This window comes from Manacus vitellinus, unplaced genomic scaffold (genome assembly GCF_001715985.3).
Source record: "Manacus vitellinus isolate BGI_N305 unplaced genomic scaffold, ASM171598v3 scaffold_54_pilon, whole genome shotgun sequence".
Classification (NCBI taxonomy): Eukaryota; Metazoa; Chordata; class Aves; order Passeriformes; family Pipridae; genus Manacus; species Manacus vitellinus.
In genome coordinates this window covers 2679380-2751142 of record NW_021940645.1, presented here as the reverse complement: position 1 = coordinate 2751142, position 71763 = coordinate 2679380, and the positions used below count along the sequence as shown (strand labels likewise).

Here is a 71763-nt window from a genome sequence, read left to right as displayed (position 1 = left end):
GAAAGCCTCTGAAAGGAAAGACTGAAAAAGAATTCCAAAAAACCTAAGTATGATTGCTTACCAAATCCAGAATATCCCTTTTTTTAAAAAAAGGAAATGACCTATAGTCAGAATTATGTAGATACTTGATTAAAAACATAACTAGAGTTGCTTGATAGTTTCAGCTTATAAAAATATTAGTCTGTCGGCGCTACATACGTCATGATGACAGTCAAACTAGCTTGAACAAGCGATAAAAGGCAGTCCTGTAACAGCAGCACAGTTAAAGAAAAAATATTGCCTAAAGAGAATCAGGCCTGAAGCTTTACTACAAACAAAAACTAGACTCCTATCAAAGTTAATCCCTGCTGGAGGCCCGTTCTTCCTTTGACAATGCCACAGCATTGATCATACAAGGCCTTACTGAAAGTGCTGAAGCCAAAATTACGTCATTAAACAAAAGTGCATGAAGTAATAATGAGCTAAGTGCTCATATAGTACAGTATCTGATCTGAAGTCTGAGAAGTGGCTCAGGTGGCAAGACCACTCTTCCATATATAAAATGTACCATTTTGTTTTGTAGGCGAAATACCCAGAATGGCCCCCACAAGTGCAGATGAACTGTTATCTTCAGATACATACTTGTATACAATTTCCTAATCCATGGATTTTTATTGTAAAAAAGACTAGTTCGGAACTGAAACTAATTGAGAATAGAATCCACTATAATGTCAGAAGAAAAGAAAATTTTGTGGTTACATGTAAACTTGTGATAAGCTTTCTCAAGAAGAGGGTACATTAACAGCGAGAGGGGTGGGATACAACAAGGAGCGGTCATGGCCTGTTTATGTAAAGGTCAAACCAGCCTCATTGTACACTTTGAAGACTTTCTCAATTGCATTGACATAGGCAGCTGTTCTCAGGTCCAGACCCAGGTTGTATGTCATGGCAGTACGCATGATTTGCTGAAACAGAAAAGGTTATATGTTATTTCTGTGAGTTTCTCCCTAGGAGCTGAACAATTTTGCTTGCAGGATCCCAGTTAGGAGTAAAAGGAGCTGCTAGATTGGTATCAGAGCTCTGATTCTTTGTGGATCAATCATAAAATGTCTTGATTCCCCTTATAACTGATAACTAAAAGGGAAGAAAATCTTTCCCATGTTACTATGTTAGCCCTTTTCAAGTCTTAGACTGATATGTACCGCACATACTTGAAACATCTTGTCTCTCGCTGTAGGTTTTGTCCCATTAATTAAAAACACAGCATAGAGGGGTTAATCTAAAACTGCTAATGGTAAAGTAAAGCACTCTTATGTATGTGTTCCAGATTAGCCAGGTACAGGAAGACAACTGAAAATTTCTTAATTACTGTAGTTTCTACAAGAAAATACTTCTTCATTTCCTGTATTAATCTCTAATGTTTACTATAACCAGTTAATGGTGGCCATAATGGCAGAGAGCAGAAGTACTTCATACTCGTGGTAACTCCCATTATCATGTATTGTCTATCTATTCCTTTAATGGCAGAGAAATTCTGTACAACCTATTCAAAAGCTGTCCCAAAGTCGTGTGAGTTTTCTCTCATATAAGTCTGTAGAGTAATGCAATATTTACCCGGGCAGAACGCTCCATTGTATAAGCCAACCCAGAGTGGACAATGTCTTTCTCAGATGCACCCTGCAACAACAGAGAATAAAATCAGGGTTTAATCCAAAACATAAAGGGATTAGGGACAATGACAGAACACAAAGGTGCATTAGGGACAATGACATGTTGGATTCCCTTAATTACTGAAGCTTTCTCACTCCTTCTAAGGATAGGTGAAGAATCTAAATCACCTTTACTGTGGTACTTGAAGAGCTAGTTATGGCCAATTCAATTCTAAAACCTCAAATGTAAGCACTGAAGTCTTTTATAGCTTCTAGATGCATGATGCATTTTTTTATTGATGTTGTAACTACTGTTTCAGCCTTCAGAATGCACAGTAAATATTAAACAAAAAAGCTCCCAAGAGTCAATAACCTTTACAAGCTTCTTGCAATTGCTTTGAAGACAGGTTTCAGGAAGGGCATAAATCCCAAATTCGTATTCTCCACATTGTATTAGCCCTGAGCAACTCCAAAACAACTTTGTTCCCATTAAAATTTAAATACACAGAGCAGTAAGTAGTTGTAGACTGCCTGAATTAGGATGACTCAGTATCAGCTTCAATGTTGCATTGTCCTGATTGCTGTTATTTACTAATGATTTGACAGGTACATATACAAAATATGCACTTTCCCTCAAATATCTATTCGGGCTGGAAGTAGAAACTACTAGGCCAGTTTCTATAGCTTGTGTTTGAGATCCAGCAATTGCTTTAAGCCACAGAACCATCAGGAATGCTATCCATAAAACCTAATGTGTATGAAAATGCTAGCATCATACTGGATCAGGTTAAAATCTATTTCTATCACTTGACAGTAGTCCAAGTCCACATGCATTTCCCCTGATTTCTTCCCAAGGAAGAATGGTTTAATGTTTTTCACAACTCACTGGACTTCAACACCCCATCATTTGCTCCATCTCCTCCTGAACTTGTGTTTGAAAACAAGCTGACTGATGCTTTCAGTCTCCATGTATCTCTTGGCAGAACAGTCTGCTGTGCTAGGAACCATCCCCTTATTCTTCATTCTGTGCCTCACTGTGCTGGTTCTGTTTGAACCATTCCAGATGGTGAACTCTATACCCTCACCTGCCTATTTTCACACCACTCATCCTAGAGATGACTGTCTCCACCCCCTGACCAGTTCAGGCCAGTAAGACCAAGGTTAGCTCATTGTTCCATGTAGGAGAAGCTTCCATACTTTTGGTTATTCCTGTGATCTTGCTCTGAACTTTTCTCACATCTATAATGTTTGAAGATGCAGAGACTCAACCTGCACACAGTATTTAGAAGGCAGACACTGTGGATTTATATGGTGGCATCACTAATCAGTCTTGTATTTTCACTTCAGAATAATTTCTAATGCTGGATTTGCTTTTTGATTGCTATGGATTTCTAAGCTTATATTTTGTCATCACCTCCAAAACTTCCATTTGAATGCAAATGGATGAACTCACAACCCATCATTTTATATGGAAATTTCCCCACCATGTATTGCTACACATTAGATAACAATGAATTTTACCTGACATTTCTTTGCCTGTTAATTCAGTCTTAGAGGAACATTCTACAACTTTTCACCCAGCTCTTAATCTGGAGTGACACAAAAAACCATATCAAACTGTCTGTGGTGTGGGATCTTGCTGAAAGTTTTTTGGAAATCCGGGCAAATTATACCAACAAGATCTCCAAAATACAAAATGCATCTGTATTAAAACTGTAGCTTTTTTACAATATTAGAGGCATTTTGCACAGGCTCAAGTAAAAGAAAGCAAAAATGGCTTATTTCCAGTATTCTTAAGCAGGTCAGATCATTTGCTTGCTTTATTTATTTGACCATCAGCCTAACTATGTGTTAATGCCTTGTTTGGGGAAAAATGCTCCGTGGTAGCTACAATGGTAAAATTTAGATTGCAGTTATAATATCAGGATACACCTACCTTAACAGTAAAAACAACCAGCAGCAGCTACTTACCGATATCCTATCCTGAAATTCTGCTGTAGGCACAACTGGAATAGTTCCCCCATGTTTCCCGAATTTTCTTTCCAAGCTTTCCTGGACAGACACTAGAAAGGAAAAAAAAAATAGATGCAAGGTAACAGACAAGGAGAGGAATGTGCTCCCTAATAAAGGTGGCAAGGCCAAGACTTCCAGCGCGCAGTGGAATGAAATGCAGGCTATAGGGGCTGTGGGTAAAGGAATCATCTTATTTTGTTTTCTAAAAAAAGGGAAAGATATTGATTTTTTTCTGTTTTTATATGTGAATGACTCCAGTATTACTATAGTACAGTTATAAGGCAACGAACTCAATTTGCTGATCTTACTAATCTTATCAAACTGATAGAGTAATCTGGATTAGTTTTCCTAACTTGATAGGTAGTATTAGACAAACTATTTTTTGAAGTTAAAGCAATCAATCATCCCATATTGCACTTGGAATATATAGTAATTGCTAAGAAAAAAGCCCATGTGGAATTTTAGGTTTTTTCCCTTAGGACATGAGCAGTGCTTTGGTATTTTCATTGATATTTATTTCATCTTAATTCCTGAAATCCCTAAACCAACATCACAGAGTATTTGAGATAAGACAATCTGGAAGCTAAGGAAGGGATTTAAAGGAGAATTTCTGTAACTCTCAAATACTTTAGAAACACCTTGAAAAGTATGATTTAAGAGAAAAGGTTATATTTAAAATCATGCATGCATGTTTTGTGAAGTCCTCTGTTTCAAGATTTTCACATTTTCTACAGAATATTGCTTAAAATGGAGCAGCATCCGCCAGTACTTCTCCATTAAGCTTCCTCTCTCTGTGCAATTGGTATTCTTTCCCAGAAACTAGGTAGCACAGAATGACTATAAGTGGAGTTGTAGGCCATAAGCAGATTTTTACAGTGCCTGTACCAAATATATCATTGTCCTTTACAGAAATCCTCTATTGTTGTATGTGCAGAACAATGTTACCCACTCAAACTGAACACTTCTCAAACACCAAGTGTACAGCTGAAGGATGTTTATTAAGAAGTAATAAATATTTCACATAAGTAGCTTGACTTCAGTATTTTCACAAAACTGAGGGAAGAATGAAAAGATAACTGAAAAACTATGCATTTAACTTGGGCCATCAGAGTCAGTAAACCCATAAAACCTTCTCTATTCTTTAGTATGAAGTAGTTATAGACTTGTGGGGAAACTGTGGTGAATTTTAATTAGTTCTGTATTTATTTGTCCCACATTTGGTGTTTGCTAGTCCAATCTATTGATTAAACAGTGTGTGGGAGTGGAACTGAGCACTTACTGAGCAAGTGGTAGTTTGAATCCCGTTCATATTTGAAAGTCAAACGGCCATAACTGACGTGGTTCAAGTTTTTCAGCCATTCAAAATAGGATACTGTTACACCACCAGCGTTCAGGTAAAGATCCTGCACAGAAATAGCAAATATTTTGAGTTGTGACCATGTGACAAAGGCAGCTCTATGGTATTATGCAAAAGTAAGCAGAACTATTATGTACAAAGCACTACTTTAAACTGCAGTACAGAAGACAATTCAGTTCTTACTCTTATAGGACAACACTTATCCTCTTCTGCAGTCCAGGCATTACTTCTACTGATTTAAAGAGGACTTGACTTAAGAACACATGAAGTTCAGGTGTGCTTGACTGACTACCTCTATTTTAGCAAAAGTGTTAAATCAAAAAAATTAGGGCATCCTTAGGCCATCTCAGTGAGTAAAGGCTGAAGATCAGCCACTCTGTCTAGCAATATCACTTGATCAGGACACCCTTTCTTTAAGAAAAAAATGTCATTATACCTGGCTAGGTCTTATTCTTTCAAATACTCACAACAGACAACATTTACTCTGTACAATCTACAGTATCACCCAGATACACAATGTCTACAAACTGGCCAGTATATTGCAGTGAGATCTTTAATAAATACTGCCTTTCTTAAGCAACACTGACACCCATTTCCTAGACATCTGTTATTAAAAAAACACTCTTAGAGAATGAATGGCTATTCATAAAAACCTTCAATAAATAATGTCTTCCTACAGTTCACAAAAATGTTATTTTTGTAATGAAATCAAAGGTCATAATAAAACCTTACAGGGATAACCATAATATTCCGCTCCAAGAAGATTTTGTCAGCTTCAGGAGTCGTAGGCCCATTGGCACCTTCAGCAATAATCTGAAAGAAATCACAGCAGAGTAGCTCAGAGGTATATGTTTGGTTTTGTTCATGCTGATTATCAAATAATAGCATTTAGACAGACCTCCCCTATTTTTCATTTACATTTGAACTCTTTTCACTTACTTTTGCTTTAACCTTGTGAGCATTGGCCTTAGTCAACTGTTTCTCACTGGCAGCAGGGATGAGAATGTCACAGTCTGTTTCCAGAATACTGCCCTCGAGTGGCTTTGCTTTAGGGAAGCCCATGATTGTCCCGTGTTGCTGTGCAAAGAAAACAAACCAGGGTGTTTTGAGTGTGTGAGTACTTGTATGAATTCCTTCCCTTCCTCTGGCTTCCATAATAGAAATAAAAAAAAAGGCAACAGTACCAGACAGACAGCACATAACATAATTCCTATCTTTACTTAGATTACATACAAAAAGCAAGATACAAAGCTCAAATAACAGTCAAAGTTCCCGAGACGGGGATTGAGGCATAACTGCTCTCTGGCCAAAGACACTGATAATCATTTGGGCTCTGGAGTATTAAAAAAAAAGGTCCCTCTCAGCCCTTAAAATAGTTTTCAAACAACTGAAATGACTCACTAGAGTGCTACACATAGGCTAAGTTGCATCACATAAGATTCAGAAGTACTATTTTAAAGTACTATAATGATAGCTTTTGCTTAGTGACAAAGCTTTTCATTCTTCTGAGAAAGGGAGTGATAAAAACATTTGAATACTCCCTATCTAAAAGAAAAAACATCAAATAAGGCTCTTAGAAACTTCAAGTAGAAGACTGCACTTTAGTGCCTGTCCCCTCAAGTCTGCTTCACTTGGAAATAAAAAGACCATATCCACTTGTCATTATAAACCACACATTCAAGTCACACTGCAAGACAGGTTTTCATTCTTTCAGAAACATTCAATAATTAAGAAGCAGCAAAAGCACAGGTCTTTAAATGACCACATGCTTGTGACTCTCAGTCAGGAACCCTTCAGGAATCTCCCTGCCCTTGTTCCTTAAGACATCTTTCCTAGTTTAGGCATAAGAAAAGCAAAATAATACTGAAGTAATTAGCCTGCAGGCATTCTTCTGAGTCAGGTCAAAGCGTAAATAAGGAGAAAGGTCAGAAGAGTCAACATTTCTAAGCCATTTTGTAAGGACTAATTGCAGCATGATTTAAATATCAAATTAACACCAGTCTGCAGTGTCATCCTATGTACTTGCAAAGCTGACAAAAATAAAACACTTTCTGCTTAGTTAAGCTTCATACCAATTTGAAATCTTCTAGTTCCTTTGGGTCAATCCCATCAGGATTCCAGATAGAACCGTTAAACTCCCCGACAGCGACACATTTTGCTCCATAACGATGCAAGTACCTCATGGAATGCAAGCCCACGTTACCAAATCCCTGAGGGTGGAAAGGGGAAAGCAGTTAACCCTTCAGCTAAAATGATGATGATTATTGTTCAGGTTTATACAGTTTTGAATAGTTTTAAATAGTCCTTAATCTACCGGCACATCTTGGCATTAGATGATAGGTATAAGAATGATGGAAGAAAGTTACATGCATTCCATTCTTGTCTGAATACCACTGCAGAAATTATGCATTGCAGCCAGCAATATACAGTTGTGCTAAGTTTTTTATACTGGAAATATAGAAAGAACTAATGCTACTATGGAAGTGTCAAAACTGATATTTATCAATATTGGATCACTATGTGTATTTTATAACTGGCACTGTCTTAAAGGGATTAGTAGATTTTTGTATGGCTATTCACAGGTTTGACTAACATTTGTGGGACAAGAAATATTCTCATTTAATTTGGGTAAAGAAGGCTTACAAGTGTAAAACCATCCCACAGTGGAAAGTATTAAACAAAAGAATATAATTAGTTCTTCACACTGAACTTGCAAACTAGTAGGAAGCTATGTAATTTCTAACACATTCTGAAGTGACCCTGTACAAAACAGACTCTCTAAATTTAAATTTAGATAATCTTGTATTTCATTATCATGCTTTACATCCTTACATGTGTAGAAAACGTAATTCCAGGCCATTATGTTCCTTTACTTCCAGAATGCTGACATTCTGGAAGCAAAGGAACACACACAGCAGACCAAAGAGTTACATGACCAATGACAAAAGTTTGTAGTACAATTCTGTGCTGAAAAAATAAGCTGAAAACTAAAGTCCTGTCTAATGTAGCTCCAATTGTATTTAGGATTTTTGTTTATTCGTTAGAAGCAAACTTTGATACAACAGTCTGTCCTGCATTAGGTCTCTTCAAAACACTTTATGCCTGTTTTCCTACAAGAATTTTCAGCTATTGTTATGGTCATGTTTTCAGCCTAAGTTGTGCTGAAGTGCCTGTTGGTTAGTCCTCTGCCAGGCATGAAAATGCCAAAGTGCAGGGAGATGAGTGTGCTGCAGGGTCCACGCAGGGCAGGGATGTTTGTTCCAGCCTACGGGTTAACTAGAGGACAACCTGGAGGTTACAATTACTCTGCTATTTCTAACAGCCAAGCAAATCAGTGCCTCAAATCCTCCATTTAACATACTGTTTAAAGCTGAGCAAGTTATTTCTTTGAAATTTTAGGAATGATAATACATATTACCGACTATCAAACCCCTTAATTTCAGCTACCTAAATCCTCAAGTCTTATGAACACCAAAAATGTGCATTCAACCTACAAATTTAGGATAAGGTATTGGTTTCCTATTTTTCCAACTGCCCATTCTATAGTGAAACAAGAACATAACCATCAATTCCTTCTCTCCCTGAATTTTTTATCATAAAACATTGCAACAAATTTTGTATAGGCAGAAACAGTGTCATAGCTCACCGAAAAGTGTGCAATGCCTTAAAGAACTCCTGTAATAGTATTTAATTTTGGTGTTTGCAGCCTGTGTTTGTAAAGAGTAGAGATATGGCCTTGAGCCTGTAGGGTGCAATTGAAAGTTCAGTTTTTTAAAAAACAGTCCAAAATAAAGGGCACCTGTGTTGCCTGAAAAGTGTTTCTGAAGTTTGAGAGTAAAGGTGAACTTGGAAGTTTTAAAACCCTAACAGGTTTTAAGGGCTACAGCTCTTTTTAAAAGCAGCTCTACTGAAAGTCTGTTTACTACTTTTTCCCTACGGTCAAAGGAAAAAAAATTTACCTGAACAGCAAATGTTTTATCTCCAAATCCAGGAGTCATTCCTAATAAACTCATATATGATGCTTCATTGATGAAATTTTCAATTCCATGGAAGACACCACGACCAGTTGCAGATATACGTCCATGGATCCCACCCTGGCTGATGGGTTTACCAGTTACACATGCGTGGGCATTAATGTCCTGTAAAACAGTGAAGGACTTGTGAGATAGGGAATTAATCAATCAAACAGCAGCTGGACCAAGAAGTTCTAGCTAGAGATAAGAGAAAACTGAAATCGTAAGGGTCAGAATCTGATACAGCTTATATACATTTATTTGTAAAGATTATTTCCTTCCTCACTGTGTGTGAACACCTTGGAAGTACTCCAGTAAATGTCAGGGAAGTTGTGTAATGCAGTACTGGATATGGCCTGTAATTTTTTATTGTCTTTAAGTGTGTCTGTTAACTTCACTCTGTGTTTAGTTAATCACGGTGACATCCACGTTGTACTGTTAGCAACGAGCACGCTTTTGACAAATCAAAAAGCTGAGAGTGATGTTTCTCAAAATCAGCTCCTATTACAGTCACAATTTTCATCATTATTCTTGAAGTGTTAATCTTTTTAAGGGCTCAGACATATCCCTGGACTGGTTTTTAATCACCTTTAAACAGTGTTTAGTGTTCCTTTATATCAAATTCAGTTATTTTGAAAGGACAGGACAGGCCTAATACGTTCTTGCTGTCAGAATACAGGGTTGTTTGATCTCAGAGAAAAATCTGCAGTATGAAGGTCATATGGCAAAAGTTAGATAAGTAGATTACTTTTATTCAGAAAAGCAATATATACAATCAAGCCTCTATTCTTAATTTGGAGGCAATAAAGTTTTCCATATGCCAGATAGTTAGCCAAGATAAAATCACTACTTAAAACCAGAATTAATTTTTCCAACTGAAATTAATAATTTGAAAAAAATGCTTCCAAACCAGACACTGGACCTCCCTCTTCTGTCAGCACTGGTTCTCATGCTCCCACACCCTGGGAGCACAGTCACACGGTGGCTTGGCTTCCAACACAAGTGAAAGAGTAGGGATGAAAGAGAATCCACTGAAATGAGTCTGCCAGCAGCCGGATGGGTTTCCATTCCACCAGCCACATATTCCCTGGGAGGCTCCCTCCTCTCTGTCACTGTGCCAAAAGCATTTGCATGCCTGTGGCGTGAGTGCAAGATGCTTGGTGAGAGGAAGGAAAGGAGCAGACAAAAGTAAGTGGAGACAGAATGGCTGGCGATGACTAGAGCCATAATAAAAACTAAAACTTTTTGTTTGAAAACGATAGTGAGCTAACCTATAAAGGCAAAGGTAACTCTTCTTTAAGAATAAAAGTGATCCTGGGCTTGCCACAAAATTCCTAATTCAGTTTCCCAAAATACAGTTGTGCTGCTGTCCATAAGCTGTCTGCTCCCTCTGGTGGCATATCAACCGTAACCAAGATCAGCAGGGGTGTTTTGCTAGGAACAACTTGGCCTGGCATTTTGATGGACTTTTAGGGTTTTATTCTGTTTCAGATTGAAACTATGTCTTAGGTTTTGTGCATTCACAAAGGCAGATGTCTGTTTTATAAATACTTGAAGAAATACAGCCTCCCATCATATATAAGAATGTATTTATTAAAGTCCCTTTGTGTGTCCCAAAAGTCAGTTGATTGTGTCAGGCAGTACAGAAGAGCAGAAAAGACTAATTTAACCAAAAACTTTAGCCATATATAATTCAGTGATCCAGCAACTTCAGATGGATTTTCTGGAACAGTTAACATGGTAGTTATTAACGACGTGCATGGTTTAGCAAGAAAATAGAGCACGAGATGAGCACAGGTCCAGATCTTCTTAAAGTCACATATACAAACCACAGTTGACGTCAAAGTCCTAAAAACTTTGATTTTAGGTCAATAAGCAAACACATTTAATGCGTCTTGGGCCAAAAAGAAAGGGCATGGCTTTTAACGAGAACCTTGGAAAATGGTCTATGGCTAGCATTAAAGACTTCTATATCAGCACTAGTAGTTTATGAACTTAGTTGGCAATGTCCAGACACTAATTTTTGTTCCTTTCTTAACCCCTTTCTCCTTGTCTCTCCAGCTTGCTGGTTCTCTTGCTGGGTTTCAAGCAGACTTTCCCTATCTGTTTTGTATCTGTTGACTTATCCTTTCCACTTCAACCTCCCTGAACACAGCTGTGTGCAACCACACTGACTCATCAGCTCTGTAGATTTCTCAGACAGATTCCTCTCTCCAAAGTAATCTTTCCACTCAACTCTTAGTAGTCTCTTGCATAGCTTCCATCTCTCTTCAGAATTATGGCTAGTTACACTTTTGTTCATTGCTCATTTTCTGCTCTTAGTTCTCTTCCCTTCTTCCCCCATGGCCACTTTTTTATCTCTTTAGTATTCCTTAATCACCTTTATTTGTGCTCTTGGTGTCTCAAGCAGATAGTTATGTGTTTCCTCTACAAACTGGTTTTGATGGATTATTCCCCTTGTCAGAACTGTCACTTTCCTTCTCCACACCTGGTCATTCTCCACAATAGCTCTGAAGTTCCACTATGGCTACCATTCTTTCTTGCATGTACAAACAACCAACCCAACAAAATTAAGTTTCAATTCTTTAATTAGCTACTCAGAAAAATGTTCCTAAATAATCTCAGGTTTTTTTATTTTTCAATAAGATACTGCCATGCAGAGAGCCTAGGAATAAAAGAAGCTGTTGTAGCATAATGCAAATTCTATTTTTATCCTCAGTAGTTGTTATTTTATTTTGTCACTGAATCATGAGTATGTGTGGGACTACACAACAAGGTGAGATGACAAAGTGGAAAGAGTAAGAAATTCAGCCATTTGAAAACCTCTCCTCTATCAGTGTTTAGTTTTCCAACTATCAAAAAAAATGAAGCTTTTGTATAAAACTGTGAGAACTCAACTAATACAGCAGATCTTAAAACAGGTCATATGCTGTGAGCCTTCTGCATCAGTTGTAATAATACAATGCTGTTGTATCACAGTGAAATATGCATTTTAGTGCAATGAGTTAAATGTTAAAATGCTTTGAGGTAGTAGCTTTGGTAAATGTTGGAATTTTAAGTTATGACTGAGGGAACTAGTTGCCACTCCACATGTTGAAGTCCTTTTGAAGTCATAATTTTGAGGTTTTATCAGGTTTCAAGTTTTAATTAAAAAATTTACATATGTGAATAGCAAAAAGCAAGTAATGTTTTACAGTGGCATCCCTATCTAACAGGCAGCTCTGTGTAAAAGTGATTTAACTCAATCCCTAGGCCACAGCTGATTCCTCAAGCATTCCTTTTTTCCTCCCATAAGATACCTTAGATTGTGTTTTAGATGTAGAATAACCTGTGCCACTCCATCCTCCTATTGTTAAAGGATCAGACAAGTATTCTGCCTAGAGACCGTCTCAGGGAAGCTGGGCACGTCTTGAACAGCCACACCAGAGGGAAATACATGTTGGGTGGCTCTAATGCCTTACCACTGGAGGCAGACACCCTGCTGTATTTAGGGAAAACTGTTGGAAGGGACTGCAGAATGTACAAAGAACGAGTCTTTTCATTTCAAAAGGAGCTGGGATAGGCAAACATGCAATAGATTAGCATATCAATACACAGCTACTAAGAAATAAGCTGTTCATAATACGTTTTTCTCTCATCCAACCTGTCAAAAGTATACAAGTGTTTGGTCAGCAGTCAGGTGCAAATAACCCCCCCCAACATAAGGGCAAACGGCAAAGTAAGGGCTAAGATTAAAAACTAATTTTTAAAAACTTTTAATTCATGTTATTGCCTCCTGGGCAACATGTTCTATCAGTGGAGAATTTGCTGAAGTCTACATCGATTACTTGTTACCTCTAGGGGGACTGCAGAGAACCTTACAACAACAGTATGAACTTAATTTACACGGTCTCTTGAACAAACAAAACCACAAGCATTTATGTCATAAAACTTGTAAATTCTGTTATCTGAAATGGAAAGATTTCAATTCTGCAGACTATACAAGCTATTATGAACTAATTGTTTAACAATTTTAATAATTATAGTACTAATGAAAAATAGAGGGAAATGGTAGAAATAGAAACCTGTTTTAGACCTACTGTACCTTTAAAAACTGTATTTTTTTTTGCTGAACACTTGCAGTCAGTATTGTATCAATTGTATCAAACAAACTTTTCTGAAGGCCAGTGTAAAAACATTAACCTTAAAGCTATTTTTCCTTAACAGTAGTACCCTAAAAACCTCACACCAATTATGTTGTCACAGTTTGCAAGAATATATTTAGATCCCATAATGAAACAAAATCACATGATTAAGCATTTTTTCTACTTCAAAGTCTCTGCTCAAAACTTACATAGTGTCCTATGGTACTGGCATAAGTGTCGGCAATCCAGGACATCTCCCTTTCCCCTGTGCTCATATCAGGAGCAGGCACATCCACACCAGGTCCTGTTGGCAACAGTGCAAACAGCTTTTGAGGGTCCAACATGAATAGTTATCTTCAGCCATTATTCTCCTGGGAACTGTGCAGGCCTTGGCAGAGAAGAACTGTTTTCCTGTTTAATCCTCAGTTTATTATGCAAGCAACATATTCTTCTGGATTCAGTTCAGGTTTAGATACTGCATCACACATTTCTACAATGCTGTCAAAGCCTCCAACCTTCCACATAAGCCACTCGATAAAATGAAGGTCAGTTTGTCAATAAAAAGTCAGAGCAAGACAGTGCATTAAAAGCTTTTTTTTTTTTGGTAATCACTGCTGTAACAGGGAGAGTGCTGTCTAGGTATGATTTCTATGTACTGTGACATTGATTAGGTTCTTTGGCCTTAGAATTTCTTTTTTGTTCCTGGGTGAGTTTAAAAATCAGAGATAGGCTGTTCCTAGTCATTGCACTGCAGCACGTGCAATTTACAATTTTAGCATTTACTTCAAGAAAGAGAAATTAAACTTTTCTTGATGAACTAAACTTTTGAAAGAACTTCCACACATCTGTTGAAATAGTAACAAATTCACTCCGTTTTTTCTAGATAACTAAACCCAGTATTTACCCATACTATTTAAGATCAGATGGACTTGCTCAACAAGATTTTAAACACAGCTCTGCCTCTATAATTTTTTCCTAAGTATTTTTAAAAGGTTTGTGAAAGCTGTGTAGCCCCAACCATAGAGCCAAAAAAGAAGAGAAATTTAATCAAACCATTTTAATTGTCACTGAACTAGCAATCAGTATAGCTGGCATAGTGTATAGCATTACCTTAGTCACATCAGTAAGTATGTTTATAAAGAAGCTTAATTTTAATGATAAGCACTCTGGCTGGAAAAGCAAATGACAAACACTCTAGCTGAAGAGTAAGAAAAAGCAGATAAATGGATATACATTCCTGGGGCAGTTAGACATCAGGAGTACATGGCAGACTAGTTACATGCCTCATTGTTTATTTGAGTAAGAACCTCCTTCATGTAAAGCTCCGCCCTTTAATTACAAGTCGAGCTAGTAACATTCAGCTTTCTCCAGAGACTTCCAGCTAGCAGCTCCAGACAGCAAGGTATCAGAACAGCTCAGGGCTGAGAGTCTGAATGAAGCACCTACTAACATTACAGAAGCTGAGGTTCTGTTACAACAGGCTCCCATGCTGCTTGCCTACGCTCCCCTTGCAGCCTGTGGTTGCCATGGGTGAAGCCATCAACTTTTGCTGGGGTGGACCTTCTATTTCCTTCCTCTCTTTCCTCAGATATCTGCCAAAAACCTCAACTGAGACTACAGGAAACAGTAACAGTAAAGAGTTTGCTATTAGAGATTAAAATTGCCACAAACATGGTCACAATTTCATAATTTAAGAGAAATGTGTATCATTTTGGATACTGTGACCTCAGCTTTTGTGGCCTCTCGTAGCAGAACAGCCACTAGGAAAAAAGTTAAGACAGTTCTCTTTAAAATGCACTAAGATGCAATGTCTCAATTCTTTGTGGCTCTTTGCTGGAAGTTCTGTGCCCAAATTGTTTCCAGCTCTCAAAAACACTGTTCTTTAAGGACACTACCTAGTGGACACTGACAGTGCAAAATAAATCAGGTTCCTAAATTTGCATAGTAAAGCTGCCCAACATACCAATAAATCCCTTTTTTGCCAGCTCCATGGTAAACCTTCTCGTGATCTTTTCCAATTCATTGTCCTATAGAGAAAATGCAATAAACATCAGAGGAAAATATTAGTGTTTACGAGTACGTGCTAGAACTCAGCCCAAGCACAAACAGACACCCTCTTCCTCTAGAAGAAAGAATGATTCATAATTTCTATAATTTATATGCCACTCCCTAACAGACTGTTGGTATTCAGGCAGCCCAAGAAACACAGCTTTCTTTCTGTACATTCTGATCCATGACAGGTCGGGAGCGTGGCACGGGAAGAGCCACCTGTGCTTGCAGTGGAGGTTTCCAGCAAACAGATCTGATCTCCTGTGTGAGCAATTTACAGCCAGCAGCAGCAGTAGCTGGGCTGCCAGCTGTGTAATCAACACAGCTGAATGACTTCACCCAAACCCTTACAGGAGCTCTGAGCTTAGAATATCTGTTACGTGTTCTAGTGTCCCTCTCTCTACGAGTTATTTTAATTAGGGCAAGAAGGCAAGCCTGCAGTAAACCTTTCATAAGCCAAGTTAGTTATTATTCACACTGGAACACTGCATACGATGGTTTAATGGAGCATAAAACTATTTATCAAAATAAACGAAAACATTAACTTTTTTCCTAAGAGTAATTTAATTTAAGCTTTTATTAACAGTATCGACTTCAAAAAAATTTCAGGTTCAAAATTATTTGTAGTTTCCTGACGTTCAGGAAAAAATTTAGAAATTAAATAATTGAAGTATTCCACCTCTGAAACACAGACATTTTAAAAATTCTTTTCCTACCTATTGCATGCACGGGCTAAATTCAGCATAGGCAGAAGTGGTAGGAAGTTTTAAGTGGTCAATAATGCCCTTAGAAGAGCTTTTTTAACTGGCTGGCTTCAGTACTGCAGATAACCAAATTTTTATCTATGATTAGGCTTACTGTGTAGTTCTTGGGATTGATCTTGACACCAGCCTTTGCCCCACCAAATGGCACATCTACAAGAATGCAAAGGAAAATCATTTTATTTTTTCAACAATAAAGGCAGAACACATGAGTAATATGTGTAATTCTATCTTTGATTTTGGCAGTGATTTTGGTTTTGCCACATTTAAGGCTTCTCAAGTGTAAACTAAAATCTGATCTAGGTACTCTTGTAAAAATGGGAGATATTTCAAGGCAGCTTGAAAATGGTCTCTGAAACTCTAAAGTTCATGATTTAAATTTTCTATGCTTCAATCTCTTGTCCCTGGCACTTGTAGAAACAGTTTTATGATTTATATTTTACTGGATTAGCTCAAACACTTTACTCTGGAAGTCCTATGTGTCTTTATATACATTAAGAAAGTATTTTCTTTCTTACACATAATGTGCAGATTCTCTCCAAACTCCTCTACAATTTAGTAGCTGTGTATGAACTGTACTTCTTCATAACCCGTAAAGGAATTTTATCCTTCTTTCTCCACAGCTCCCCTGCCTGAATCCTTTACAGCCTCCATCTGTTCCCCCTAAAATTAGTCCCCTATTAATCCAAGTTTGTCATACTTGGATTTGAGTTCAAGATTCAGTACTTTTATGGGAGAGGGTAGCTGGCAGAATTTGGACTCTCCAAATGAAAATGCAACTTTATTTAAGTATCTACAGTAACAGCAGAGGGAATATGTATTATTATTTTGGTTATTGTATGTTTTTCCCACCTTGCTACAGATTTTACTTAAAGATTAAAATTCAGTTTAGTCTTTTAGATTTTTTTTTTGCTGTAAATTACATCAGTACTGATTGAAACTGAAGACTGAAATCTTGCTTGAAAAACAAACACTTACCAACCACAGCACATTTATACGTCATGAGAGATGCTAAGGCTTTCACTTCATCCACACTGACATCCATACTGTAACGAATACCTGCAAAAGACACATGAGAAAAAACAGGAATTCACTGAGCAACTTCACAGGTATTTAAAAATCGGGAAGGATAATTCTACATCGAGTATCTATAACATTCAAGTATGTAATTTATCAATTTACTTGCTTTAAGATTTGGAGAACAAGTCCCTGCTATCTTACTTAAATATCTATCTTTTACTCAGCAGAAATGCAGGATTCCAGTAATTCCCTACTGAGTAGCTTAACAGCAGCATTTAGTCTTTGGGAAAAAAGTGAATATTCCTAGTGAGGAAGACAAGTCAAGCTGACAGGTAACTAGGACTAGAGTTTTCAAGAGGCTGATAAAGCTCTCCAGCATTCCATAAGATCTTTAGCTGTGGGCTTCATTCATTGTATATACAAGATGAACTTTGTTCCTGAACATCAGCACAGGTTACAATCCAGGTCTTTTTGCTGGAGTAATACAAGCTCCTGTTATAAGGCTTGGTTTCAAGGCTCTGGCTGCTAGACACAGCCATGTAACAAAAAGCAACAAATCACTCTGCTAATTCATTTTTTTTCAAAACATTTTGAGATAACTCCAGCCCACCAAGCTTGTGTGACCAGGCCATCCATCCCACACCCACGTGGAAGCCAGCCCACACCTGCATTCCCTGCTCCATGTCATTCAGCAGAGCTGCAAGTGTGTGCTGACACATGGTGCCAAGTGCAAATTCAAATTGTTGTGGGCTGATAGCAGCCCAGATGCAAAATGGGTGATCCCAGCACTCAAGAAAATTTAAAACTGAGAGGAAAAACACAAAGGCAAGGAGATCTTTCACCTGCCCAACTCCTGGGTTGGAGTTGCCCAATAAATTGATTGAACTCAGTTAAAATTCATGTATTCTGAAGGTAGCTGCAGAGTAGAAAATACTTAACTCAACTGACGGGACACATAGACAGAACTCCAGAAGCCTAAACATGATGTTTAAGATCAACACAGTGCCCAAAGTCATGTGGCCACAGCAAAAAAGCCCCTACAGCTGTATGTTTGTTTCTATTCCAGCTTTTCCTACATAACTAAGCATGTAACAGAGCCATGAATAATTTATTATCTCCATCTCTACTCCCCAAATCCTTGGCTGTAGGTTGTGCCAAGCTGCACGGTGGTTTGTAGTGGGCACAGAGTGTCCTTTAGATGGCACCACAAATTTCCTATTATGTAAAGAGAAGACTATATTCAGGTCCTTAGGAGTGAAAAAAGGCCAGCATACATTATCTAAACTAAAGTGCTGCTATGAAAGCCATTCCTGAATGCTCTGGAAACAATCCCAGTTTCAAAGGAACTGAGCACTGCTCAAATAAAGCTGAGGGCCAAGTGCTGCTTTCTTATGTGAGTTCAATCACTAAAAGAAAGTACCATGCCTCTGCAGAACAGAATTTAAATTTGTTGTGTATATGGGGGAAGGGTGGTCTCCAAAAGCAAAACTGCCTAACTTGGGTAGCTGCAAGGTGTTCATGTCTGGGCTTTCAATCACCTTCTCACAGGAAGTAATATTCAAAATTTAAGTGGAATCTATCAGAGCCCTACAGACCAGTCAAAGTTACAACATACATGGGTTTTTTTTTTAACATGTCTTACTCTGATCCTTCAGAGGAGTAGTTATCCTTCTGTCAAGCTCCAAGCAAGAACACCACCACCTACAGCACTGACTGTCCTGCCTGAGGAAATCATTCCCTCTTGGTTGAGCAGGTACTCTGGCCACAGGTCTCATCAGAGTATTGCTCAAGCCAGCCAAGTTTGAAGTCATGGCCTGTGCTGGCCAGAAATGAACTCTGCCCCTCCACCCCCAGGTGAACTAGATCACTGTGTATTTATTCAACCCATATACTTATTTAAATTTCCAAGGTGTGTATACAAAGCAGTTTTGCTATAAATGTACTCCTGCAGGCACACAAAATGTTGTTTATTGATATATGGAAAGTAGCAGGGAAACCAAATAGTTAGGGATAGTCATCTTGTATAGTTCAAAGAGAGAAGAAAATTAAAAAAGGAGAGGGAAGCCTCTTCTGCACATCATATGGAAGATAGCATCTGAAGAGGTAAACAAGCAGCAGTTTAACCAGAACACTCAAACACATGTAAACAGTTAGATCTCTGGTTTCCTTTTATTACAGTCAAGGATTACTATTAACTTTAATGTAATAATTGTAACTTTCATACCAAGGGAAATAGGGAAAAAGCCCCAGGACTAACTAAGTACTGATAGGCTTTTAACTGAGCTGCCTATTTGTCAGCCACACCAGAATAAGGCAAACTTTTATACTTGAGGCTGAAACTGTCCTTTTCTGGACAACTTGACATTTCTGAGCAAGATTTAACTTCTTTTCCAGGCTTTTAAACAGTTGTAATTGAAGTGATTTGACTGGTGGCTTTATCTTGGTAAGTGGGAGACTAGTCAATTCTGAGAGTTGTGCTGACTTCACTGGTTACTCTTCTCTAGTTTATTTGGTAGAATTGTTCACTACAGTGTCAGGTGAAGTTCATGGTGTAGATCCCAGGTCCCCAACAGGCATGATGAGTTTTTCCCTTTGGTGGCAGGAGCACAGAACCCTTCAGATGCACTCACATTCAGCCATTTACTGTTTTCCAGGAATTGTAATTACTCTACAGGAGGCCCACCTCTTGACAGGGAAGTTATTTGTGCTAAGCTGTTAAGACTGATGAGAAGCAGGCATCTGAGAATGCTGTACATTCCATCTGCAAGCGGATGCACAAAGATAAAAGACTTACTTAATTTCTATTCTATTTGGACATCATTGAAATTTAGTTTGACAGCTTCCTAATTTGGCAAGAGGAGAGTATTGCCGTGCATTTTTATGGCTCTTTTGGCAGGGTTACTATGCATTCAATAGCCTGAGTCTAAAAATGGACCATATACAGAGATAAAATACTGGGTTTGGTTTTTTTTAAGGTTCTTACTACATAAAAGCAAATGAAAGTTACTGTTAGGCAGCAAGATAATTTTTTTAAACCCTGGCAAGTCCCACACAGTAAGCCTCGGGAAACTTGTGGCTTTTACAGCAAACCAGCTACAGAAAAAATAGTTTGAAGAAAGCCTCAAGTTACAATATGACTCACTGCCATGGAAAATACTTTTCACTGGAAAACATACAAATTCTTGTTCTAGTTGAGAATTCTCTTTCCTTGCCACACCCCAAGAAGTTAAACAGCATGCTAAGAGAAACTTTGTTTTTCTATGCACAAAGGTTTCCAGATGAGGAAATGTTTTCATTTTAATTTTTCTTTAGTATTGGTCAGTCTAAAGAGAAGGATTTATTATCACATTGTTGTGCTTATACTTTTAAAACTTCTTTATGATCTGTATTTTGGAAGATACAATACTTCACTCAGTTACCTCTTGCACTGAGTCCAGTAATTGTTTCCTCATGATTTAAGCTTAGATTCTTAGATAATGCTACAGATTAATTTTCACTTTTCCAAATGGAGGTAGAAAGCACTTGAAAGACAGTGTTCTTTTTAAATATATGGAAAGTAGTAACTATCAGTAAGACTGTATTTTGGATTCTGTCATAACAGCAGTTGGTTATCATTTGGATCAGCAGGTTTATAGTAAGGATTTTACCAACATCCACATAACAAAGACCTTGATTTCCAAGAAAACTGGTTACACATCCTACTACATTTTACATTGTACAGATTTCAGTGTGTTCTGTGATGTTCAGTGTGATTATTATGCTTTCTTAGAAAACCTGATGTACAGAACTACCAACCTTTTAAGGATGACTACTGCCTTTTTAGTATGCCTACAAATCTACATTTAGGGAAGTTAGTTCTCTATTTCCTGATCTTCTAGTGCAGTGATCTTAAATGGTACTACCTACGTATGCCCTGACCACTAATGAGCATGAAGTATTCAAAGTCTCAAAACTGAAGAGTTGCCATAGTAACAGTTCAGAGCAAAACCCTTGGTAAACTACTCCTCCTGCACTAAATTATCTTGCAAATCTTAGCAAGTCTCTCAAGTCCCCCAGAACCTTGAACACCTTTGCACCTCAGCCTAAATTATTAATATCTAACCAGGGTTTCGTCCTGCTTTGACTTCAGTGTTTTCTTCTAGCTGTGATGATCTTGTGAACTTTGGAACTAATTTGGGTCCTCTACAGATGACAGTTCTTGTTAGGATGGTGCATTTGTTCAGCTCATGTTTATTTGCAAAGGGCTTGCTCATCAAAAGCAGCCCTCCAGAGCAGCAGCTATCCTATACCACCCATACAGCACTCAGCAAAACAGATTTCATGATCTCCTTCGAAAGTTTTTAGGACTGATTAAAGCCATATTCATCTCCCAATTAGTAAAACTGGATTCTGTGGTGGCTCTGTGCATTAACAGCTTGCCTGACCCTGTCCAAAGGCTGCAGTATAAGTCTGGAGCACAAGGAGCTTCAGTAAAGATGCTCGCCTCGTTCAAACTACTTCACAAAATCCACAAATCAGTCCCAGCATTTACTGCAGTGCCTTAGTTACTTAATGTTTTACCACTGGATTATGTATAACATTTTCATGTTTGGTAAGTAAACAAGTGCAATTGTGGTTGTACTGCTATCAAACTCTAAGTAATCACTGATACCTAACTCAGTAGGAACAGATCTTCCAAGCAATCCTTAGACTCTTTCAGAACAAGCACATTTTTCTAGATTCAGAAAAACAATCCAGCCTTCCCTAGAAGAAAACTGCTTAACCTTATTTAACAACTTAGAAATTGTGGTACACAGCACAGTGACAAATTTGTCATTATTGAAGACAAAGAAATTCTAGATATCTCTAACAAAGCAAGATGAGTAATTCAGTGCTGGACAACAAGAACACTGTACACCAATCAGCAACAAGAACTACTAATTCCTAAATTCAATTCACTAACTGCCAAGAGAGGAGATAAAAACATTTATCTCTTCCCACACAGCACTAGCCAGCTATAACTGGGGGCAGGAAAGAGATTCCCCCATGGAGACACTCCACCATTCTGATTTAAGCAGCAGTATGTATAAAGTGACCATAAGGTACTCAACTAGACAGAATACTGCAGCATACCACTTCTTGTATGCTTTTACTAAGCTCACTTATACTTGAAATATACTTAAACATATACACATATGTTTATTGTGCTCCATTCTGAGAATGCTGTGTTTTAAATGTGAATATGGCAAATTCAGTATACCACCAGGCAAACACACAGTACCTGAATTTATGCACTTAGAATATGGCTATGAAGTAAAGTCTCTCACCTATAGAAGTACCTCAGCCCTACCTAAAGGACTAGGTGGCTCACTGAACTGCACTCAACACTGTAATAACAGGGACTGAAACAGAGAGATGCAGTGAACAGCTTCCACATCAACACTGACACCACGCACACGGGGAGGGATGGGGTGTGTGCAGAGGGCAGAAATAACACACAGGTCGGCCCTGGCGGGTCCAAATGCCACAGGAGCCACAAAACAATAACCCACCACAGTGCTGACATGAAGCAGGCAAATTCTATGCCCTTCCCAAGAGGCTAATTCCTGACAAGGCGGAGCTGTTGCAATGCATGCAACAAAGAATACCTGCTAGGATCAGCCAGAGAACAGGAGGGAGACTATCACACAGGAGATTCCTCTCCTCACCACCCCCAACACATGTTTATCCAGAAAGCCCAATGCTGAGAGAGGTATGATCTCTCTATAAATAGACAAGGAGCCAACAGTAGCAAGTGAAAACAACTATTTAAGATCAAGGACAAAGCTGGCTACCCCACCAATGGTATGAGCTGATTATATGAAAAAGCTGAGACTAAAAAGATTCATAGCCAGAAGAGCAAGGCAAAGCTTCCTACAAGAGGATCTGAGGTAAAAACATAAACCTGATATGGTTCACTGAGCATTGCAACTAGTTTAATAAAGTATAGCAAAAGCACAGGATACTCACTCCTTTCCTTTTTTTTTTCCAATTTGCAACTTAAATGTATATCCACTGTTGCACTAATTGTAAAGTTAGTTAAGCTACAATAAGAGATCAGAAACCTATGAAAATTGGTCAAAGGTTGGACTCAATATTAGAGGTCTTTTCCAGTCTTAATGATTTTATGAAAATAAAGCATTTGTATAAGCTTTAGCTATAACACTGCGTTATCACAATCAGGCTAATTACCTTTTTTGTCTTTTAAGCTCTCACACTCCTTTGAAGTTAGATCAGTTTTCATCTTTTATTTCAAGTTACTGATGGTCTGTGTTATAGTTCCACCTGTGGTATGGTCCATAGGGTATGTTTCCATGTCTTACTCTGAAAGACTCCTGGGCCAAAGACATGACCTGGTAACTTTTACCCATTCATCACTTTGAAAAGCAAAGCCATCAATACAACCCCAGGATAAACAGCTTTGCTGAAGCAAAGAAACCTTAGAGCTTCTTACTACTTCTTACTTATCCCTCTTACAAATGGAACAAACAATGTCATTATAGCCAAAACAGCACACGGGGTTGTACTGGTCCAACTCCTGCACATACAGGTTTTTCTTCTGAAAGTAAGGCTACCATCATCATGTATGAAACAAGATAATGTGTACAAGAGAGGATATCTGGGCACTGAGAGTAGTTAGTGACAGCCTTAGACCTCTGCAATTGGAAATCTGTGGCAAGGGTAGCAGGAACAAAAGTCCCCTTATGCAGTAAAACTCATTAACAGGAACTTATAAGTCAAGTGAGAAGGATAAATCTTGAGAGGTAGAAAAGCCAGAAGATAGCAAAGTTTTGCAGTAAAGAACATTTCCTCCACTAACTAGCCAAGGCAGCACCACACAGCAAATCAGATTCATTCAAGTCAACTGACCAAATAAAGTAAGACTCATTTGCCTTTATATAAAAGAGTGAACTTTAAAGTAACGTATGAAAAAGCTTTTCAAAATTCCTGTGTAAGTGAAAGTTAGACTAAATCTAGTCTAGAACTAAAGATGGTTGCAAAGCCTTTCTGCAATGAGGAAGCAGCTGAGACTTGGTTACGGCAACTGCGAGCACAAACAAAAGTTAGGCTGTTTCCCAGCTCTGATTCATTTGGTTTCATTTATAACAGACCTTTTGGACAGTTGGTCAACATGAAAAGCCTTTACAAAGTTTTAAAACTATTTAATAGCTTTATCCCTGCAGTAAGTGCTGCCTAACAAACATGAAGTCATTTTCATGCTACTAAGCAGGTAGGAATTCAGTAAGTTTATTCTCTTTTCTTAAACTGACCCATGAATGATAAATGGCCATCAGCAACCACATAAAAAAAGCTGCTTAACCAGTTTCACACCTATAGAACCCGATGAAATTATTTAGAAAGATTCATTATTTTAAGTAGGAACTGCCAGACTACTTTCCAACAAAGTCATCTGTATTCAGACATCTCATTTCCTGTACCCTATTTGTTTTAGTTCTTTAGGCAGCTGTCAGTGCAGTGAACAAGAGCAGCTGTGGTTTCCTGTTAGTGCTGGCCACTGGCATGCAAGTCACTGCACAAGCAAAGGAAAGAGTGATCTGACTCACAGCATTACTTCAGCTACCAGGCAGCATCAGTCCAGTTGTACAAATACTACATTTGGATTGTAAGCACCTTGAGTTCCAACACAAGAAAACTGCTTATCCTGTGTTCTCAATGGGATGAGGAGGCATCTGACTGATTTTTCCCTTCCAGAGAACAGTTGCATTGCAGAAAATGGAGTCTTTAAAATGTGAATATACTGTGAGACCTACCACTTAAATGGGGATATTCATGACTGTTCTGTAAAGATTCCTAAACCACAAAACAGAAGCACACAAAAGGAAAAAGAATTACCACTTTCTCGAGTTGCAAAGGTTTGCAACCCCAAAGTAGAATTAAGGATTGACTTCTACATTAATAGGTAAGTGCCACATTATTCAATAAGAAATGTTATTTCTGGGTTCACTGAGGAAGGTGAAAAGCCCCCACAAGAAAGCCCCCCTGAAAAGAAAGCATGTTTCAGTACCTAGTGCCTCTTTTCTGGAAAAGAACTTCTCTTGACCCAAAGCAGAATCACCTGCACTATCATGTAGTGACAACTATATCCAACACAGCCAAGCTGACTTGTGTTCTTACACCTGCTCTGGGGGAAGAGAAGAAAGTAGGATAAGCCATTAAACAACCTCCTATTTTCATGAACAATGCTTTAGATTGTTAGAACTAGGGTACTAAGAGCATTGTAGTTCTTGAATAGAAATGTGACGGTCAAGTATCCCACCAAAGTGTAGAAATTTGCCAATCCAAAAACCATAAGACTGATCCTGAATTTGCCCTCATCTGGCTGTGTCAGAGAAGCCAGCAGAGAAGGAGCTGCAGAAAGGCTACTAGTCAAGGAACTGATCATGTCTACCAGCAGATATCATCTGCACACACATGAGAGATTTATAAAGATCAACCTTGCATTTAAAAGTTTGGCCCTTTCCATATTTGGGCTGGACCACTAAGCAGGGATTGAAGTTTCACTGCAAAAGAGAATGAGCAGCCAAAGAATTTAAAGATGATATCCATGACAGAAGGAACATAATCTAAATGCTATACTGTTAGCTACAAACAATTAGTAGAAACAGAAGATGATGCTAAAGTGCAGATAATTAAAATGTTCATCTAGATTCTGTTTCCTTAAGTAATTCAGCTGACCTCAAGTTTAGAGCATTTAAATCAAGGTTTTAAAATTTGATTTACAGTATAAACTCTTCATTAGTTCATGGTTAAATCTGTAAACGTCCTTATGAACAAAAAGGTATTCAGAAGTAACATACAATCACTAATGCAGTATTTTGGTATGGATGTACAAAAAGAAATTAGGAACAACTAATGGAAGGCAGCCCATAAAGGCCTAGAAGTATTTGTTTTCCTACATTCCATACTTGAATCTTAAAGTGTACTTTGATAATTTGTCTAATCTGCATACAGAACAGTATTTTAGTGTTCTCTAAACAGCATCTCTTATCCTTCAGTTTATGTAAACCTCAAGAAAGACAAGAAATGAGCTTTTAAAGCACAATGCTCCTTGAAAGAGTGACAGATATGACAAAGCACCCCGATTTGCTAGTGATTACCTAGCAGTAACTAAACACTATCTAACAAAATACACATCCTAAAAACAAGGCAAAAAAAAAAAAGCAGAATGGGGAACCTCACTTTACCAAATTTTACTTCTCAGGAAGCGCAAAGTTAAAGGTCACAATTCTGCATCTGAAAAGATCTGGAAGCTGTGTTCCTCCTCCTATTCTCCAAGCCTCCTGCTTGCCAACTCACCCCTTCTTTTAAAGGGTGGCCTTATGTCCCTTGCTGTTTCTGCACGGTGAGAATCACTTACACTGGACTCTGGAGTCCACAGTGTGTGGGACACTCACTTCAGCCTGTTTTCCCATTTCATACTATTGTATGAATTTCGGGTTGTATTTCATTGCATTTGTGCTTTTATTCCTGCAGAATCTACTAGGATTCTAGTTTAAAAATCCCTTTTAGACAAAAGCTCAAGTTGTTGGTGCATTTTGGGTGGATCAAATGTACTCTAAATGCTGAAATATGTTTACCACTCCTTTGCAGTTTAAGTAGAAATGTTCTACTTCCTCACACTTTTTTTTTCATAGCAGGTTTCAAGCAGTTGATCAACTCTTAACATGCATCCCATTTAAATTTAGTGGGCATCCAAGATCTGTCATCTGATAGTGGGCAAATTCCTAGAGAGCATTAGAAGGTGAAATCTATTAAAGATCTGAAATCTATTAAAGATGCTGAAGAATAGAAATATCATTTGCAATTCCTTCCCTAAATCCACAGGGGGTAGGGAGCAGCAGAAGAAGAAAGGGACAGTCTGTTGAGACTTCCTCTTTCCTTTAGCTGTCATTTTCAATTGCCTTGAAATTTACAGTTGTAACTTTCCATAAGTGCTCCACAGTTTGTTGCAGTGTCAGTGCAGACAGGCATAACAAATGCCACCAAAAATCAAGAATTCTGTTGAGGATTTAGAAGTGTAGGTATCAGAACAGAGGATGTCCAATCAGCCACCTGGTGGGTTTTGTTAATGTACAGTGTTATAAAACACTGTATAATTGTTTTGTTGTGAAAACACTAATTCCTTCAGTCCTGAGCAATAACAATGTGAAATATTAGAAGCCATCATATATTATCTCATTACTTTGTTTGCCACTGAACTGTATTTTGTTATACAAGCAGGGATCTTAAGAGTAACACCGGCTGTACAGCAAAGGACTTTTTCTAAGCAGCAGCAAAGAGTAACTTAACTTCAGCAGTGACAAAACAGCAGTGTAATAACCATCAGTATTTTAAAAGAAATTATAGTAATGGCAGAGAAACAGCAGCTCCACAGAGTAAGCTTCAGCCACGCCCAAGCTGAGACTCTGATGCTGGTCATTCTTTTATCAAGTAAACACCCCAAGTTGAGTTAGCCTCTTTTGGGTAAGAATTAAACATGTCACAGGACACTCACTACATATTTGATTTTGGAATGTTAGGAATGACATTAATAGGACAGACTATTTGTGCTGCAAAGAGACAAATCCCCATGTCACATATACACACCAGCTGAACTGTCACAGTTACCTAAGAACACCTTTCCTACCCTAGTCCTGAAGTTAGAGGTCTTCATTGATAAGAAATCATTTGCTTTCTGTAACCATCATTATCTACCACAAAGCTGGTCTCCATTGAAGAAAAATAAATGTGTTTACAGACTATAGAAGCTCTGGTTTGAGCCACAGTCCTGAAATGGTTTCCAATACCTAACTGTCCATCCACATAGATCAGCGATCTTAAATTATGCTGGAGGACATCTGTACTTGTTTTTCAAGGAAATACCATCTATCCCAGACTAAAAGGGAGTTTGATTCCTCTGAGATCACAGCCGATCCCACCAGAGCCCAGCGGGATTCACCCTCCCGGTCCCTTGGCATGTGTTGGTGTCACCTATGCCGAGCTAGGCACTCCTAGAAAAATCACTTTTGTCTTCCTGTGTATCCAGCCGGTATCTGGCTACACAGTTAACTTGTTATCAAAACTTGTTATTTCTCCCTTTGCTGTGTGAGCATTCGGATTTCGCCAACACAGCAGGTAGAGCGCTAAGGGACAGCGGCTCCTCCAGCTCCCGACTCAAGAGCGGGCACTCCCAGCGTGCTGTTCTCACGTTTCCCAACACACACTACCGAGGTCTGAGTCACACCGAGTTAAAATCCGGCGGGCGCTGCCCTCGCACCGCTCTCCTCGCCCCGGGCCAGCCCGGCGGCGGCTGCGGCCAAAGGCCCGGCCGTGAACCACCCGGGCCCGGGGTCACCGCGGCGGGGCGCGGGGCAGCGCGGGGACGCGCTCTGCCACCTGCCTTCCCCTGGTACGGATGCGCCGCGGCTGGCACAGGGAGCGGCCGCCTGCCCTGGTCCGGGAGGGCACCAGGGACAGGCCGGCGGGGCGAAGGCAGGGCTGGCGGGCACGGGCGGGGCGGTTGGCGGCCGCGGGCCCGGCGCCCGGCCTCCGCGGCCCGGGAGAAGGCAGGCGGGGGCTCACGCTCCACTTGCAGGGCGTGCGGTGCCTGGGGCTGGTGCTGCGCCGTAGCTCCTCGATCACCCTCCACTCGCCCGTTGTCGCGCTCTTGCGGCTTGGGGAAGGTGGACGCTGAGCAACATGATTGCAGGGGTTGATTGATGCGGAGATCGGCGGACGCGTGGCGCCGCTCCTCCATGCTCTCCGCGGTGCGCAGGCCACTACATCCAAGCGTTGTCCTCCACGATTGCTGGCCGCCCGCGATTCGAATAAACCCTCCAACCATCTTGAAGAAGTTGGGTCGTCCTCTTCTCCGCAAGCCTCGCAGTAGTGGCCGCCGCGGGCCACCGGCCCCGCGCCCGCATCGCCCGCGCCGCCGGCCGCTCCCCCGGCACGCCGCCCGCCGCCGTGCCGCCGGGCTTTCCGCGCCCGCCCAGCACGCGAGGCCGGCGGCCAAAGTGCGGGAGCGCCAGCCAGCTCGGCCAAGTAGCGGTACAATGCGGGCGGCCGCCAGAGGAGGAATCGGAGCGGCGGCTGCGCTGTCACAGGAGGCGCGGGCGCCAACCGCCGCCGCCTTTAACGGGCCGGGGGGGGCGGCGCGGGGAACGCTCCGCGCCTCCGAGCGCGCGTGCGCCCGCGGGCCGCGAGCCGCCCCCGGCGGGATTCGCGGGCCCCGTGGGAGGGGCGCGGAGGGGCCGGGCCGCGCCATCCCGCCCCGCGCAGGCCGCTCGACCCGGCCCGGCCCCTTCCCCCTTCCCTCCCCTCATTCCCTTCCCCTTCCTCCGGCACGGCCCTGCTTCCCCGCGCCGGGCGAGCCGCGCCGCTGCCCCGGGGCCGGGAGCGCTGCGGCCCGTGCGGAACCCAGCGCAGGTGGCTGTCACACGCTGCCCTTCAGCCGGGTGGGAAACGGGACCTGTCCGGGCGAGAGTGCAGCTGCGAGCGGGGCTGTGTCCACACCGAGCAGGGTACAGCGCTCGCAGGGAAAGCTGCCGGGATAGCCCGGCTTACCCACGTGTGTTTAGGTGCCCCCAGGCAAGAGGGGACAGAGGCTGCAGGGGGAGCTGTTGGCATGGCAGCTTTCTGGGAAACACCGAGGCACTGGGGCTGAAAGAGACCTCTGAGTTTTACCTGCTTTGTGTTGTCAGCTGTTGGCCTTTTGTTGGGTGTTGGTCTATTAAAATCTGTGGTTTTTATGTAGTTCGGGTATTTACATCTCTAAGACTATTGCTTTAAACTGTGCAAGGTCTGCTTTCAGAGCGTGGGCGACAGTGTGTTGTACTATTGAACCACGTTCGTTTTATAAGTATGGGTCATTTTCTGTAGGTTTGGGCCGCTAATTGGAAAATACAGTGGGGTGTTTCTCTTTTTAGGCTTGTGGGAGGCCCATGCCCTTAAGGCAGGAATAGCCAGGAAGTTGGTTTATCTCTATGAGAATCTCTCTAACCACTGTGGACATCCAAGGGCTGTGCTACAAGGCTTGTGGGCAAGTAGTTTAATGTGTATTTGTCAGCAGGAAGCTTAGTCATAGAATTTTTGAGCATACATTAACTCTTTGGGCAATTGATATTCAGTTTTTATCTTGATATAATGTGGTTGTCTGTCCCAAGATTCAAAAGAATTTGTCCTAAGGTCCACTAATAAGACTACTTCTTATCTGTAATGAGGATGGTTTATAACCAGCCTAAAGAACAGAGATCCTTGATAGTAAGCGATATGGAAAATAAAACAAGAAAGGAGTTTGTTCTTAGCCCGGTTTGTTCTTTGGATGTTCCCACAGGGCTTCAGAAACAAACTACTGATTTGCTTTTCTGTCAGTACTCTAGGTGGTTCATGGAAAAGTTCTATTTTGGTGTTAATTTTGAGGTCACAGGGTTGCAGTGTTCTCAGTGGTTGTATCAGCTTTGAGGTACTGTTTGATTTCAGTCATCTGCAGGTTCTCATTAGTTAAATCTCAATTTCTCTGCAAGTTCTTGAATTTTTCTTAGGAAAGAAGGTGGTGAAAGGTCTTGTGGCAATTAGTCCTTTTAAGCTAATTATTTTCACCTTGTTCCATTGGTTAGAATACCATTTCACATACACAAAGGTTAAATGAAAAATATGATTAGCCAGTTTGGTCAAGCATGTAGAGGTATATCTTAAGGTTAATGTGCTTAGTTCTTATTCTGCTTTCAGCTGTGGTCTCTCTGATTTACGAGCTTCACTTAATTATCAGCTGCTTGCAATATCAGGCTGTGTTTGCAGTACACATTTGGGGATGTATTTGAGACTAAGTAGGGAACATGATAGTAAAGAGAACCAAGTGGATCTCTACAGAGGTTCAATCACACAGCTGTATTTGGAGCAATGCAAATACACCAAAGCCACCCTCCCTTCTGAACAGGACTGGATTTTTGACTAAATATTCAACAAGCTCTGTGCTGAATGCTGAGAATAATTAAATCAGGATGTTAATTTTCTTAGCCTTTAAATGTTAAGATAGAAGATAACTAGGGAGTTTTGTTTGCACATTTTTATGACTGAAATAATGTGTACAGTTTACAGGCAGTTTACCAAACTCCATACCATATTTCTGTTTGATTCAAGTCCCTTCTGGAGACAAGAGGAATGACACTGCCTGAGGCTATCCAAGAAGAGCAACAGAAGTCATGTCATATACCCCATTCCAGTATTGTTATGTGGTAAGTGGTGAGCAGGTGAATATTGGTCAGAGAAAATTAAAAATAACATGCTTTAAAATGAGTTAAAGCAAGTATGAAAGTAGTAATTGAAATAATGAAAGAGGAACTATGTCATCTTTGCTCTTGTATAGCATGTGAGATGCCATCAGAAGATTCACATTTGAGTAGCATCAGTAAAAAACCACTGACTTCAATAATTTCATACTGGATGTTTGTCTTAGGCCTACATCTGAAGAGAGAGATACGTAGAGAAAACTCAATACCTGTGTGGTAGGAGCTGTCTGTATGATTCATGGACTTTGCAGCAAGGTCATATTCAACTGTGTGTACTTGATAGGTATCTGTTTCTATTTAAAATCTGTGAAGTATAGTTAAGGGACACAAACAAATTGATTTAATTTCCTAAGCTTCCTCTAAAATATCTTATATAGAAATGTTAACAGATTATGTTTATTATAGATAAGAACAATAATAAACACTGCATTGTGCCTTCCTAAAGCAATCTACAGTTTTCAAGATGTAAATTATCAATTTCATAACAAGTGGAGTCATTTTCTATGTGCCAGATTTTAAAGTTTTATTGAAAAACTGGAGCCCAATACTTTCTGCTTTAATTAATTATATTATTTGAAATATTAGCTATTTGAGATTATGTAGAAGACTAGCATAATCTTTTTCCTGTGTCTGACATCATTAATAATGGTATCATAAATGGAAGATGTGCTATTATTGAAATTAAAAGGTAATTTAGGTTCACCTTGGTGTTACCTATGAAAGTTTGGCAAAAACAGTCCCAGGATGGACTGATGCTGAATACTCTCAGAAGCTAGGATAGCTACTCCCAGCTTGCACCCCAGTCTTCTTACCAGCTGACCAAAAAAAATGAGAATAAGCAGAGAAGTGGCAAATGGGGGATTCTCACAGGGCTCTGAATAACTGTCTGACCTTCAAATCCAGGGGAACGATGGGGTTGCCTCCTGTCAGAGACTCCAGAGTTTGAATCCATTAGACAACATGCTCAGGAGAAAGTTGAACTGTACAGTGGGCAGAGAACAAGTTCCTCTCTGTGGTAAACTGTCTTCTGGGAAGAGGAATTGTTTTTCAAATAATCTGCAAATGGAATTAAAATTGTTTCAGCAAGCTTTGTTTTAAGCTGTCAGCCATATCAATCACCTAAAGCATTTGACAGTTCTTACTTACCCTTTCTTTAAAGAATTGATTGAGATAAATTCCAAATACTGGTAACACTTACATACAAAGACTTATTTTTCCCTATTGATTCCAGAAATAACGGGGCAAGTTGTAAATCTGAGGTTCTAGCCCAGTGGGATGATTTAGAATATTGTATGAGTCGAAGCAGGGTCTTGTTCACCTTGGAATTGCTGATGTGAGCAACTAGGTTTCCCTTTCTCATTTCACCCGAAATTGCAAAAAAATGCTTATTTTTTTTTGGACACAAGCGTTATGCTGTATAGCTTCATGTAGACCTTGGCAGTGTAACTAAATAGGTGAGAGCTGGGGTTGTTGTCTTATCCCAAACTCTGCTGCAGAAACTGTTCGTTCTCTGAGTCAACAGATCTCTGGACAGTTGCATAATAGTTCCTGTGAGAATGGGAGGATATGATCTGACAGGAATATTAACTGTAGTGCTGTTCACACATCTCTTGGCTGAGATCCTAGAGGGCATGCAGGTAAGCAGCAAGGATGTAGAACTTCACGGAAATCCTCTTGCATTGGACCTGACTGCATATTGTGGGAAAGTGTACTAAAATACTACCAAAGAGCAATCTGATTATTTTCCAGATCTTTAGCTTGAGATATTCTCGAGTTTCCTGGGCTTTATTTTCTGCCTTCACAATGCTTTAGAGTCAAACTTTGTGTATAATTGGTTTTGGCATGGCATGTGAAAACAGAGATGGCAGTTTCTTCATCTGCAGGAAAATGTACCAGCATTCAGTCTTCAGAGTAATGGTGGGTAATGTTGGTACAGCATTTGTTCTTTTAAAGATGTGTTGTTTTATAAAGCAAATATACTACGGCCTAAAGAGTCTAATGAATTATTAATGTAATCTGAGCTTAATTTAAATTCCAAATTTGTGAATAAGCTGTTATACTCTTAAGTGCCACATTTCTTGGTAATATTCTTCCCTTTTTATGCCAAGCCAGCACAGGAGTGAAATGAGGTGTGTGGAACAGTTTAGTTGTCTGGTTTCTGTGTTGCTAGAGGGCTGGCTCTGTAAGATGCTGTTAGAGGCAGCACGTGAATTAGGTGAATCCCAGCAAATTCCTTTAATTTGTGACTGTCTACATAAGCACTTGTACCAAATGAACACTTGACTAGAAATCTTCATTTCCATCACCTGTTTACAACCAGTTAGGTACTAAAGCTTATTAGAAAAGCATTTTTACTGGTAGCATAATTTATCAATACTTAGATCTATGGGTTTAGAGACTTTTCTTTCCTCTATAAATAGCTTTAGCTGCGTTCAGCCACATCAAAACTGGAGAGCAGTCTTGCAGGTTTTCTTCATTTGCTCCCTTTGCCTTGAGAAAAAAAAAAAAACAAATTTGGTGGTTTTCCAGGCAGGCTGCAGAAGTTAGATTTGCACATGCTGCAAATCTGAGATGTGCTTTCTGTAATACTGGGAAATTGGAGATTACTTCCTGTTGAGATAAAGACTTTAAACCTTTCAATATTTTGTGTTATTTATGAGACGTTTAGGTACCTGTCATCTGATTATTTAACATTTTTATGTATTATTTTCATTAAATTGATCAAATATAAGCTGTTAACATCATATGTAAATAGTAACTTTTTTGCTTGTCTGTAGCACTGTAAAAGTAGGGAGTGAAACTCATAATTGTACAAGTAAAGTAGGAAGCTCTTAGGTTTAGCCTAGTAGGGACTAGGCTAAAGTGAGTGTTTTTTTTACTAGAGGTATTGCTACAAAAATAATCTGTAGCTGAGCAAAATAATATTTAGATTTATTATTTAATCAATCATAAGATTTTTTTACTTTTCCAATACTTCTGCAACAAGATATTATTCTTATTTCAGAATTGTGGCAGTAGATTTATTAGACTATTAGCCAGAATGTGAATGTGACAGGGATTCCTAATTTTCTTAGTGAAAGGTAATTGAAAAACCCTCAGTAAGTGGACTAGTCTACCAATGGTTCAGAGCAAGTGTCAGAGAGCAGTTTTCTGAGCTTTTAACATGTTAATAATTCTGCTGCATGCATCAAAATATTGAATAAATTCTGCTACCTCCCTCATGAGTAAATATTTTTGATTACCGTGAAAAGTGGTGATGCTTATGTTTATTACTTTTAAAGACCTTCTGTCTCCATCTGTTTATATAGTTGCTGTGCATGATGACTGATGTTGCCAACTGGTGACTTCAGCTCTGTGACAGAGCAGATATAAAAAGCTCTTCATGTATACAGAGATAACGTCCTCATCTCCTGCTCAGACAGTCTATAGACATGCAAAAATTCACAGTGCCATATTTCAGTTCTGGTACTGTGAATATATGGCTAATAACTATAGCCAGATAATAAATATTAAATATGCTTTTTAATAATACATATTTCCTGTAGCCACCTGTGGTTTTCAGATAGGTAGGACAAAAAGTAACTTTCTGTGGGGGCTGTGGGTCTGACCCGAAGCTTACTGAAGTCAGTAACCAATTAATCTGATTTCAGTGACCTTTCCATCAACATGGCCCTTCATGAAGTGGTAGAGGCTTTTGTAGGTCAGTGTGAAGTCTTTTCCTTTCTCAGTTCCTGTATCAGTGAGAATGTGTTAAGGTAGCTGCTTTTGGCGTTGTGGAATCATCTTTAGCTTTTGCTTGGTGTTTCCTCATTTCTAATCTAAAAGACAAAAGAGGGCATGATACCAAACCCCTATATATTTGAGATTTCCATCTAGCTGTTAAATGGGTTTGAAATTAGCTGATGAAAAAGCTAGTAATGGGAAAGCTGACAGATATACAGGCACAAAAACTTCCCCAGGTGCACTGTGAGCATGCCAGCTTTGTTCCCTTGGATCAGGTTAGGAGGGGAAGAAAGTACTTTATCTGCTTATTTCCTGGAAATTATGTCTTTTAGAGAATTGCTGTCTATTAGACTCAACACAGCAAACAACAGAGAGTGTAAAGTGGTTTGCCAGGAGTGAACAAAGAAATAACATTTACAATTGAAATAGAGGGGTTTTTGCAACTCTTGGTGTCCTTGGCGGTCTGGCTGAAAATTATACCTGAGATCTTACCAGCCTGCAGTCACAGCATCAGAGACTGCAAACCAGTTTTTTCTTGCTTTAATACTCAATTGACAATCAGAAGTTGTTGACATAAATGTAGTGTGTATTGTTTAAATAACAAACATTAAAGTTCTTAGGAACTAGAGGATACTAGTCCCCTGTAGTGCTTTTGCTTGCGTTTCTATTCGCAAAATCAACTTTAGCCTCTGTCACTTTGGAAGTGTGGTTATGGAAATCAGTATTGTTAAAATATGTTTGAATGCTTAATCCTTTGTAAAATGTGTTGGTGGGTAAGCTCAGATACAAAGAATTAAGAACTGCCACTTAAGTTTGTTAGTACAGTAGAAATTGGCTGATATTTTTCAACACGTTTGGATTTCCTAAAAAAAAAAACAAGAAAAAAAATCCCTGGTTATGCTGGATGTAAAAATGTATATCTGTTATCTTTTCTTAGTTATCTTTCACAGACACCAAGATTGTTCATGGTGCCCACTGGATGTTGAGATCAGCATAAAATGTCACTGTTGTATAGCTCATCCCAGAGGAATCTCAGAATGGGAAAATAGGTCAGAATAAGAAATAATTTCTGTTTTAATTAAATTGTCCTATCTTGAGCACACTTGAACAGTTTTTTGGAAGCGCTGTATTTAAAAGAAGGTAAACATTTTTCTATCCTTTTGTTCTGTCTTCTAGATAAATGGCTTGGTTTATTAATAATATCCTATGTAAATTGAGTTACATATGGTCCTGTTAGATGTATAGCCGTGCAGTGCCAGACATCAGTGCCAGTTTATGGAGTTGTGGAAAACCTGCACAGACAAGATCTGTGCATCCTGGAATGTTTTCTAGAGGGATTGCTGCTGTCATTGTTTCCTGGTGCTGGTGTGGGAGCAGTGGGCACCTTAAGGAGTAAGGCTGGGATGGGCCACGTGTTGTCCAGTGCCAACATCCAGAGATGACATGAGAACAGTTTGAAATTCCTGCTCTAAACCCTCAGTACCACCTCAGAATCTGACTTAGATAAACATTTCTTTTAGCTAACAAGCTGAAGATTTTGTGCTGCTCAAGTTTTTCTTGATTATTATTTATTGTCTAATCTTGTCAGTGTTGGCAAGATAATGTCTACTTTATCTGTTCTGTTTGAGCTCTTTTGTTCTTTCCTTTGGAAATCAGTGTGTTGAAGTTAAGTTTATTTTGAAATACCAGTAAGGTAGAGTCTCTGCATATAGTTGGTAACAGATTTTCTGATTTCAGAAGGACTAATTTATTGTGGTCTTCTGAATAAGTGAGTTAAAATCACCATGGAATTTGTAAAAGCTTATCCTGATTTCTTTTGTCTTATCAGTTTTCAGATAAGCCATGTGTTTTTCTTTAGTTTAGTAAAGGAACATTAACTGGCAGTCTAAATAATGCATGCTTTTAGATTGTTCAGTTACCATTAGAGATCAATTTTCTTGACTAGAGGATGCTTTGTGTTCATCCCAGGTTTGTAGGCTACATTATCACCGTGTCAGTTACATAAATAAATGTAACATTGGGCTATATAAGCGGAAACTGAGCTTCTTCCTCATGTGACAAAAACCTCATGAAAGTAATAGAGGCGAAGGAGGAAGAAAGAAACCAGTCTCCTTCACTGTTCTGTTCTCCCAATAGACTTAACGCCTCACCTACCAGTGAACCCAGACCTGCAGAGCAAGTCCATTATTGTTATTTAGTTATAGGTGTAATTTATTCTTGTTTATTACGCTGCTAATTCTGTGAAGGTTATTTTAAGTCAAAGAAATTAATGGACCTGTTAACTGAAAGGAAAAAAAAAAAGGTCTGTTATTTGGCAAAACACTGTACTCATCTTTTTTTTCCCCAAGGTGAGTTCTGATGTCACAGCAGAATATACCTCACTGCCTCAGGACTTAAAGTAACTCGTAACATTTTTGAAAACTAAGGCTTAGCCATGTGGGTATGTTCTACAGAACACTATATAAGGTAAGAGAGAACCTCTTTCAAATAGTGTATGAGGTTCAAGAACTAAATTGTGTTAATCCCAACTTTGAAGCATTTGATTATTTTGTGCTGATGTAGGTCAGCACATGATACCTCAAGCAGGGAACAAAAGCAGAGGAGGACAATAAATCTGGTGTTGTGGGTAGAGGGAGAAAGTTGCAGATATAGAAATGGGATGACCAAGGATGGTACATGTTAGAATCTCAGCAGGTAAGCTGAAAAGCTGAGGTGAAAAGGATAGTTTTGTGACAATGCAATGTTTAAGGTATGAGTATGTGATTCACTAAGTTCTCCATTTGTTTCCATTTACTGTGCAAGCCAAAGTAAATTACTTAACCTCAGTTCCCATGAGAAAAACAGATGATGATAATTTCCCCCCACTTCTTAGAAGTATGGGAAGGACAAATGCATAAAGTATTGTTTGGAATCGAGCTGGTTGTGCAAACTTGCACGATCCACACATCTGAATGAATATAGGCCAGAAATTACAGAGCACAGGCAGTATTTATTTTTAAGGAGAAACTTCTGGAATTTGCTTTTCTAATAAACTAATACAGTTTTTCTTTCCTGTCCCACTTGGGTTTTCTCAAGAAATACAGGAAAGTCTTAGATTATTTTCCAAAGTGATAAGTAAATTTCTTCTTGTCTTGAATGTCTATTCTTTATATTAATTTTACTCATTTTTCTCCTTCTTAGGAACAGAAACAGTGAGCTCTAATGGAACTACAGGTCATTAATTTTATGTTGAAGATGATGAAAAATAGAAGTTATATAGGCTTTTCCAGGTTCTGTTGGATTAAAAGAATCCATAGAAATTAGTGTTAGAGAAACAGGCAGCAGTTCTCTTGGAATGACAATATCTGTAGCTGCATCCATAGCTACTTTAATGTGTCTGTTTGAATAAAAAGAATGATTGTCAAATATATTATTTACGTGTTTTGCCAGCAGATTTAATTTCAATTATTTTCATACTGTATGCTTCACGTGTCTGGAGAGAAATCAGACTTTCAGCAAGTCTTTATCCAGCAAATTGGATAATGACAGGTGAAGAGTAGGTGATATAACTTGACCTGTGGCTATATTTGGTTATAAAAATTTCTAAAATGCCAAGTAAGGTGGAATTACTCTGCAAACAAAGGAAATAAATACTGGGGTTGGCACGAGTTCTTTGGGAATGTGCCAGTCTAGATATGATTGTGCTTTTTTGCTGAGAATGTCAGATCAGCTTGCTTAAAGCAGTGTAGTTTTTTGAGCTTTGTCTACACTTGGTTTTGCTCTTGGTCGTGGTGCTTTTTTTTCTATTTTGCCACCCTAGACCATAAAAGAATACAAAATTGAGATAAGATGGACAAAGGTGACTTTATCTAATCTGTAACTGCATGGACTGCTAGCTCTAATTGACTCCTTGAGACTGTAGACATTGCAGCTGGGCTGTTCCACAGCTTCCTACAGATCAGTCAAGATCAAACCTCTCACTGCATCAATTCTTGTAAAGCACTGTGAGTTCTAAAGATCAATGACAAGCTTTCTTCTAATAGTTCAGCTCTTGACATTTAGTTCTTGACCTGAGAAGTCAGTATTTCCTTTTTAGGATAATAGGATAGGACTACCCTTGAAGTATCCTGAGTACTGTTATTAATGCAAAGCGTGGTGGCAAATTTTTGTCATGGAGCCTGGAATGACACTGGAAATCTAATGTAATGTGCAAAACCCTAAGTAACTTTTAAATTGGAATTACTTTAGTCCACACTGAACTGTATTCTGATTTATATAAGATGAGCAATTGAGAATTTGAAAGTATGGGGTTTGAATAACTATTGAATAACTATTCAAGTTGGGTTTCCCCACCTCTTTCTAAAATACTTATCTTGGCTGCAAGAGTGTGGTTTTCCATACTTTAAAATTACCTGGATATAAAATGTAAGTACTTATTTTTTAAACACTGTGCTTCCCAAGTTAAAGGGATAAGCATAGGTAAAGGGACTTGACAGTTGGTTCCCATTTGGGATTAGAATTTAAACTTCCTTTTGGGTTGGAAAAGTAACACTTATTTGTTTGCCATATTGAGAATGGATCATCAAGTAACATCATAATGTGTAAAGGAGTTAAAAACTACACAATATTGTTACACAGTTCTTAATTCTTATTATGTTACCTCTTCCCTCTTCTATATTTGGCTTTTTTAATGAAGAATGCAATTTAAATGGACATTGCTTTGGATCCAGCTTCATCAAATCAAATTCTTGCACTTGCTTCTTTTGAAACTTTCCATCCATGCCCTTATTAATTTTTTCTCACTGTGATCAGACTGTTCAGTTTTCTGCATGTTTTTTCCCTTGGCAGCTGCAGTTCATAATATATTGTATAATATTGTAATGTCATACAAGTGACATGAGAAAAACACGTCAATATTTTGATTCTCACTTGTGTCTGAATACCTTGTATTTACTGAATGAATACTAACTTTGAGGAATATACCTTCAATTATTTTTTAATCTGATTTCAGTAATATAAACTGAATCGCCATTTGTTGCTTTTTAGATTTGTCCTGACAAATATGATATCTTAGCAGTTTGGTTTTATGTGTTTTATTTATCTCAAATTTTTCTTCTGCTCCAGTGTTTCATAAAAAAAGTTAACATGAAATATTGCCATATTTCACTTAATGCTTGCTGTGTGTGCATGGCTTCTAAGCTGCCATTCTTTTGGATGATATATTAGTTTTACCTGCAAGATAAAGATTGTATATATATGTGGTGTTAACATCAGTATAGTTCTTGCAATGCAATGTCAGGTAACTCAGAACATTACCTAAGACAGAACAAACTGTACTGCTTGTTGAAATTCTTTCTGCTCTGTTGTAAAGGTTGCTAATCTCTGGAGAAAGATAATAGATCACATGTTTTTTGCTTTTTCTGCTTTGTCTGCTATTTTAAAAATCTTTTAAAGTTAAGCTCATATAAACAGGTTTTACTGCGAAATTTATGGGAAGGACAAAACCCATATGTACTTACTCATTTCCTGTCATATATCCAATACTACAATAGCTGATTATTTATATTCTGTGTACTTCCTGACACAAGCAAGTAAAATCTGGAGTTACTCAAGTCATTAGCTGAATACAATGAGTACTTTGATATGGAATGGATACCAAGTTCCCTGTGTTTCTTCACCTCTCTGCATTAATCATAGTTTATTTTACCCCTGATTTTCCTCTTTTATGCTTTCACAGAGTGTAAAGTTCACGTGTGTGTGCATGGCACTGAAGTCACAAGTCACACATAGTAATTTTGTGTAGAGTGTGTCAGTTGACATCCAATAAGGGCAGGTTACAAGGCTGTTCAGAGCTACTTCAGTACCAAACTCATTTGTGTGTTGGGGCATTAAAAAGAGCTGTTCAGAAAAAGATAGATTCCTGACATTGACACTGCCACTTCTGTTCTATATGAAAACTTCTCCCTTGTGTTTTTTTAAATATTTTTAGAAGGCTGCTGTGATGTCAGCTTTGTTTGACAGTTCACATGGGTGTGTGGTAAAAATTATGCCAGTGTACTAGTACCCACATTGGCCTTGTGTACACTATCAGTCCTGTTGTTTCTCTTCTAGTAAAGATCAAGTATAGAATTTGCAACATGTGTCAGACAGGAAAAAAATTGGATTTGCAAACAGGATTACAGTTCCAGTACACAAAGTATTAAGTAAACTATGAGGTGACCATGTCTTAAATCTCTACTCTTTCGGTGTTATATTGCAGAAGGAGGCAATTTATAGTTTTACTTCAGCTTGGAGCAGCTTCTGGAGGAACACAAATGGGTGAATAGATAAAAGTTTTTAGTTTCCATCCTTGCCTCTTCATACTTCAGGAGCTTTGAAAGTTACACAACTTGAAATTTCGTGGTTCTTGCATGTATTTGTGGGGTTGGTTCTGTCAGCATAGTTGGGTGGTAAGACTGATCATCTGGAGTACCAGCTTCTCTCCAAGAAAGGTGCTTTCCTCCAGGTGGGTTGCTGGTGTGTGTGAACATGTGAAGACTGCACATACTTGGCTGGACTTTCTCCCACAGCACAGGATGGAAGAGTTAGGGTGGGCAGGATTGTGTAGTACTGCAAGTGATAAAAACACTTGTAAAAGTTATTGAATTAAAGGCATCTGAGTGAAGGTACTCAGCAATAGTCGTAATAGCACAGTACAGATAATAATTGAGTTATTGCCTCTGAAAAAACAGTGAGGAAAATGATGCACCTTTGCTGAGAATACATGTACAAGAAAGGTGTTTATCAGGGGTTACACTGTTGTGCACTGCTGTTACACCCTGTGACTTAGAACAGTAGAGGGAGACCCAAGATGACTTGTTACACTGTACCTTGAGTTTTTTTAAATCTACTTGAGGTGTTTTCAGACAGCTCAATTACCATGGAAAAGGGTACAGGCCATATAGATGAATGCTTCTGGTAATTAATTAATGCGCTTTATTCACATTTTGTTCGATTGTGATGATTAACTTTTCTGGGCATAGTAGGATAGAAATTGTAATCTACAGTTTTTTGAGATATAATCAATCAAATTACTTTTAATAACTAGTCTAAGTGCATTGCTGCCTTCAAGTGTGAGAGAAAGTTACCTCTTTCAAATAAGGAAATTTGCATCTAAAAGGCACCTTTGGCTCAGTCAGCTGTGTTGATAGTTACTCAGTGTTACCTGTTCCCTATTAAAGCTTAACCAGTTTGCTAAACCAACATCTATCTAAACTATTGAAATGTAAAGGCTTATATATTAAAAAGCTAATGCTAATTTCCTGTATGTCTCATATCTTATTTTTTTCCTAGGTAAATGCCAAAAGACTTGAAAATGTTCTTTTTGTTTCCAGAAGATTCACTGTAGTTCTCTCTCTCTTAAAATACTCAGAATTTTTTCTCTTGGTTTCCTGCAGTACCCTAGTAAATTAACAACTTTACTCCTTAGCTGTAATACCTGTGAAAGAGCATTTGCTTGGCTGACATTCATACAGTTCTATGAAGGGGTTGGTGACTGTGTTGCTTCTGTAGCTACAATAAGGAGCAAGTGTGCAGTGAGCCATCTGTGATCTTTGTAATGCTGTTGACCAGTGTACAGAGACAGTTTGGCCCAAGTCTGAAGGTTATATGTCCTTAAGGGAGCTTGATCTCTTAAAAAATCTTAAACCTCTCAACTTCTATATAGAAAAGCATATCTTTTTCAGTTAAAGCTGAAATGTATTCTTGGGGTGTGTGCAATAGGGAAATACTAAAATAATCTTGAACTTGCTTTGCCTTTTCAAGACTGGAAATTCTAGATTTGAATATGAAAGTCAGTATTGTCATGTAGTTAACATCAGTCAAGGCTTTTGCTTAAATTACAATACTCACATCAGAAGCATGTGTTACAAACCTTCCTTTTGAGACTTTGGATTTATAGAAGTGTTGTGTAAAGCCAGCTTTCATCTTCCTGAGATTTGAACATATTGAGATTGGCTATTTAGTATATCAGATTGCTTTGAACCTCACAAAAATACACTAATGATACCACAGAAGGGATGTAGCTGCATGCTACAGGAACAGATAAAATGTGCATGTGTGGCTTGGGATGGGGAGAGAATAGGTCAGGTCTGGTGCCATAGGTTTAGTCCTGACGAAAAGTGCTTGCTGCTGTTTCTGTTTGGAGGAAGGTGAAATGTTTGCTCTTCTGGAGCAATCCTATATAAACAGTGATGAGTTAAATGAAGTCCTAATTGAGCTATTGGTCTAAAGGTGTCTTGTGGGCTTGTATGCCATCCAGCTTCTTCTGGACCTCCCTGTGTAGTCTGTAGTTTTGAACAGCCTTGGAACATGTCTTAATGTAGTGATGACTCCTTTGAGTGGGTGGCTGGTTTTGTTTTTTGTTTTAGTTAACAGCAAACTTGAATTGTTTAGTGTTGCTGACAAATGAAAAATATCCCACTTGTATTAAATGCAAGAGGAAGTGCAGCTTCTGTTAAAGTCTACTGCTAACATATCCACTTGTGGTGGGAAAGGCATTTTCCTAGCACTTGTAGATTATTCATATGGGATAGATCAGTAAACTTATGAATGATACCTTCCCAGCACCCTGTCTCCCACAGTACAAAAGCACAAGCACAGTCCTACCTACAGGTGTTGTCCAAAACATTGACAATATCCCATTTTTGTCCAAGTAGTCAGCATCCGTTTTTTTGTTATGGAACTTCATCTTTTTTGAGTGAGGCTTTTGTAAAGATGAGGAAAATATTAGTGGTATCTTAGTATTTTAAATATTTTTTTCCGCCATAGTATGGAAGCCACATAAAATATGGAGGAATAAATTCTCTTTCCCAAACCACTGAAGCAACTGCAGTTGAGAGAGCAGCTTTTGGTTATGGCTCTAACCATGTGCTTTAACCAAACAATCCCAGTGATCTATGTAATTGTTGTGGAAGATGGATTCCAAAAACATCCATAATAGGAAATACCAGCTCACGTCATTTGAACCTAAATAAGAATCCTTTTGTTTCAAATAGACTGGATTTGTGCAGGAAGATATTCTTGGTTGTTATTATTACAATGCCTGTTGCCCAGTATCGTAGTGATATTTTGGCATTTGTGTTACTAAGTCAAGCTGAAAGATACTTGCAGTTCTGGAAGTAGATTTTACAGAAAGCCATTCAATCAAAGCCCAGTGAATGGTTACTCAGTTTACATAAAAGTTCTGTTTTTCTCATTGGTCAAAAAATTCAATTTAAGAAAACAAAAAGACTTTTACAAGATGAAAATAGAAGGTGATGCTAGCCTGATATATTTTTATCTTCTGATACTAATAAATCAAATCTGCAGAAGTTAATCAGGTGGAAGTAGGGCTATAATGATAATGTTAATTTGGCCAGTTGCCTTGCTTTCATCTTAGGTCCTATATTGTTTTATCAACCTCTGTTTATCAGAAGGATTCAGTCCTAACATAGATTTTTGTCAGTAATGATACCTGTGGATAATTTTCTGCAAACTTAAGTGTTTTTCAAAAAAAAGCCACAATGATACCATTCTAATATTGTGAGGTTTTTTAATATGCTGAAACACCATGAAGAATATCTTTCTTAAGAGAAGATATAGCAGTTTAGTGTTTTAAACAGTTATCACAGGTAAGGCTTTGGGGAAGGAATGTTCTGCAATAAAACGTGCACGACACGTCTGTGTATCTTTGGCCTTTTACCTTTATCTTTCTTTCCGATTCTAAAGGTCACTGTTCTTTAGAACTTTTAACTTCTTTTGTTTTTGTAACAGCCACTGTATGTTCATATCTCCTTAATGATATGTTTTTATGTATTGCAAAACAAAAATCAATAAATAGCATTTACTTAAAAGGACATCTCGAAAGCCACAAGGGTAGTGGGGAAAGAATTATCAAGTTAATCACAAAAGCCTACTACCTTTACTCCTATTTTCAAACACACTGATGACCATCTCAGTGGCTGAATTGAAAATGTGTTATTAGTGTTCAGATTTTTGCATCATTTGGTTCCAAAAAATAATCCTTAAAATGACTGATACAACTGCTCAGTAGATGCCTCTGTATGATATAAGCTTGTATTTACAGAAGAAATGTCTTTGTTTCAGACCAAGGGAAGTATTTTCCTTTTAGAGCACAACTTTAGAAACTCAGGCCTTGATCCTGCAGGCAAGTGGGTACGTATTAAATATTAGCAATAGCAATGCCATTTGATTGCTTGCCTTCTTATTTTATTTAAATAGTTCAGTAATAGTTATGAAGAACAACTTGGTGTTTCTTGCCTCTTATTCAGTATTTAACTTTTCTAACAGTGTCAAGTCTGTGGAACTTCTCAGAACACTGATTTTTGGTTGAAATTATCTCCCTGCTGCTGCAGGAGTATTTAGGAAGGTTTCTATTGCAATGCCTGAGTCATAGGTGTTTCATATTCTGAAAAGCATTTTGTTACTGAAAGCACTGCAGATAAGGAAAAAAGTTTTGATACCTCTTGTTTTTTGACTACATATTGCTGAGTACAGGTTTTGTGTGTTATAAACCAGCTGTACCTGTCTGAGGCCAAATGGTATTGCAGTCCTCTGGTAATAGCCAGTGAGAAGAACTAAATAGTGAATGGATTAATATTGCTGCTATTTAACATATATAGTAACTACTAATAGGAACAATTTTACAGTCAGTAATAACCCAAGTACCTCATTTAGAAGTAGCTTTATACTAATTACAGATACTTCTGTAGACAAATGAAGGTTTATGATTTTCATACCTTTTGACATTGACTAGCAGGATTCTTGCTCTACCACCATGTCTGGTTGGCAGCTGTCTCTGTGCACAGTGTTCCAGAAACATGATGTTATTATATGATGTTATTAAACCAAATAACCATCTTGGTGTAAAATTACTTTTGCTTAAACCTGTCGGTTATAGATAGGACTACAGTCTTTGCCTGAAACCTTATATTAAAATTTAGATAAAAAGTTTTTGGTGATTGTTACAATCACCAAACAAAGGATGACAAATAAGACCTTTAATTATGTATCCTGTTCATTTCCCCACTTGCCCACATGTGCATGTACTTTCTCCCACGTGCATGTTCTCTTGGCTTCTTGTTAGGTCTCACTAGCCTGGTCTCATGCAATCCACTTGGATCTCCTTGAGCTGCCATTCACTTGCACATATAATTTTCTTTTAAGCCCATATGATACATTCCTTACTCTTATGTAGAATATAAATTTGCTTCAGCTACAAGTTGCTTAGCTCGATTTCTTCCATCATTTTTTATTTTCCATTGGGTTCCTTTTAATACATATGCATGTGGACCAAGCTGCCTGTTGATTTGGTGGATGGGTGCTGTTGCTGGTGTATTGATTCACTTGCAGTGCCAGCAGGAGTTGTTGGCATGAGGATCATCCTTCTTGTTCTTGCACAAGTTGCAAGCAAATATGGAATGAGTTCATCACTTCATCCCAGAGTTGTTTCAGTTTCTAAGTGTGTAAAACTGTTACTACACTGCTTGCTGTTCTTCTACTCTGAAGATGGCTATGAATAATTCAGTTTCTTCTGTTGTAAGGTTGATGAATCAATCCTTTAATTTTGTATACTATGTGTAGGAGGAGTGTAAAATCAAATATACAAATAATGGAGGGGAAAGCTTACAGTAGAAGTTAAAATTTATAATTTAAAGAATATCCTAATTTATGTATTTCTTACTGGGCCACCTTTTCGGCAGGTAAAGGACAATATGATTGCATTTTACATATTTTAGGCATCAAGTTATTAACTACTTGCTCTTTAGGATGTTCATCATCAAGCAGTACCAAATCAAAGCTGCGAAGTTAAAAGAATACACTTTGTCTCCTAAAACTTTAATGTTGGGGATATATGAAAATTCTGGCGGGTAAAGTAAGTTACACTTTTGCATTATATTGCTATAATCCTTTGTCTTCTAATACATTGCTATCTGTTATTTCTGTAATTTTTTTTGTAGCTTGAAGCTGTAGTATGGGACAGATATAAAGAAACTTAACTAGAGGTGGAATTAGTGTGATTTGCTTTGGATGTATAGGGCTTAAGTAAAGACTTGATGGAACTATTTGGATGTAATTTTCAAAACAGGAATTTAGGCTACCATTGATATTCAGGAATGACAGGAAGCTGAAGCTATGTCACCCTCTAAAGTTACCTTGGCCTAATGCTTGGTGATTATCATGGTGAGTGAATACTATTAATGAATAGTGAAATATGGAATAAAAGTAATGAATATTTCTGAGTTATTTTAGGGATACTTTAAGGTCATGTATGTAGCATCACACAACGTTTCTAGAGTAACTATTGGAAGAGGATTTTTAAAGCTGTTTTTAATTTTGTTCCATGTGTAGCAAATCACTACAGATTAACAATCTATTAATAATGGTTCATTTAAAAAAACTTTAAATTTAGAATTCCTGCCTTAGTGTTTAGATTGGAGGAAATACTTTATGTAGCATATTGTATTTCTTGTAATAGGTATATTAAACTTCAGTTGCAGTGTCTTGCAAATGTCAACCCTGCTGATGTAGTTACTGCTTTTTAATAGATCATTGACCCGTCAATCAGACTCTGACCATTTCAGAGATAAAAAACTAGGCTTTCATTGGCTTTTAGGAATAGAGCACCTTTCCACAAATTAGGAAATGGTGTAATAATTAACAGGTATAATGGATATGTGCATTCAGGTTTCAGTTGTATCTTTATGAGCTTTAGCTCCTGTTATCTGTGGTGTAGTTAACCCCCTGTCTGCCCACAGATAATTTAATTACAGTATAAAATGCTAATAGGATTGATAGATTTTTTTTTTTTTTGCTTATTAAGATCTATGATGAATTGTTCTTTCAGACTTTTTATTTAAAACAAGGCCCAGAACTTCATTAACAAAACTCATTAAGATTGTAAAATTCCGTTCTAAAGCATCATAACAAAGGTTCTGTACACAGTTTTGCATGCAGAGAATTTAGGTAAACTTTAATTTATTTTTCTTTCTGATTTACAGACTTGAATGATTTTAGGTACTGATGTTTCCTAGTATAGGAAGGAGTTTAGTATCTTTGATTTAAAAAGTCACTTGAAAATTGCCAATGGAGATGATTTGGTAGTGGACTTATTATCTGAACCAGAAAGTAGGCAGAGGTCACTTACCATTCCTAAGCTCTAAGTATTGTAAGAAAAATGTAAATTTAAGGTTTTGAAAATATAAATTATATTTTAGTTGAAAAAATTCATAATTAACATAAAGATTTAATTGCTTTGGTGTAATCATAGAAAGGCTTGGGTTGGAAGGGATCTTAAAGATCATCCAGTTTCAACTCCCCTGCCTTGGACAGGTACACCTTTCACTAGACCAGGTTGCTCAGGGCTCCATCCAACCTGGCACTGAATATACTGGCACTGCAAAATATGAATAAAGAAAGCAAATCCTAAGTTCAGAGAAGTTACAGAACTGGAAAGTTAAGGAAAACTTTCTGAATCTATATGTAACTTACTAATCTTTAAACATGACAAGAACCAAAAGAGCAGTGCTACTTAAATGAGAGGCTGATTAATTACTGTATAACTGGACTTTTACCAAGATAGAGAAATTATTTTTGTTTTAGAAAGTGTTTTCCTATTAAAGTATTGTTGACTTCTCAATTAGCAAACGTTTCACATTTTATATGCAATACTGTTACAGATGTGTTCTTATTTACCAGATATTTATTCAGAACACATTTGTATGGAGGCTCACATCTTAAATTCATCAGTCTACTGGAAGACTGGCATAGACATCCTTCTATTATAAAGTCAGTTTAATCCATCTCAGGGAAATGCAGTTGCCTAATGATACCAGTTACCCCTATATGTTTATGGTAGTAGATTTTGGCAGTGTTCAGTTTATTTTGTTTTAGTACTGTAGCAAGACATCACTTACTATTCATACATCTTTTTCATGTCAATGCTGCCAAGGTATAAGGTGTGTTCATAAAAGGAAATACTTGGATACTGGTCTAAAAAGAAAAATATTTTCAAAGTACCCCTTTAATATTAGTCACAGATGTGTTTATAAATGTAAATGTAAAAAGATGAGGCTTTTTGGGAGAAAAATCAGAAATTGTTTAATTATATTTGGCAGTGTCATGCCTGCTGTAACTTGAGTCCTAATTACTGCAGCTGCCATAGGAATTAGCTGGTTTAGACTACGCTGTGAGACTGTGCCAAAATCTTCCAGGTCCTCAAAATGAAATCCTCAAGGGAGGGAGAAAGGTGTAAGGGGCACAGCAGTTGTCTTTTTGAAGTATGCCAAAATAACAGCTTTGTTCAATTCAGACTCTGCATAAAGACTTTGAGTGTAATGTGTGTGTATATATATATGTAGAGAGAGAGAGAAGAAAATCTGGGGCTGTTAGGATATGTTTACATTTACACCTTGTTGTTTTCATAAATTGGTAATGCTTTTGGTTAAAAATAGTATAGTAGTACTTGGGAATTAAAAAACAGATCTAATTTTCCATGAGCTTAATATGGGGAGCAGACAGAATTACAAACAAAAAACCCAGTGCTTATTGTTCGATTCTTCAGTGATGGTTCTCCTTCAAGTCTTAACTGGTTAATTAATTGTTCAACCCTGATTATAGGAAGAATACACCTGAAATATGATACAGAATATCTCTGGAAGTAGAGTGAAGTATAGCTGCCTTTCTAGGATCTTCCTTTATACTGAACTTCAAGTATTGAAATGGTACATTTAGCCCATGAAATATATAATTGTCTAAAAGCTTTCCTTTGTCACTCTTTTCTGGCTTTAAGCTATGAAGTGCGGAAATTTTCTCCAGTACAGTATGTGAAGTCCTGCATTTTATATACAAAGTAATCTGGGACACTTGGCAGTTTTTTTTATTTTAATTCTGAGTACTTTACACTGTGGCATCTTAAGCACTAACTTTTCTATGACTACAAATCTCTGAAAGGTCTTGCAACTCCAGGTTGTAAGATTGCCTCTAAACATACTGTTCTAATTATCTTAACTATTTAGCAGCTAAATTAGCATTCCAGTGTGCACAGAACTCAAGAATTGAAGTATTGAATGGACTCATTTAAAATGTGCTATGGAACAAAAGAGGTTGAAATGGCATAGGCTTGTGTCAGAATTCTACAGGTCAACATCTTTTGTTCTATAGAACATATGTGCACTAAATATTCTGGAATCCATTTGAACCTTTTATTCATTTGAACCTCCTTATTAAGAGACATTCATATTGTTATACTTTAGTGTACCTAATTAAGAAAGATACCCATTTGTAAAGGCTGTAACCAAGGTAATCACAAATGAAAAAGTCACCAGTAGATATTTTAAAATGGAAGAAATTATTTAATCTCATCACTTAGGTTACACTTCTGAAGTTCATTTAAACTAATCAAAACATTTTCTGTTTGTCATAGATTTGTTACTGAACTTGTTTTTATGTCATGTATTGAGTAGACTTTTATCTGCAGAACTTACTAACATCACTTACTTAGGGGTTCAACCTCACTATCACTTTGCTTTGTCTTTCCCTTATCTGATCCATTATTTTAGTGTTGAACTGTAAATTCTGTCTTTCTGCTTATTTGTACATTGCCATTCTTTACATAACTGAAAGCTTTCACAGGTTTGAGAATTATCCTTTAAAAGTTACATTCTTATGAGACTAAATTTAGATGTACAAGTACAGAAGTTTGGATACTCTGTTTTAAGCATTCATTTTTTAATGAGTATAAAACTGAATGCAGACAGTTACTGTGTTTTGTACCTTCTTTGAATTTTGCCATATCTAATTTTAGTGGTTGTGTATTGCTTTTCCAGTGACACCAATAATATACCAGAGATCAGTGTTTCAGGATGTTTATAGTTTTTCCATGTTAAGTGATCTTTAGAAATACGCAGATTTATCGACCCCTAGTGGGGTTGTGGGGAAAATGGTTGCTAACTTAATAAGTGCTAAATGAAAAATGTGCATATTTTTCAATGCTGTATTTGTTTCAATGCTCTTTTCCTTCTCTTCACAGCTGGATTAGCTCTTGAATTTTTTCTGGCATTCTCTACATCTGCAGAAGTACCTATTGCAGCAACTTCTGTTAGCAATAACACTCCCAAAACATGTAGCTAGACATCAGCATTTTAATGAACACTCGTAGCTGTAGCTGCATATTTTAAAATTATATTTGTAATTATATAGCAGAAATTTAAAAAAATAGAAGGTCTTTTGTGCTATGTAAAGTAGCTAGAAAAGCTACTTCTTGAGTCGTGTGATACTGCTTAAATGAATTAAAGCAAATTCTAAATCACCTGCTCAAGTTTCACTGACCTCTTAGTGCTTATTAAATAATTATAATTTATTAGTAGTAGCCCAAACACTTCAGTTTCTTAAACCAATCACTTAATATAGTGGTTGTAAAACAGCATGTAAAATATTGCATTACTAGCAAACTTTAATTTTAAATGGCTCTAGTGTTTTTAATCATTTAGTTGAAACTCTAATTTTCTGGGAGATGAAATTATCTTCTAACTGTGCTGTGAAAGTTTCTTACAGGCATTTATTTCACATGAATTAAAATCAAAGTCCTGAATAATGAATTCACATATGACTGTTTAATTAGCAATAATAAATGAAGATAAATAGCTTGATAATTAAACTTAATTTTAACTTCACTATAATGTGTTTCCGAATATCAGAATCAGAAACTAGGGAGTACTGTAATTTATTTTTCTATGCAAGTTTGACACAAGAAATAAATATTAAATATTTTTAAAATAACTTCCATTTTTTTAGATATTGTACATTTATTTTTATAGGCTTTAAGTAGTAAAGTAGTGTTTTTACCAGTTAAACTGTGAAATGCTCCTTTGAATTTTATGTATTTTTAAAGTTGTTAAGAGAAAGTGAAATATTTTTTTTTTGCATTTGCTAATATTTATTATTGTGCTTATTGCATAAGCCACATTATTTAAAGTCAAACTTGCACAGCAGTCAGAAATGTCAAAAAGACCTCAGATTCATGTTTTTGTGGGAGCACCCCATATTCCAGGCCCACTGGAGGTGTTAGAGCAAAGCAGTTCAGCACCTACTGCTGAAAAATGGAGAGAGCTGCACTGTTTGTGTGATGCACATGGCCTTTTCTCTGAAAAAGTCCAAGGTGCTGCTGACCCCTCAGTGTTCCAGGCAGGAAACTCCATAGTCAGAGCAGTTCCTACAAGGGATGGCAGCGCTCAGCAGCCTGAACAGGGAAGGGCAGTGGCAGCAAAAGAATGTTTGACATCTCTTGTACCCGTGGCAGTAAGTTGTGCCAGCACACCTACAGAGACCAAAAGTTTAACTTATTCTGATTGTCAGATATCTGAGGATAGATACACACCTGCAAATGTAAATCAGGCTGCAGATCAGCACCTTCCCCAGAACTTTGCAGAATCAGCTGGACAAGACAAACCATGGCGTGGCTGCTGCTCAGACCTCACGGAGAGCAAAGCCGGTCGCTCGGAAGCGAACGGCGCCGACATTTCCGAGTTGGTTGCCAGCACGAAGCAGATCAGCATAAATCTGTCTGTGGGACTGCAGTCAGGTGACAGAAGTGATCATCATGAACATCTGGGTCAATATCTGGATATGGTTTTCCGAAAAAGTCAAGGGTCAGAACCAGAAGCACCGAACGGTTGTTCAAACTGTGCAGTGTCAGCAGACACTGAGTTTCGCAGTGTAGTGACATCAAGTCAGATGGCTGTTCTTGCACAGGAGCAGAGTGAGATGCTGGAAAGAATCATAGAACTGTCAGAAACAGAGACAGGCAAAAAACCTGAAGAAAGGCAGTATGATCACTTCCAATTTGATTCTGGTGTTGGAACGTGTACTAATGTGGCTGAAAATGAATATAAGGAAGACTATACAAATTCTCTTGATCTTTTCAGTTCTGAGGATGATGGGAAAAATGTTTGTTTTGAAGCTACGAAACAAGAAGGAAGTGCTCAGGAAAACATAGGGAAATTACAAGAAATTGAAGTTCCTGCTGAGCCCTTGGTAAATGAAATCCATATTGAACCACTGAGCTCTGGAATATTGTGCTCTCAAGTAGACAGTTCTCATAAGAACTCTTCTAAAAGACCCCGCAAGTGTGAAGATTCCTTTCATCTTTTTCACTCAGCATTTAAAAGGCAGCTGGTATCCAAGAGAGCTAAATTGCATTCTTCTCCACCTGGTCCTGGTACTAGAGTGGATCAAGAGAGGATGACAGAGTTCAAGAAACTTCAGAAGAAACTATCATCACTGAAGAATTGCTGCTGCAAAAATCAAAAATACAATGTTTTGGTCACAGTAGTACATCCTTGTCATATCAAAGAAATACAAGTAAAGACTAGACCAAAATCTCCATGTAAAGTTCCTGTAGCAACAATTGTTGTTATTGACCAGTCAGAAACTGAGAGAAAGGTGGTGCTGTGGCGTGGTGCTGCATTTTGGTCCCTCACTGTGTTTCCTGGGGATGTTGTGCTGCTGACAGGTGAGAGTTCTTTTATTTGCCTTTTTAAAAGTATTAAAGTAGAAGTTTAAAGTACCAGTAGAAGTTTTAAACTTTTATTTAAAGTAGAAGAATATGTTACAAGTAATTTGGAACTATGGCTAAAGCATTTTTGAGTATCTTTCTTGCATCACTTGCCTTGTTCAGCATCACTTTGAACTCTCAGTCATGCTGCCAGTGGAACACTGACTGTCCCACAGAGGTTTGCCCACAGACACAGCCATGCCTTGACACTACAGCAGTGCCATGGGTAGGCAGATGTATTCTGGAAGGTGTCAGTGTCTTACAACAGTTGTTCTGGAAAAGTACAAGTGCTACTGCAAACCAGATGTGCTAGTTGTTTGACTTACAGACTTCTTTGTAACTCTGCTGTTGGACCAGCAGGTAGACCAAAAAATTGTGATGTGAAGTTCAGTCTCAAGATGGGAAATATTCTTCCTCCTATGAAGGACTTTGTAATGTAGCAGTAGCATCTTGAGATGGATAATGTTGTGAATTGGTAACCAACACAGACTGCAGAAATACAAAATGCTGTTTGTAGTTTACCTCTTTCATAACATGTCAACCAATAATGTAGATTCCTCTTGATAATTCCTTTGTACTCTTTAGTACCTAACAGGAGCAAAACCCTCTCTTCAAGAGAACACATTTTGTGAGCAAATGCAATACTTCAAAACCAATATTGCACCTAATTTGGGGCTGGAGTGGCCCAGAACTTGTTAGTGATCCAGCCATTTAGGTTTGGCAATATGCAAAAAGTTAAACAATATCAAATTGTTTGAATACTTCCACAGTTTAAGGTGCCTATTTCTCTTTGTTAAGAATTCTTTAAGTGCTCAAAGGTAGATGTTTCAAAGAAATTGAAGACAAGTTGTCCTTTTTCTTTTCTGCTTAGACATTCTTATTTCAAAATATATTAAAAGTGTTTCTAGGTAAGCCTAGTACTGTACTACTCATTTTGAAGTTTTGTACAATAATAGTTTATCCAATATGGTCACCCACTTCACTTAAACAGTGCCTGCCAGGAGGCTAATGAATTTAGGAATTACATCAAACTAATGAGAAAATATGATACACTTCAATATTGTTGATACATGAGCTGATAAGGTTGCTTTTTTGTTGCAGATATAATAATGTATGAGAATCTTTGGTGTGGAGAAGTCATGCTTCAATCTACATTTACCAGCCAGTTACTGAATCTGGGGAACTGCTCAACTCTCAATCCAGAAGAATGTAAGATTATAGTGCATAAGTTTCCATGAAAATCACAGTAAAATAGCTATTTAAAGTATTCTGTTTTGCTGGCAATGCCTCACACATGGAATAAAATGGAAATATGTGCAACTGAGAGGTACAAAACACTGTAGAAAAGTATGACAGAAACACCTGTGGACAACATGTGGACATAATGACATCAGATAGGCATGTGGAGTTTATGGTAAAGTTTGGTGGTTACTGCTCAAAACTCTGAAAAATTGAGTTCTGTGAGTTCAGTTTAAGAAAGAGCAGTTATCCCAGGACTCGACCATTTGATGTCTGAAATTGCACAAGGATTAACCTTTTTGCAAAAACTTCAGAGGCTTAAAGAGTAAGTAGATCCATCCAGGGAAAGTAATTCATTATGGAAGACTAAGGAAAAAATACAGTGGAAGTACCACCATGATTGCATTGTTCTTACTGTCTTTGTGATGTCCATTATTGCCAGCTGTTTGAGGCAGATTCTGATGTAAATGGTCAAGAACAGCTATTCTTCTTACCAAGCTATGAGACAAGATTTCTTTGCTATATTTAGTGTAATTTTAAGTATTGTGCTTAGCTTAGCTTCAGGATGTTATCAAGAGGAGGCAAATGAAGTACAGTTTAATTTCAGATCGTGTTACACATGTCAAGGTTTTCTTGCCTTAAAATTGAAACAGTTTTGATTTTGTGAGTGTAAATATGTTCCAAGCAGTAAGTTTTATACTTCTAAGCATACTATGTAATTTTGACTTTTTTTTTCCTATAAGTTTATCCTTTAGGGGATTGTGGTGTTCTCCGTGGCTTATTGGCATACATATCATCAGAATTTCCACACTTCAGAGACATTCCACGAAGACAAGTTCAGAGACTGGATGGTGTTCAGTACATGCAGCTAGATCAGCTCCAGCCAAACACATTGGTGCACTCAATCCTGAAAATTATCGACATTGCTGTATTAACAGGTGAGTTCATGCACTGGACTTCAGCTTCTGTGTTAGATGAAACTTAAATAGTAATTTTGCAAGGCAAAATGTTCTCAGTGCTTGAGTTCAAGCTTTGCACGTAAATTTGATCATATTGCACTATCAACTTGTATTAGTAAGATTCAAACTTTTACCCACACTGTCAATATCATATTTATTCATTATAAGTGGAGAGTTTTGAAGATAGAAATCTTCGTAATTTGCTATAGTATGTAAATCTCAGAACTGTTAGATATTTAATGCAAGAGGTCTTGTTGAAAAATTATTTTTTTATTAAGGATACTGTAGTTTTAGTATGGAACTAAGATAGGCAGTATGCTGGGTAAGAGTCACGTAGAGATCTTAATTGTTTCAATTTATATGTACTGTTCCTAATACTTGTAGTGTGCCTTGTACATGACTGTGGTTTTCTTTTATGTGAAGACTTCTCGAGAAGTGTTTTTTTCAGTGTATTCCACACAAGTTACAGGAACTTTAACTTTCAGTTATGACAATCAGTTTGTTTCTACTCAATACAAGCCAGGATGAGTGGGAGCTGAAAGATGCTCACATGCCTGTTTTTTCAGAGGGGGATGTCCAGTTGCTGAGTATTTAGGTGTATAAAAGTAACTTAATCTACTTTATGCACTCCTTCAAACTAGATTCATGTTGCTGAAGAAATCAGATGGTTTCCTGTCCTGAAGAAATTGTAGGTGTATTCTTCTCTCCTTGTAATTGCACTGTAAAATATGATAGCAACATGATTTCACCTTAATACTGGGGTTACATGCTTTTTACTGTAGAAGTAATGTAATTTCAATTTTTTTCAGAATCTGTGTATAGCTACAAAGGTGGCAGGCAAAGAAAAATTATTTTAACAGTAGAACAGAACAGAGATCAACGCTATAGGATGGTTCTGTGGGGAGCAGGGGCTGCCTGGTGCCCTCAGCTTCAAAGGAAAAAAGGTAAAGTCCTTGTACCTGCTGGTTGCTGTAGAAGGATTTTTGTGATGCTGTTAATATCTTTAAAATGTTCTGCTGGTAACATTTGCTATTCAACCTTTAAATACTTCCCTTGCAAGGGTAACATATCTGATAGCATGTCTACTCTGTTTAGGAGCAATGCCATCATCATCAGAATTTGAATGCACTTACCTTAGAAGACCGAGAAGACATAAATATTTAAAAATTTGAATCTAGAGACAAGATGCACCAGTGCCTGGTTATCTAACTATTAAAACCCATGAGTGTTAACTATTACCAGTTTTGCTGGGTCTTCCTTATCGATGTCAAGTTCAGCATGAATTGCTGGTTTTTTCTGCTTCTGATGTTCATTCTCTGCTTTCCACCTTGCTGCAGTGTCAGGCTTTATATCTGAATGGTCTTGCAATCTAGTCTGGCTGTAACTGCCTAGAACCATCTCTTGCATTAATTACATAGCTTGTGTTTCAGCAGTGACTGGCTGTTACCAAATTCTGACTTTTTCCTGGCTTTGTTCTTTAAAAATAAGTGAAAGTAGGTTTTTGTTAAATTGATAACTTCAGTTTCTGCTTCTGATCAATGAATACACTTAGGAAGTAAATGGTGTATTACTTGAAATGCTGAATATGCCTGCCTAAAAAGCCAGTTTTCATACAGTACAAGATAAAATCCATAAAGGTTAAACAACTTCATAGTGAATCTTTACCTGTTAAATTCTGACACTCCGAATTCTGCCAGTTCTACTTCAATTTATAAGTAATCTCCATCCCTGGAAATCATTTTAACTGCAAGACCTAACCTTTTAAACTACTTGAAGAAAATGGTCCAATTCAAGCAATAACTTTTCTATGTAATGCCTACATGGCTCTTATTTTTGTGCATACTTGAGTGTTAGCAGGTGTATACTGTTTGTTAGATGCTTAGAAATCTTACAGAATTCAGTCATCTACAATATTACTTTTAAAAATATAGAGTTTGATTTTTTTTGGTAGCTGCAAAAAGAGGATACCAAAGGTAATTTATTAGACACAACAATATATCATTCTGTGATGCTTAGAATGGAAAAGTATAACATGTAGATCTCTGTAGTATTGTGTTTGTAAACCTTGTGTCTTATTCTCTAGCTAGTGTTCTGTGCATCTGGCAGTTGGCATTTTTATGATTAAATGATTATTTGAAATTCAAGATGAGGGATTGTTCAAATACTTAATTGTGTACAAACCATGAACATTTGATTCCAGTAAGATGGCCAAAAAGATAAATTCACAGGATACTAGAGCATACACAGTACAGCAGCTAAATAGTGTGAGTGGGCTACAGGAGAACCACGATGTCCACAAAGTCCTTGGCAGGAGTTGTACCACAGCTCTGTTATGTCTTTACTGGTTGTATGAGCAGATTAGAAACTCCTTAGTCTTGTAGAGGAAGGTATGGAGACATCTAAATATCATTTATTTTTCATCTCTTGCTAAAAATCAGTTTAGACTTCCAGTACACAGTCATCAGACATTCAGTTCATGATTTACACTCACCTGGTTTAGATTGCCAAAAAATAAAGATGTATTTCATTAAATACATTTCTGTAAACTTGATTACTTATAGTTTACTCACATTTCTGATAGATCTCAGTAATAGTTTAATTCAGGTGTCAGCCAAATCTCGTTCCCTAGTTAGACTCTGTCCCTTATTTCTATATATCCCCTCTTGCCAAGTGTCTCTTTGTTTCCTCCTGTTTAGATTTCCCCTTGGTGTTGCTGTAGTGTTACTGCCTGAAACATTCCTTTGGACTGAAGTGTACTCAGTTCTTGAGGGCTGCAAGATCTCTAGTCAGTTATGAGCTGCATGAAACTAGATGAATGCTCAGACAATTTTTTGGAAGTATTTCACTGTAAAACAGTGCATCTGACAGCGCATTTTTCATGGGCTTGAAGTTGTAGCATGTCACCACCAAAAATCAGGCTCTAATCCAAAACAGGAAAATGCTAAAACTTGTAAGTGACCTTGGCTTGCTTTAAATTAGCCACAGTATAAGAAAATAAACTCTTCTGTTCGCTTTTTTTGTTCAATAGATCACATATGGGACTTCAAATACCTTCTGGTCCAATGTAGTTCTGTCTCAGGTGACTTGGAACTGCACACAACTCCATGGTCATCCTGTGAGTGCTTGTTTGATGATGACAAAAGGGCAATTGAATTTAAAGAAAAGTTTCAGAAAAGCCAGACATCCCTCATGCAGTTGACAAAGCTCTCTGCACACTTGGAGGAAAAATGCTCAGGTAACTGTTATCCGTAGTTCTGTAGTCTCCTGTGCAGTGCTTAACTAACCAGAATAGATGCTCTGTTGGTGAAGTAAAATGCTTGTTTTAAGGTAGCACAGGTCTGGGAGTCTGAATTTATTCTGGAGGCTGCTGCTCACTACTCAACCAAACTGATGCAGCCTTTATCTCATGAGCCCAGTGGTGAGATGGGTGGGGTGTGTGGTACCATACAAAGACAACTTTGGAACATAGGGAGAAATGCTGACTTTAGTTATCCACACCAACCAGCCTTGTAATTAAATGATTAATCACTGAAAGCTTGTCTAATAGTATTTCTCCAAAACTAGAACTCTCTAAATCAAGAGTAAAATAGCTACTGCTATTGAAAACTTCTTACAAAAGAACAAAGAAAACATTTTACACAGTCACCCCCTCCCAGATAAACCTAAAAGATTGCTAGGTTGGTGTTAAATTCTAGGAAGTAACTAAAGTTGGTGTTGCAGCATTTAACTGTTAAAATAATGGAAAGCTAAGTTGTTAAAGCTGTGATTTTCAGTGTCTCTGAATTAGTGAAAAGAAAATCACTTGGAAATTATCTGCACAATTTTGTTGTCTTATTCAGGCACTTCTGTAGAGGCATCTACAACAATACTACCTGAAAATGTAGTATTAAAATGTACTTTTATACATTTTAAAATAGTATTTAACCACAGTGATTTTTCCTTACATAAAATATCTCTAAAAATATGAGCATGTCTTACTAAAGGGAAAAAAAGGCCGAAAGTTTTATTGATAGTGATGTTGGTTTTGAATCAGCTGCAGCTCTTGCTTTTGCTTTCGGTTATAAATAAAACTGAATTCATATTTGATTGGACTTGTTTTTGTAGGAGTGATTCAAGTGAAAGCCCATATCTTAGAATTGAAGTTTACCATTTCAACTGGTCAGTACAAGCAACTCATCTTCTCTGCTGACACTTCACTGGAGTGTGTTTTGGCTTCTCTGCCTATGATTACATATTCAGGTTGTGCCAAATGTGGTTTGGAACTGCAGGCAGATGAGAACATGATCTACAAGCAATGTATTAGATGTTTGCCATACAACAAAGTAAAAACATTCTACAGGTAAACAAAATAAAGCTAAAATACTTTTTACTATTAGGGAAGTAAACTGCAACTTTCTCCATTTTAAGTTCCCCTATATATAAAATTCTTTATTTAAGGTGTGGTAAGCAGTCCTTGTCTTTCTAAGTGAAAGTGAATGTTCAAAGAGTTTTTCCTGAATTGCTGTATTATACTGTCGTTATTTGTGTGTGATATTCTTAGTTTAAATTGTAACTTTTTAATTTCTTTGAGTACTATGTCATACAGAAATGATGTTTACCCAGTACTGTGTGAGATGAAGCTAAGATGGAGTAGAAGCTTGAGGACCGAAGGAAAACTTAAAGAGTCTTGTTCAGCCTGAGTTTGAAATTGTGTGAATGCAGAACCATATTTTTAAACTGAATAATCAGTTTTAGCCTTGCAGAAATAACATTGATAAATGTTTTCAATCAACATTCTCAGAGAGCAGAAAGGCTGAGTTATCACCAGATGGCACTGTTAGACACATACATTCACACTTAGAGAAAATAAACTAAGCCTATCCAGTTGATGTAGGAACATTGTTATTAACTAATTGTTCAATTTTTAAATTTATCTTGGGCTTTCAAAATGTATCACAGTGACTTAAAAGATGTGTAGCTAGAGAATGTTAATTGAGACAGTCACGGATGCAATAGAATTGTAGAATATGTAAATTTTCTATCTAAATTCTTTCTCAAATTCTTTCTAAACTCTTTCATAGTGAGTTTAATGAATCACTGACTTAAATACTAATATCCTCTTTATCTAACAAGGTATGGAATTAGTATTTTTCCTCTAAGCAAAATGGTCTTGCATCTTTAAGTTTATATGCTGTTTGTTTTCCTGTCAGGGAGGATTAAGTGTGAAGAGGGTTTTTTTTCCTTAACTGGAAAGGTTCCCACACTCTTTCATAAGATTATAGACTCTCAGTGGGCCTGAAGGACCTCAGTTTGCTTCTTCACAAAAGGTGGTAGAAAAATGCTAGATTTGTGATGTTTGTACTCTCAGCATGTGAACACAGCTGGTGGAACTTCCATGCCCAACTTTTTCAGAGAAAAGCCTGTCGTTTTTACACTGAAATTTTGCTCCCATTAGATTAATAAGAATGCATCACCTTAGTAATATTTCCAGTGAAGGATTTTTTTGTTTGTTTAGTGGTTTGTGAAATCATTTGGTATTTGTCATGGTACAAGTGATGTACCTTGGTATTATGTGGCTATAAAGTGATGTATTAAGACAGATTATATTGGGTGATGTTGACAGAGATGATACAATTCCAAATGATCCACCTAAGCTCATCTCCCTACTTTGCATTTCAATATGTTATGTACGAATTGTATGTTTGTAGGTACATATACTTAGATATAAACATTTATACTTAAAGTTCAGAGCCATAAGTAACACTTACAACAGTGCATTTCTCATTGTCTTCCCAGGAAGCCAAGTCATAAAGCATTTTTTTCAGCATTTGTCTTAAAGTAAGGCTTACTTTAGAAGTTACTTTAACATTGAGTAGTAAATTCAGTATATACACTTCAAACTGATTCCAGTGCTACAAATTTGACAGATGAGCCCATAGAGATTTTCTTGTTTTTCGAGTTCTTGGTGTTATGTTGCAGAGTAATATTAAATTGTCTTACTTTCAGAAATTTTGCTTCAATAAAAAACCCAAAATGTAGCAGCTGTCTTTCAAGAGACTTTTGTTTTCTGATCTAGACCTGCTCTGATGACAGTAGAAGATGAAGGATATGAAATTTATGTTCATGTTGTGTCTGAGTTGATGGAAAAAATCTTCCTCAATATTCCTGCAGACTGGCTGAACAGATTACTAGGTACTGTTCCATGAATTATTTATGATAGAAACGGGCAGCAAATTGACATTGGAATCAAAATTTTTAGTTACTGACAGTTTAAAAGAAAAAACAACCCAACAACCAACATCAGAGAATATTTCAGTTGCTGTCTGAGAAAGAAGTTCAGAGTGCAGGTGGCAGCTACAAGAGGCAAGATGCTGTGAACATTTACTATATAAGTAAATAGGTGTAACTATATAGCTAAATATTCAATAGCTAAATGGATTCCTTATAGGCAAAATAGAGTCTTTTAGCAGTTTTTATAAATAGCTGACATGCTTTCAAGATGTGAAACACTGAGAAGTGGTTCAGACAAGCTTCTCTTGATACATCCTATTTGACCTGAGAGGCATTTTATGTGATTCACAGATGTTAACAGTTTGATGAGAAACAGGCTCAGCTCGTTGTTTTTAAAACAGAATTAAAAATAAAAGCTAATTTTCTACTCAGATGTTGAACTACATTTCCAGTGATTCAGTGGAGCTTTTATGGAGGTAGAACTTGAATGCTAGGTGCTATTGTGAAAATCAAGTGTAAATTGAATTGTTGTCTTTTGCAGTGCCCTCCTCAGATATAACCTACAGCACAGTAGTAGCAGATCTGTGTCATTCACTGCTAACAGATACAGAAGCATCCTATTTGTTGGAAATCAGGAGCCATTTTGTGCTAGATGAGAACAGCTACCCTTTGCAAAAGGATTTCCATCTGCTGAATTTTCATCCTGATTTTTGAATTACTGACCTCTGCGGTAACTGAGTAACAAAGATTGTAAGAACACACAGGTGGCAATCAGAAGAAAAACGAGTTAGGTGAAGGAAGCAAATATCTTAAAAAAAATTACAATAAAGGACTTTAATCTTAACTTATGAAAAAAGCAAAACCACCTAAAGGATTGATATGGAATATGTGCTGATAGTATATACTGCTGTTGTAATACTGGTGAATTGTCATAAAGTATATTTTTATACCTGTATTTTTATCTTAATAAACTCTTCCTGGATATGTGTTTGCCTTTTTCTCTGCAGAAAAGTTCACTACAATTGAGAGACTGAATTTTCCTCAGATCTGGAAGATTAGAGGAAGGCAGACAGAATTCAGTAATATTTTAGTTATAAGATTTTTGTTTGTCTGATTCTGTATGCTATCTGTGACTTAGTTATGTCTTTTGGTTTGATGTTGTGGTTGTTTGCTTGAGCATTTTGAGTTTAGTAAGACTCGTGAGAAGCAGTCATCAATTGCATTAGAGAAGCCCTAAAGATTGTTTTATATCCTGTCAATGTGTAGTCTCAGCTGGTTGATTTGATGCCTTGGAGCAGAAGTCATGCCCTCTGGATTGCCGAGCTCTGTGTGGGTAACCACCAAGTTCCATCTACTGGGCTTAGGTCTCTCCAGCTGCCAGGGACCCAACTGCCTCATTCTCTTCTCAGGGTTTTGCAGATGGCCCCTCTGACTCGTGTTTAACAGCATTCCTTCTTGAAATCCAAGCTGCAAACATGAGGCCATAGTTTGGTTCCTATCTTCATTTTAATAATTCTGTGTAAAAGTTATTGTGTGTGCCTTGTGTTTACTACTCCAGACTTTTCTCCCTCCCTTTCAAAGAGGAAGTCATTTTACTTTCTGTGCCTGGCACAGATATTTCTTCTGAAGGAGCCCTCTGATGCTTTATCACCTGCGGTGCATCTTTCTCCCCTTCAGTTCCATCAAGCTGCTGCCTTTAGAATGTTTAGGAGCAAGTGATTTTCAAATCTGGTCTCTCATTTCCTTAGAGGAAGGATAGATGAGTGCAGATGGCAGTGATCATTAGGCTTTTTAAAAGAATAGTATAGATATCATTGTAATTGGGAGGAAGAGGTAAGAGTGATCCAAAAAGGATTTATAAATAAATACTCTGCTTGAGTAGTGGTAGGGCTTCTCCAGGATCCTGTTCTCTAGAACAAGAATGTCACCATTATTCGTGTTTGTTCTACAATGGTGGTGAATTGCTGCTCACTGTCATCAGATGGGGTTGTACTTTCATGAAGTTATGTGCTAGATTTATTGCAGAGCTTGAGAAATTCCTGTACTTGTCAATAGTAATGGGAAGCATTGAGGAAGCTGTCACATTTTCTATGATCTTGCATTTATTTGTTGTATGTTTTTTTGGGTTTTCTGGGCTATGCATATTTGTAAAAATTTAACATTTTTTAGAGGAAAGGTACTTCTGGTGGGCACTGAGCACTCTTGTAATCATTCCTCTTCGTTCATCTCAATTTAAGTCTCAAGCACAGGATCAGATAAAAGGTATATAAAAGGCAGTAGTTAAAAATAATTGCTACATCGTTTGACAATAATACTGTATTGTAGCTCCTTATAATGTCTCTTGCTTTACTCAAATAGCTCTTGTTCAGGAAGAGTCAAAAAGGGTCTTTCTCATTTACTTCACTTGGATGGCTGGTGAGTGCATTTAAATATGTTTCCTCATTATTTTAGCTGGAATTATTGAACATACAAGCTGGAAGCATTGTTACTTTAATATGTAAGAAGCACAAAGGAAAGAGAATCACATTAGTACAGTGCATTTTTTAATTACATGGACGATACTGTACATCAAGTCAGATGACCTGTTAATAGGGACTGTACATTACGTGCATATTCCTGCACAAACTAGTAAACCAGCTGTCTGAAACGTTACTAACAGGTTGCTTTTAAGATCTTTATTGATATTATTTAAGTAATGAAGGAAAAATTTCTTTCATAAAATTGTTTTATTATATTAATATGTAAAGTGTATAACTGTACGGTTTTCCTTCCCAGATCAAACATGTTGCTTATCAGATTGGTTTATGGTAGTTTTGTAGGAGTAAAATTTGAAAACAGCTCACTGGGGTTGAGGGTGCTGGTGTTACTCGTTTAGCCAAGATGTCATTAGGGTTGAGCACTTTGTATAATTCAGTTTTAATGTAATGCATCTAGGCTCATCTTGTATCCAAGGGTGCAGTTAGCAAGACAGACTGAGGGTACCATGTAACATTTCAGATGGTGGATCAGGGAAGTCTGTTATCTTACAATTACTCTGTGATATCTTCTCATTCATAATATTTCCTTTAGATAATAATTGATATTATTGAAACAATATTATCAAAATGGGAAAGCATTCTCATCTCTCCAAAGAAGTCTCATCTTTTTAATATATTTAATTAATTGCTGTTGTATCCTGTTTGAAAGGAAGTTGGTTTTATTTCAGCTGTAGAGATTATGGTCCTCTTGGAACACAATTGTACAAAATATTTTGTTGCAGTAGTCAGTCTGGCTGGCTTATGACTGTACAGTGTGAAAGGCACAGAGTTCAGGTCCCCAGTGAACAATCAAGAAGAGAAGAATGTTCTATTTTATTTTGATTAAGAATAATTGCTCCAAATTACTTTATGGAAGAGTAATTTACTTAACAAAGATAACTCTACTGCTAAAACAGATATATGCCTTGGGGGCTTAAGCTAATTGGATTTTCAATGTTAGAATGGTCATACCAGGTCAAACCCAAGATTCTTTAAATCAGTGCGCTGTCTCCAGCAGAGACATGTTTAGAGGAAAATATGTAAGGGCAGGACAGGTCCTTTTCTTATGTTCTCAGAGTATTCCAACACTCATGAAAACCTCCAGTCACTTGTGACTTCATGACTTCTATGCTTGTCCCTTCTATGCTTGTGCCAACACAGAGTGTTGTATGTTGGGGTCAGGTGAAAACACTGAACTGCAAGAAATACACTGTGCTGAGGGAAACAGGTGCTTCTGGGGTTTTGACCCATAAACAGTTCCTTCCACCCTTCCTAATCAAAAGAGGTTTTAAATATAATGCTGCTATTTTGAATAAACTGTAAATTTATTAGTTGGGTTTGTCAGTTTTGGCATCTTACTGGGCTCCCACCTTTTTTGGTGAAGCCACTCTGCCTGTGTTGATGCAATGTATGGGCAGTTAGGCCTGGTGTCATCACTGAAAATTTTTAGGTCATTTTGGATTCTATCCACATGATGGGTGATCATTTGTGCACAGAACTCATGACCAAGAAGTGGAATTTACTAATCAAAACAACTAATACTGGGAGATCATGTTTGGCTTTGTGTTTTGTTTACTCTGCTGTGTGTTATATAAAGTGAACATACATTTTGAAAAGGGGAGAGTTCCAGCCTACCAGGGACCAAATCTTTTATTTTTGTTTGGTTAAGGAAATAATTCAATTCTTTTATTATTGTCTGCTTAGAATACAAAATCTTAGCAAATATTTTTGTACCCTTTAGATAAGAAAGATAGTAAGAGCTTTTCCAATTTAAGGTTGGTTTTTTTATCAGTACTGCCTACATGCTGTGGCAGAGAGCATGCCATCGTTTAACCAGCTCCTTGGGCTTGCTGATCATTTCATTCCAGTGTTCAAGTTCTTTGCCACGTGTGTACATGAAAGGCCCAACTACTACTCGTCCTAGCAGAAGTGTTTCTAGGAAAAAAAATAAGCAGTTAATAATGAAATCCTTGCCTAAATTTGCATATTAACTTATATTTCTCTGGGTTATGCATATTCTGAAAGTTACTAAACCAAAATATTCGTCAAGGAATTCATGCTGGATTTCAGGTTCTGTAGTTTCTACCTGCTGAGACTCAGGTACTGCAGTAAGTGTGTACTTAGTCAGTGCAGGCCTGCACTTAAACTAGACTGTGTTCAAGGCACAAAGATCTCTATCTGCCCAGCTCCTCTACCTGAAGTTTACTGTGGAAGTTTGCCCTAGTTTTGGGCATCAGCAACCTCAGTAGGATTCATATGGTGCTCTGGCTTGGGAATGAATAAATGTAGTTACTGAGACAGCTTGGAGGCACAATATGCAGACTGCCACTGACCACCCTCTGCCAAGGAGCAAATTGTTTCTTCACACCTGGACTTTTCCCTGTGAATGGGGAAAATGATTCGAACTTGTCTGGCATGAACTTCAGAATAGTTTGTAAAGCATTTAGCTGTCTGTGAGTGAAAATGATGAAAGACTCAAGTGCTGATTCTAGTTCTCATCAATCCTCAAAGCCAAAGTACCTCCCCAAAATCTCACCTAAAGGAATTTTCTTTAGGAGTGTGTGAATCTAAATGAGGGTGTTAATGTTACATTATCAAGATCATATTTGCACTGCAGGGAAGATGTTCTTGTGAGCAGTGGAAATATTGAATTCTGATTTACTTCTCCAAGTGGAACTCCTTAGAGAATCCTTAATGGATTCTTGTAACAATTAGTAAGAGGTGGCCTCACGTATCAGGTTTTCTGCCAGGGAATGGGGATGTTGCTAATCTCTTTCTTCTTTCTCACTGCATGAACTGCTGGGATAATTAAAATTCCTATTCCACTTTCAAATTTGGTTAGCTAGAGTGAATGGCCTCAAAATTTTGTAGGTTGAGGATTACCCACAAATGTTCACAGAATAATTGTGTAAGCTTGTTTTAATAGGATACTGAAATAATACAAAAAAAAGTTCAGCACCTTGTACTGACAATGACTAGTCTGTGGTTATTTTATGCACCCTCTGTTAAATTTATCTTTAGCCTCTGAAGGAGACATATGCTTAACTGCAAATAAGTTGTTCTGCTTTTTGAAGAAACAGCCTGCGAAATACCCCAAAAATCTTATATGTTTTATGATTATTGCTGAAAAGGAATTAGTTCCTCCCAGGTTTAAACATGTCTCCAGTTTGTAAGAGATTTATGACAACTTGACTGTAATAATTTATGTAGCTTACTTTCTCCCTTGATACTCTGGAGCACAGATAGACTCAGGCTTGCTGTATCCAGCTCTGTCTGATCTGCCTTGAAACTGAAGGTTTCATTGTACACTGGATTGGGAGTTCCCAGAACAGCTGCTGTCTTTTTACTTTTGATGAATTTATTATGGTTCATCAGTGAGACTTTGACATACACACCTTGGAGAAAAAGAAATTCAAGAAGAAAAATACGTGAGAAGCAGTTGGGAGACGGCCTAAGGAATTTCTTCCCTTCAGGATTCAATATCAGGTATCAAATCAGGTCATGAGGGATTCGTGGAATACACATGACAGCCTGGCAGTGCATAACATCTGAGCAGGGAGCACACAAAGCACTGAGGGTGCAGTTCCACAGTGCACTTTCCAATTCAAGAGCTGTTAAAATGAGCAGTCACATCCTCACCCTGCGCCCTTGATCTTATATTTCTATGCCTTCCCTTCATCTGGTGGAGACTTTTTTTGCAGGCTTAGTTTGTTCAGTCAGCAGTTATTCTGGGGTGTGTGATCACGGGGCTGTTTGAGCCAACACAAGGGAGGCCGTGAGGGAGGAGCCCCATCCCAGAGATGCGGCCTGTGCTCGCACTGGGTGTGTGCAGCTGAACAGATCTCACAGTCACCTGGACCTGTGGTGAGGGGTTCTGTAGAAAATCTGAGGAAGAGATCAGTGATCTCTCCTCTTTCTTTTAAAGAATACTACAAAAATCGTGGGGGACACATGCCAAGAACAACAGAATTTTGCCTTGCTTCCTGAGGGGGACCGGTATTGCGTTATGGTCTTATTCAGTAGATCTTTGACAATGAGATCCAAAGCAACCTGAAATTTTCTGCTGCCTGTTTTTGTTTTGAGTGTTTAGATTTTAAAGAGCGTTTTGAGGTAATCTGAGAGACCAAGGACATGAGTATGACATATCAGAAAAACCCCCACTGCAGAAAGGGAGGAAAATGTGACTCAGTGCCATGGTCCTTTGAACAGCCAGGCTGTCCTAAAATGGGAATTTTTTCTCACTTCAGTTCTTCCCAGGGCAACTGTTTAGCATCAGGAGTTGTCCTGCAGCTGTTACCTCTGGGAATTTGACCTGAGGCAAATCTTTTCATGTCAGTATCCCCTGCAATGCTGCTTTCTCTACCTTGGAGTGCAGCAAAGGGATATTGCTCTCTGTACTAAAACAGGAGAAAAAAATTGCCACTGATGAGATGAGACAAACCATTTATTATGAAACAAATCCCAAACATAGCAGAACTAAGCTATCAAAATCCAATTTCCCCAGTAGCAAAATATGGCTTGTTTCCACTCAAATCACTGAGATGTTTATTTGTTCTTTCCAGAGTCACTCAGCACAAGCCTGGGTGGACAGATGAGGAAGGAGCAAATTAAAACAGGAATTCTGGAGCTGATAGCAGAGGGGAAATCACACTTACCAACAGCATGGCTCTCCTCCTGGAGTTTTAATCCCCTTGCCCTCAGAACCACTACAGTGAGACGGCCCAGGTAGTCATTGTAGCTCAGGGAGAACTGGATATCACCATACTCTGAAGGAGGCTTGGGAAACAGAACACCACTTGTCAGATATATCTGAAAAACTGTGGTTGCATGGACAAATGGGGAGAAAAAGCCTTTTTCATAGTAATGGTTTCTGTCACATTAAGGGATGTGAGGGAACTGTAATGGCTTTATTTATGCCATTGTGGCATTTGATGGAATCAATTAATCGGCCTTCCTAAACCTTTGAAGTACGCTCTCTTCTGGGTTCTGCCTATTTCCTTGCCTCTCCTGCTTTTTTTTTTCTGCTCTTAGTAATTCAAAACAGAAGCAAATAGGAAAAGGTGCTTTCCTATGTAACTACCTCCTAACTCATGTGACTGTTTCTGAGAAATTGGGTAATCCCTTTATAGCAGTTGTGGATCTGCAGGTTGGTAAGATGGGGATTCTGATTCCAAAATGTTTATCAAATACTTTTTCATTTGATGTCCTTGATAGAACATGCTTCTACTTCAGCTGTATCCCTCCAACACTTGCAAGATGACAGAAGTTCCACAATGCCAAGCAGCGTGGTACCACATACCTCCAAGTTTTCTTTCTCCAGATCTCTCCATATGACTAGTTTGTTGTCATCAGTTAATACTTCATTTTTTAGTGGGAAGATAACCTGTCCTAGGAGATGATGCTTCTTGTGTTTATCAACATGATAAACCAAAAATTTCAGAGTCCTTTGGAGCAACATTTTACTGGAAACCTGTACAGGAAAAGGAAGAATTTATTAATAATTATAAAATATCTGGCACTTTTCTATTCTAGCATGACTTCAAAGGAAGAATTTTTCAAAGTATGTTGAAGGTAGGTGGAGATTTCCTTTAATTATTTGAAGTTCACTTTCTTAATATGCCTGAAGTTTTAGCTATGCAGAAGTCAAGATGCAAGCTAAAACAGAATGAGTTTATTTGAAAAATATGAAGTTAGTTGGTGGTTTTTCAGCTCATACAGATCCAGTGTTATATGATGCATTCACTTTCAGACACAAATGTCTACAAATCTGTAAGCATTTATTTTTTCAGTTGTCTGAAACACAAACTTTTTCTGGTTTTAAAGCTTTTGTCTTGTGACATCTGCTGAAAGCCTCTTAGCATGGGGGGAGCCACTCTTTACAACACTGTACAAATAGCATACCAGATAAGTTCTAGTGTCTAGCCCACTTCCACAGCAAAGAAACTAAAAGCTATGAAAGCATTAGATCAGTATTGGCTGCTTCTGGACTTCCAGAGCTGCTGGGCTGAACTGCTCAGCCATTCAAACTGGATTTTTCATCATTCCCAGGGCAAGTCCTGGAATCCTTAACTTTGGTGCAGAGCACAAGTAAGATCAGTTCTGGAGCCACACACTTCTGTAGCTCAGGATCTCCAAAAGCCTCAGTAAAATATCCCATCTCTGGTGGAAGCAACTTCTATCTTGTCAGAAGTGTTGTGAACGTTAATTTTCCACAAACTACTGTAGTTTGACAGGTTAATATTTGCTAACAAAAATCTGCTTCATTAAAAAGTACCTGAAAAACAAAGTTTTCATCAAACTGCGGGTTAAGTGTTTTACGTTTTGTTTTGGACTGCAAGTAGCTTCTTTCATCAGGCAGCAAGTAGATTTTCACAAATGGGCTGCAGGAATCAGCAGGAGGCTGCAGCTTTCTGACTTTGATCAAGGAGACCAGGAGCCTCTCTGACTCTTGCTCGTATTCTATGGAGAACCAGAGGCGGCCGATGTTGCCATCAGGAAAATCCGTCTCACTTTTGTCTTCAGGAAACTTGTACAGCTCTGGGTTAATGGTCCCTACAACGTAAGCTCCAGCTTCATGAAATAAAAAACAAGCACCTTGTAAAAAACAAGATTAGTCTCAAGACCATAGCAGGCATTTTTATAATCAATGTTGTATTAGGGGAAATCACATTAGTCTCTTAATTAACAATAATTTTTGGTGTAATTTCATATTTTATTTCTCTTTTCCTCAAATTTGGAGGAGTAGTTGTAAGGCTGCACCACTTTTCTTTCTTTTATTCCTGTGACTGTATGTAGATAGTTTTAGGTATTTGTTGTTTCAGTCTGCAACTGGTCACTGCTGTTTCTGGGAACAACAACAAGACACTTGCTGAGCTACACTCATGTTGGGCCTTTACAAAACATGGGAGGAGAGATTGCTTTGTCTGCCATATGTGCAAGGTACCACAGCACTGGGACCAGAATGGCTCTGTTCTTGCTCAGTTCCTATATATATATATATACACACACACATATAGTGTTTAGGGCTTGTACTGTGTAACACTATGTCTAATGTGCCCCTAATAAATATGACTCATAATAATCAAGTTACCCATTAAAGGAATACCCTTAAGGAGAGTCCCATTTTTTCAGTGCCATACCCAAAGAATGAAATGATGACCGTGGCCCAGACTGAGGGATCATATAGGGGTCACTGTCTTCCTGAACTTGTTCTTCATTTGTCAGGTTAATCCAGTCTCTCCCATGCAGTGTTGGTGGAATGATAAATGGAA

General features: G+C 38.0%; 3 protein-coding genes and 1 long non-coding RNA gene across 6 annotated transcripts in view; 2 read left to right on the top strand and 2 right to left on the bottom strand.

The window, feature by feature from the left end:
• The window catches only part of GLUD1 (glutamate dehydrogenase 1), a 29003-nt gene extending 418 nt beyond the window's left edge, over positions 1-28585 (bottom strand). The window contains exons 1-13 of the mRNA XM_029963173.1: positions 28573-28585; positions 16924-17008; positions 16043-16098; positions 15099-15162; positions 13345-13439; positions 8958-9137; positions 7071-7208; positions 5938-6075; positions 5731-5811; positions 4921-5044; positions 3600-3691; positions 1594-1656; positions 1-944 (exon numbers count right to left, since the gene is read on the bottom strand). The exon at positions 1-944 is cut by the window's left edge and continues 418 nt beyond it. Of these exons, the coding sequence (XP_029819033.1) occupies positions 825-944; positions 1594-1656; positions 3600-3691; positions 4921-5044; positions 5731-5811; positions 5938-6075; positions 7071-7208; positions 8958-9137; positions 13345-13439; positions 15099-15162; positions 16043-16098; positions 16924-16990 (1218 nt within the window). The 5' untranslated portion in view covers positions 16991-17008; positions 28573-28585 and the 3' untranslated portion in view covers positions 1-824. The remainder of the gene's footprint in view (positions 945-1593; positions 1657-3599; positions 3692-4920; positions 5045-5730; positions 5812-5937; positions 6076-7070; positions 7209-8957; positions 9138-13344; positions 13440-15098; positions 15163-16042; positions 16099-16923; positions 17009-28572) is intronic.
• An 846-nt stretch (positions 28586-29431) lies between these two features.
• On the top strand, positions 29432-51237 carry LOC108641187. Of its 2 annotated transcripts, XR_001921814.1 has the most exons (4): positions 29432-29507; positions 31077-31220; positions 37346-37463; positions 51046-51237. It is a non-coding gene; the product is annotated as an uncharacterized LOC108641187 (long non-coding RNA). The 2 variants fall into 2 exon arrangements; XR_001921813.1 differs by lacking the exon at positions 37346-37463.
• Positions 51238-51268: 31 nt separating this feature from the next.
• On the top strand, positions 51269-62958 carry SHLD2 (shieldin complex subunit 2). Its single transcript, XM_018086655.3, has 8 exons — positions 51269-53526; positions 54670-54777; positions 55551-55745; positions 56576-56710; positions 58795-59001; positions 59871-60105; positions 61822-61937; positions 62518-62958. The coding sequence occupies exons 1-8, from the start codon at positions 52014-52016 to the stop codon at positions 62688-62690; spliced, it is 2682 nt and encodes an 893-aa protein (XP_017942144.2). The 5' UTR covers positions 51269-52013; the 3' UTR covers positions 62691-62958.
• A 3169-nt stretch (positions 62959-66127) lies between these two features.
• Positions 66128-71763, bottom strand: part of SYT15 (synaptotagmin 15) — a 9836-nt gene continuing 4200 nt past the window's right edge. For both annotated transcript variants that reach the window (XM_018081595.1, XM_018081594.1), the window contains 6 exons: positions 71632-71763; positions 70767-71062; positions 69792-69962; positions 69148-69268; positions 67708-67887; positions 66128-66427 (listed from right to left, as the gene is read on the bottom strand). The exon at positions 71632-71763 is cut by the window's right edge and continues 11 nt beyond it. In XM_018081595.1, coding sequence (XP_017937084.1) covers positions 66291-66427; positions 67708-67887; positions 69148-69268; positions 69792-69962; positions 70767-71062; positions 71632-71763 — 1037 coding nt within the window. In that variant the 3' untranslated portion in view covers positions 66128-66290. The remainder of the gene's footprint in view (positions 66428-67707; positions 67888-69147; positions 69269-69791; positions 69963-70766; positions 71063-71631) is intronic.

Coding starts and splice junctions, on each gene's coding strand:
- SHLD2 (XM_018086655.3), top strand. CDS start 52,014: ATGTCAAAAAGACCTCAGATTCATGTTTTTGTGGGAGCACCCCATATT. Junction 59,002..59,870: donor CTTGGAGGAAAAATGCTCAG/GTAACTGTTATC, acceptor TTGTTTTTGTAG/GAGTGATTCAAGTGAAAGCC. Junction 60,106..61,821: donor AAAGTAAAAACATTCTACAG/GTAAACAAAATA, acceptor TTTCTGATCTAG/ACCTGCTCTGATGACAGTAG.